General features: G+C 36.5%; 4 protein-coding genes across 10 annotated transcripts; 3 read left to right on the forward strand and 1 right to left on the reverse strand.

The window, feature by feature from the left end:
* Positions 1–625: 625 nt before the first annotated feature.
* On the reverse strand, positions 626–5068 carry LOC122362315 (deleted in malignant brain tumors 1 protein-like). The gene is made up of 13 exons (XM_043263738.1): positions 4938–5068; positions 4725–4751; positions 4584–4616; positions 4269–4367; positions 4101–4166; positions 3800–3895; positions 3534–3560; positions 3269–3419; positions 2791–3002; positions 2411–2586; positions 1346–1737; positions 907–1151; positions 626–811 (listed from the first exon to the last, which is right to left on the reverse strand). Exons 1-13 carry the CDS (start codon positions 4984–4986, stop codon positions 768–770), a joined length of 1617 nt encoding a protein of 538 aa, XP_043119673.1. The 5' UTR covers positions 4987–5068; the 3' UTR covers positions 626–767.
* Positions 5069–8322: 3254 nt separating this feature from the next.
* Positions 8323–23699, forward strand: plekha1a (pleckstrin homology domain containing, family A (phosphoinositide binding specific) member 1a). 6 transcript variants are annotated; one of them, XM_043263070.1, is made up of 14 exons: positions 8323–8430; positions 12258–12448; positions 12532–12588; positions 12698–12743; positions 15072–15169; positions 16305–16427; positions 16899–17042; positions 17193–17261; positions 17767–17831; positions 19008–19071; positions 19244–19333; positions 20343–20413; positions 22087–22155; positions 22341–22481. In XM_043263070.1, exons 2-13 carry the CDS (start codon positions 12308–12310, stop codon positions 22109–22111), a joined length of 993 nt encoding a protein of 330 aa, XP_043119005.1. In that variant the 5' UTR covers positions 8323–8430; positions 12258–12307; the 3' UTR covers positions 22112–22155; positions 22341–22481. The 6 variants fall into 6 exon arrangements, 5 of the variants coding, with proteins under 5 accessions (XP_043119005.1, XP_043119001.1, XP_043119004.1 ...); XR_006253042.1 differs by lacking the exon at positions 20343–20413 and having other exon boundaries at positions 22341–22410; XM_043263066.1 differs by lacking the exon at positions 22087–22155 and having other exon boundaries at positions 20343–20417; positions 22341–23699.
* A 3401-nt stretch (positions 23700–27100) lies between these two features.
* On the forward strand, positions 27101–46140 carry htra1a (HtrA serine peptidase 1a). Its single transcript, XM_043262324.1, has 9 exons — positions 27101–27731; positions 35371–35479; positions 35590–35794; positions 42516–42710; positions 42883–42915; positions 43820–43934; positions 44012–44069; positions 44256–44351; positions 45567–46140. The coding sequence occupies exons 1-9, from the start codon at positions 27272–27274 to the stop codon at positions 45733–45735; spliced, it is 1440 nt and encodes a 479-aa protein (XP_043118259.1). The 5' UTR covers positions 27101–27271; the 3' UTR covers positions 45736–46140.
* Positions 46141–49631: 3491 nt separating this feature from the next.
* Positions 49632–60582, forward strand: crip3 (cysteine-rich protein 3). 2 transcript variants are annotated; one of them, XM_043262248.1, is made up of 8 exons: positions 49632–49811; positions 52446–52540; positions 55152–55209; positions 56360–56500; positions 57855–57929; positions 58287–58381; positions 58620–58694; positions 59567–60582. In XM_043262248.1, exons 1-8 carry the CDS (start codon positions 49769–49771, stop codon positions 59594–59596), a joined length of 612 nt encoding a protein of 203 aa, XP_043118183.1. In that variant the 5' UTR covers positions 49632–49768; the 3' UTR covers positions 59597–60582. The 2 variants fall into 2 exon arrangements, with proteins under 2 accessions (XP_043118183.1, XP_043118182.1); XM_043262247.1 differs by lacking the exon at positions 59567–60582 and having other exon boundaries at positions 49638–49811; positions 58620–59102.
* Positions 60583–60948: the final 366 nt, after the last annotated feature.

A 60948-nucleotide genomic window follows, 5' to 3' on the forward strand; every position in this document is an offset into this window, starting at 1 on the left:
TCTATTCAAGCTTGTGAAATAATGAGCGCATTAGATTTCACTCCCCCTGTGACATAGAAAGGAGATCGGTAATAATAGTAAGTACATGTGACATGTACTTACTATTATAATAACAATACAACCCTAAGACAACCCCTAAACTTAATATTAAGTGCAATGTAGTTAATAAATTCAGTACTTAAATATATCATTACTAGGACACATTAAAGTAAAGTGTAACCAGGGGATCTTATTATAATAGTACCACCCTGCACGTTTCCATGCAAGGCACCACCATTGTTTTCGCAAGCAAATACCATGTTTCAGCAAAGCACGCTAACTGTTCTGTCATTGGTGTAACTGACCAGCACAGAATACTATTTAGAGTTTAGTACTATTTAGAGCCTTAGTTGTTAGTGTGAATTGGTCTCTAAAGTAAAGTGTTACTTTTATTCATTCCAAAAAGTAATGTTGATATAGAAATCAATAACATCCGAACTTCCTAAAACATTCAAATGTAACTGGGTGAGAACAAAACATGTTATGAATGAGATGTATTTTGAATGAGTGTATTTTGTACCTTGCATCATGCTTCATGTTTTATAAAGGCAATATAAACACAATTGGATAAACTAATGACAAAAACTGCTGTTTAACAATGATTTATTGATTTGCAGAAATACAATTTGTGTTTTGAATAATTTGCTGAGTTGTTAATAAAGATTAATTAATAGTAATAATTAAGTTGATGATTAAGAAGATGATCATGTCATTCCTTCCATTCCAGTTCATTCCTTTGATTTCTCTGAATCCTTCACATCACGCCTTAGTCCTTGACAGATTAAGAAATTAGTGGACAGTAATTAGGAAAATCTCAGTGTTAACATATAAATTCAGTATAAATGGTATCTGTTAATTGCCTCTCACCTTTGAGTTTGATTGGCCCCAGCATAACAGTTTTGGTCTGGTAGGTGCTGTCAAGAGATCTCTTGCGACGGTAGTGACAACCTTGGCGGCAGCGAGAGTTGTAATCGTTATCAGGGCAGATGATCACCTTACACTGCAGGTACACATAGGCATGAGTCCGGAGGAACTTGAAAGCCTGGAAACTGAACTGAGCGTAGTAGTATTCACCACTGGTGTATGAATAATATGTGTTGTCTCTTGGACATCTGCAAAAGAAGAGAAAAACTATTTGGATGCAGTTTGATCTACAGCCAAAATATTAATGCTAATAAGTACAAGAACATACAGTATTTAGGAAGAACAGAACTCTTACTAATGCTTCCTATGATCCCAAATCATTCTACAGTCACATATGATATGATGTTGAAAAGAGTTGCATTTAAGAATGCAAAGATCTCACCCGTTACGCAGCAGGTCATAGGAACGGTCTTTGAAGTCATTGGGATTTGGAGACGCTACACAGGTGTCCAGGAAGAGATCCAGACTGTTGTCAGGCCTGTTTAGCTTGACCTGAACATACAGAAGTTGATTCAGGTTCACTTCGTATGGAGAGTCATAAATCTGCTGGTAGAAACTGCTGGAGGTGTAGAAGGCTATGCTGGCATTGAAGCGGCCCGTTCCTGTGATGTTGGCATTGATGTTCTCCCTGGTCTTGTAGAATATCTGCACCATTGTGTCTGGCTCCATTCGACAGCCCACACGTAGTAGGAAATGTGACTGACGGGTGATTTCACCTGATTGAGACTGAGAGGCCCGCACATTGTTGGTGTAGGACACATAACCATTCATCATCTAAAGGAAAAGAGTGGCAAAGAGTAATTAATGTTGTTTGGTAAACATGCCTCCCAAGAATGCTGTGGTGATCTGTCCAGTTGCCACCAGAGGTTGCTGTTCTAGTATAGTGACTCACCCCACACAGACTCTTGCACATCTCCCTGGACTGCATTACCCACATTCCATTGCACTGATTGGACTCACCTGGTGTTAGTCACACACACTATATTTCACCCATTCAGATCGTTCTCAAATAGCTGATTATTGTTTACAGTATATCACTCTCTTAGTGCTATCTAGTCTATGCCAATTCTAGTTGCCTATATTTAAGAGATTAACCCTTTCGTCTTGTCGTTCGAACACTGTTTGGACATGCAGTGACTATTGTTTTTGTACCTGGATTATCTCTCTTTGTTTTGCCCCGTTGGATTATGTTCGCCTTCAACTGACCCTTGCTTGTTTACCAGAATGCTCTGTGTCTTGTCTTCTATATATCAGTTTGCCACTGTTTTACTCTGCCTGCATTTTGACCATGTTTATAAATAAAAGCTTGCACTTGGATCTGTTTACCTCGCGTCTCATCAGCTCACATACAGTTAGGGTGTGTAAGTAACTTGAGAAAGAAAATTCAAGCATTAAAAGCTGATAGGCATATACAAATTTTCAATTTGTTCACATGTGTATATCATACCTCTTTGGACGTCCCACATGTGTCAAGAGGGAAGCTAAACTTAACTTCAGTAAAGCTAACAGTTGGTCTGCAAAGATGGTTGTCTACATAAAGGTCATGTGCACTCAGCCCGAGTGAGTTCAGGTAAGATCTCTGTATGACAATGACCATGTTGTCTGAGGAACAATCCACACGACCTGCAATACAAGAGTCTCATATTTTCATGTACTTTTAAGGTATTGATTTAAATTAAGAAAACAAGACAAAAATGTTCATTTACATCCTTGTGTGCATTTCCTTTTAAAATATTTTTTAATTAAAAATACTCCCCCAAATGAGGGATGAAATACATGTGACAGGTATTCTACATAGACCTTAGAAGTTTTTCCTCAAGGCATTACCTTGATCTTCAGTCAGAGAGCTTGTGAAAAGAGCCTTGAAACCATGGCTGACACCAGAGTAGTCACTTCTGAAGACAACAGTCAAGTATCGTGAAGAAGAGTGAAACACCTGGTGTGTGGTGTCATTAAAACAGACCTTTCCCAGCTGTGAATGACCAGTGGAAGAGCCGTCATACACTGTGATGTAGTCACAGTTACAGCAGCGCTCCAATCTGAAAGAAACAGGCAGAATTGTGACCCAGAGAAAAATTAAAAGAGCCATCTGGAATTGGTTCCACATGCAGGTTCTTAGTGGCACTGCATACAAAAAACTGTAAAGAAAAAAATCTGACTACTCATTAAGCACAAATAACTTTTGTACAATAATTTAATAAATTATAGTATATAGTTAAATGATAGTGAATGTAAATTATATTTTCATCAACTTAACAAATTATTCCACCAGTTTTGCACCAGTCACCACTGATCTCTCACTTACTGCACATCAGCAAATGTCAGGAAGATCCTCTGTCCTTGCTGAGCAGAGAGATACCACACACAGTAGGCATTGTCATGATAATAGTTTGGGTAATTTGGACTGGAAAACAGCCCAGAACCATACAGGTGTCCTCCACACTCAGGGTGAGGAACTAAAAAGAGAATTGTGTTCAATATTACAGATATAGTAACAAACAAGTGTCATCAGATACAAATGTTATATGAATTTAGGCTCAAGCATTACAAAACACTGGTGACAGCAGTACCTGATGTTGTGTATGTTGGGCAATACCCTGAATAAAGAAAAAGAGATAAAACTGGATCAGTATCAACCAGGAGGATCATGTTAATAACAAATTACCAAAAAAATCAAGTGAATCCCCTGGTTACTTTCACTGGATGTAAATGACAGTGTGATCATTTTTCAAAACACAATACAAAATAAATTTGTGCATGACAAATTATATATTATATTATACATCATCTAGTACAGTTTATGTTAGACTGTTTCACCTGTATTTGAAGAACTTACAGTGATAGTCATAGCAACAGTTGTTATAGTACTGACAGTCGTGGTTGCATGAACAGCTGCTGAAATTGTATCCGCAGTTAAACATGCAGGACGGACCTGTTACAGTAGAGAGAGAAACAGATTTTACTCATAAAGTCATCAATAGGCTTGGGATATATGTTTTTGTGTTAAATATATATTGGTGTATATTTGGTTAGAAAAGCCGCATAATTGCTTTGGTGATTATTGTACATTTAAATGCCATTAATCATGCCATTAATCTCATGAGTGTAATTTAAATCTGAATAAACAGCAGAAACACCTGTTATTTCTGTTAATGTTGTTTCGTCCCTGGTACCTGTAGTTTCAGTTGGTGATGAGCAGTAGTCTGTGTAAAGAGAAGGGTTAAAACTGAAGTAGGAGGAAAATATTGCCACAATTATGATTTGATTCAGCAAAATGTATTTCTGTGCGATCAAGATGAACTCACTGTCATAATCAGGGCAACAGTTGCCATAGTAGTGACAGCTGTAGTTGCACGAGCAGCTTCCAAGGTCGAATCCACAATCATACCTGCAGGAGGGGAAAGCTAGCAGAGAGAGAAAGATATAAAGATATAATCATCATCCTAAATCAGGAAACTAGAAAAAGGTATGATAATCTTACAGACATGTAATGACGTAATAACTATACTGCTTGTTAGTACTCTGGTGCAATGCCCTCACCAAATGTTGCTTACAAAATGACTTGATTTATATGCATAAAATTTGGCACAAGATAGATAGATAGATAGATAGATAGATACATCTAGGGTCTTCTGTGGAATCCAGCTGGTCATCTAATTAAAACAAAATAAATATATCATGTGAATTCAGGTTTCAACATCATATGAAATCATGCATAAAATCATTGTCCCAAAGTATAAAGAATGTTGAAGAATATTTACATGTTGTCCACGATCCAATAGTGGTTGCTGTAATATGATAAACAGACATGAGATCTAATGCAATGTGAAGCATATCATTCGTTCACTTCGAACATGTCTTTTCTCTCTTTTTCTCTTTGAACTGAAAAATGATTTATTTGAATGAAACAGGATGCTCAAGCTAGCATCTGTTCCATACGTTTTGCAGTTTTCTCCAGTGAGTGATAATCTTACCCTGAAAGGCAGTTAGAAGCAGACAGAGAAGAATATTCAGAGCTTCCATCTTCCTCTTCTGATCTAGTTTGTCTTCAAACTTTCAGTCATCACTTATATAGTCAAAGCCAGCCTAAGAAGGATTTCCTTATGACATACGAATATCCTGGAGCTTGTGCTGAGTAAAAGCTATAGAGCATCATAATCGTGGAAAAGACACAGCTGAATTTTATGCAGCTTTTATTACTCTTGACTCTATGGATATTTCTGTTGCCCTAAAGTTTGAGATTATGGGGTGATTATGTTAAATATATTGTACACATGCAACCTACAATATATTGTAGTCTACACATAATGCCGTCACATCCAGGCAAGAGAGAAGTTGAAGTTCTTTGCGATGTTTAATCAAAATCAACACAATAATCCAGACAGCACAGGTACAAAAAGGGCAACATAACAACTTGCATTAACTTAATACTAGTCAATGAACAGCTACAAACCCAGGGTTTAAATAAACACGGAACAATTATGAGGTGCAGGTGAACATAATCTGTAACTATAGAAATAAACGAGTGATGGGTGGGAAAATAGGTCAAAATAAACACAGTAAACAAGGAACATTAGACCATAGCTGGTATAAGGGGTCTGTCTGCGTTCATATGCCTGGTAAGTGCTTAATCTGGCCTTGAATAGAACTACACTAAAACAGAACAAAAGAAAGCAAGATTGTAACACAAAACACATGAAAGTAGCTCCAAAATAAGCAGAGCGTTTCAAAATAAGTTGATGAGATAATGGCTAAATTTCAAAATATATAAAGCTATAATGAACAAAAATGTGCTTTGAGCAGAAAAACACTGTCACATTGAGCTGCATTAAATATATGTCTCTGATCACACCACTATCATAGCTTTGACAACAGATAAATCCATACTGTACATAACTGTAACATACAGCTGTTTCTTTTCCATAATCAGGATCCAGGATATTGATCTATCATAAGGATAAGGATATACGCCTCTGCAACTTTTATTTCTTCAAACATTCACTTTAAAGAACAAGTATTATGCAAAATTTGCTTTAATATAAATGTGTGCTAGCAGTGTGTGTGCACAATCACCCTATAATGATAAAAATCCACCTGCTGCTTTTTTAAATCCCCCAAAATAATAAGTAGTGTCTCAGAGCAAGCCAATCACAGAATCCATAAAATGTTATTACATTTTACAGGCTCCACCCACTATGATGTTGACGAACACTGCCTTATTAGCAAAGACCAGGCCCTGAGTGAGCTGCACACAATCCAACATGTTTATCTTCACGCAAGTGTGTTTAAAAACAGAATTCATGTAAAATTATTAAAACTATAGATGCTATTTAGTCCAGAAAAATTTTGGGCTTTTTTGTTTTCATTTTATTGTTTGGTGAAATGTAAGCAATAAGGTACCAGAGGCTTAATTTCAAAACAGACATTCGTGGCGTAGCGCGAGATTGCAAGCTTCATTACATTGTAAATTGATGGACATATGGACATATATAATCATACCTGACCATGCTGACCAATCAGGATCCAGGAATCGAACTAACTGTTTTATAATAGCGTATAGGTACTGCATACTACATTGCTGTCACGTAATACACAGATCATTTATAAACATGAAATGCCTTTCCCAGCTAATTATATTTTTACAAATGTAACCGACTGTGTTTTGTCATTTCTCATTTAACATAAAGCTTAAGTTTAAAGTTTAAGCACAGTAAGAGATGAAAGTTTTAATTAGTTTAATACTCACATGTGATGAGATTTCGTGTACATGCTTCGGAAAAAAATGTGTATATTAAAAGTTTAAACTTATATGGCTTTAAAAAGTTTTCAGTGTGATAATATGATAATTAAAAACAATATCAAACAGATGTTGTTTGACAAAGTAAGATATTAGCTGTAAAAATTGCTGAAAATTTACATATGTATTCTGGGGACATCTGAGACTTGTATTAGAACATCCAAACATCTTAAAACCTTTCAGTTTAACAGATCACTTACGACGGTAGTGACAACCTTGGCGGCAGCAAGAGTTGTAATCGTTATCAGGGCAGATGACCACCTTACACTGCAGGTACACGTAGGCATGAATCCGGAGGAAACTGAACATAACTTCAGTACTGCTAATGGAGGGTCTGCAAAGATGGTCGTCTACTTAAAGGTCATTTGCACTGCCGAGTGAGTTCAGGTAAGATCTCTGCTGTTTGGGAATGAAGTACATGTGACAGCTATTCAACATAGAGCTTATAAAGTCTTCCACAGGGCATTACGTTGATCTTCAGTGAGAGAGCTTGTGAAAAGAGCCTTGAAACCATGGCTGACACCAGAGTAGTCACTTCTGAAGACAACAGTCAAGTATCGTGAAGAAGAGTGAAACATTTGTAATTAGTTCCACCTGCAGGTATGTTAGTGGTACTGCATAAATAAACATTAAAAAAGTCCTCAATAATTAAACTATTCCTAAAACACATCTAACTTGTTAGTAATAATTTTAACAGTTGCATGAAACAATATATATAAAACATAAATTATACTATTAAATGTATTATTAAATTACATTTAATTTTGTTTAATTAATTAATTAATTTAATTGTATTGTATTAAGTATAAATAAATGTTTTCATCAGCTTTGCGATTTGACTGGCATTCCACTATTTAACATCTCTCACTTACTGCACATCAGCAAATGTCAGGAAGATCCTCTGTCCTTGCTGAGCAGAGAGATACCACACACAGTAGGCATTGTCATGATAATAGTTTGGGTAGTTTGGACTGGAAAACAGCCCAGAACCATACAGGTGTCCTCCACACTAACAGTTACAATTTTCATCAGAATCAAAGTCAAATGTTATATGAATAGCCTCGGGAAATGCAAAAAAAGAAAAGTATACATTTTTTTAAAGTAACACAGTACCTGCTGTTGGATACGTTGAGCAATACCCTGAATAAAGACAATATGTGAAATTTCTTAATTTAGCAATTACCTAGTTATGAATATAAGTATGAAATAAATTGTAGAAAGTGTCCTACTCAACATCGGTGAAGGTTACCAAAACAGCCTGTTCTGTTTTCACCACATGGTTCTTTGTGAAAAAAAAAATAATAATAACAAGACAGTCACAACCTATAGACAGATAACCTACTGTCGCTAACTCCGTTGCTATAATGTTACAGATAGATTTGTTTTTTATCTTGCTGACAACAATAAATAATTAAAAATAAATAAATAAATAATAATAAATAATAATAATAATAATAATAATAATAATAATAATAATAATAATTTACAGGTGTCTGTATGTAAAAATGAAAATAAGATAAAAGAGAAAGAAAAAATCAAACACATTTAACCTGACGCAGTGACGTATACAGCCACTTCCGCTCCTGCAGGAAAAACACTCGTGAAGTTTGTGAACGGGGACACGAGCAGGAGATGGGCTGAACCGAACCACTTCAGCGATAATAAACCGAGTGAGTAGTTTGAGAACGACCCTTTTTAGCACATCTGCCTATAAGTGATTGCGTTTATGAATATGGAGCTACGTTAAAGTGTATTCCTGCCGTACATTCAAGGCAGGATTAAATGGAGACGGGGCGAGGTTGGGCTTTTCCGCGCTGTTGCTAACTGACAGACGTGGATTTTAGACACATCATCCTTGTAATGTTATAACAGTTTTGATCAAGTAGTGATAGTATGGTAAGGATAATATGTCGCATATAGTGCTAGTTTGTAACTCCGAGCCTCCATCGCCATTATAATAATATGACTAACGTGACAATATAAATGTCGATTTCTCTAAGCAAGGAAAGCTTTGAGTGTCATGTGCTGACGGATTGATTGTCAGTTTTCGATTTTATCTTGTCTGGCTTAGCTTTACATTAAGAGTAGGTTTACATTTACTTTATCATTTAGATGGCAGTTATGTAAATCTTGGTAAAAGTAAAGCTTGCGTATGTGCACGTAAGTCAACTTGATTAATACATATATATATATATATATATATATATATATATATATATATATATATATATATATATATATATATACCACAAACGACAGAAATGTTGTGGTAATTGGTATGGGAATTGATCAATTTAAAGCAACTGCTGTAGCAACATCTGTGATGTTGTACTGAGTTATGGTTATGTATTATAAGCAGTCTGTTTTTGGCTGGCCATTACCACAGACCAACCAATGCACACCTGACCTAAAATGTGTTGAAATGTTATGTAACAGAAGGTCATTGTGTTTGAGGACATCGCTTTTGTTGATGTGTTTGTAAATGACCATGACGAGTGGATCAGTCAGCAAACATTTGGCTTTGGTTTACAGACAATAGTTGACCACATTCACCGTGATCTTTCACTACACTTTCCATGACCCTGTTTTAAGGTGTTGTTGCACGTTTTAGTGGACACGCAGGGCTGTTTGCTCAATGTATTAATTTTACATTCAAGAAAAGCGTTCTTGCCTTTCAAAAAAAAAAAGTTTACCACCTTTCGCTAGACTTTTTGTTTTTCTTTCCATTTTGTTGGTTTATCCAAAGGTTGGTTTCTCTGTTTATCGTAACTAAGGAAAGACACTGGGAGAGAACATTATTTGTCTTTAAGATGTATTTTAATACAGATGGAATAGATTTGTTTACTGTACAGATTGGCAGTCTACACACACTGGATTGTTTGTGTCAGGCTTAAATAGGCTTATACTGTATACTAAGAACTCAAAATATATATTCATAAACTGAAATGAAATTATTAATGGACTAGAAAACTCAAAAATGGAGCAAAGTTAGCAAGAAACCTTTGATTTAGCACTAGCTTATTTTAGCAAATGTTAGTTCCAGATTCCCTGACAGTAATTGGTACTCTAGCTAAAACTAAATTAAATTGAAATATAGCCATATATTGAAAACTAGATTGAAATTAAGCTAAATCGAAACGCTAAGTCAGTGTAAAAATAAGACCTCAATGCATAGTTCACACAAAAAAAGAAAATTCTGTCATTAGTTACTCAACCCCATATCATTCCAAATCATTTGATTATTGATACTTCAGAAAGTTTATGACAGCATTTAAGATGTTTAATCCATGTCTTCTAAATAGTATTATTATACTCTCTTTGGTGGGATAGAACTTAAGTTTGGACAGAAAAAATATTGTATTTTGTGTTTTAACTAAAGTTTGTAATGGCAGGTAATTGTGAAGGTAACCGATGACAGAACTAACCCTTTAAAACAAACACAAATTTGAAAATGTAAAAAAAACTAATAACCTCAATGTGTCTATGTGCATGTTTGCAATTGCTGAAACAGCTTAAGGGCAAGAGGTTGATGCAACCCTTCTGACAAACTTACATGATTCAAAGCAAACGTGTGAGGTGTGCACTCTTTCTGTTTTGCCAGAAATGCTGCACAAATATGCCAACTTCTGGTTTATAATATTATGAGCGAATTAGGTCACCGAAATATGTCTTGTGCTGTGCGCATGCAAAAACACAGTCTGGGTTAAAGTTGTGTTTCATGTGCCTTATCTATGACGTTCATCTTTGTCAGTAAAATGGCAGATTTGTTTTCTAATCAGGGATTCAAAGAAGGATATGTGCATGCAAACCACCCTAAAGCTGTGTAGTAAGCGTCTTCCTGTGTGTGTGTGTGTGTGTGTGTGTGTGTGTGTGTGTGTGCGTGCGTGTGTGCGTGTGTGTGTGCGTCTACTTGTGTTAAAGTACATCAAATAACATAAACAAATTAAGCTCAACATGTAATTCTAACCTTCTTACACATGCGCGCACACACATACACACGTCTAAGATCCAGAGATAAGGAGTTTGGCCTGTTAAATTCTTTTTGTGTGTGTATAATGTGCTTGGTCTAGTCTAAAACAAATCGAATCCTGTCTAGAACGTGACCAGACCCGTCTTGGAGACTATCTGCCCAATCTAAAATGAAAATCAGAAGGAGAGAGAACGAGATCCGAATCTCCAGCTGTTACCCCGCTTTTGCCTGCTCTGATAAGCAGCAGATAGCAGCTCAGAATAAGAGATCTGTGTGCTTTTGTTTAGCTTTTGACAGTGAAGGCCTGCATGCTCTTGGACCTAGAAGAACAGGGCTTTTCTAGAACCTATGAGCATTCCAGAACACAAGGCTGATTCTGTGCTCTGGAACCCAGGGCGGGGCCGAACAGCACTCCATGCTAATTGGTCAAGTGACTCATGGTCATTGTTGCCTCTGTAGGGCGATGACACAGCAGGCCTTGTCTTCCTTCACAGCCTTTGTCTGTTTATGACTTACACTCATGCCATTAATGCCCCTGCCCTCAGAATACTAGAGGAGAATGGTGGATTTATTCTTGCGTTTGCCAGCCCGACACGTTGTGTGCCATATTCACGTGTTGTTTTAATTATGTAATACAGCTTCAGATGGCACATTCCAAAAATATTTAGTCAAGTACACTACATTTGATTGGACATAAAATTAAACGGTAATACTGTGATATAATATTGCAATTTAAAATGCCTGTTTTCTATTTTATTGTCTTTTAATATACTTAGTAAATTAAGTTGCCATTACTCAAGTGTTCAGTGTCACATAAACCCTAACAGCAATTCTTTTAATATGCTGACTTTAGTGCTTACTATTGAAAACTGGTATACTTCTTAAACTTTTTTTTGGAAACTGTAATTTTTTTCAGGATTCTTTGATGAATAGAAAGTTTAAAAGAGCAGCATTTGTTTGAAATAGATTTTTTTTTGTTTTACCGATCAATATAATACCTACTTGCTGAACAGAAGTTCTGATTTCTTTAATTTATGTCTTCTTAATAATCTTACTGGTCTATTGTCAATTATGAACTACTGCTCTTAAGTTCACAATAATTAATTGAGGGCAAATTAAATACTGTTGGATGAATGAAAGAATGAATGTATGTATATAAATATATTTTTTTTCTGAATTTAAAGTACAGGGTTTTTTTTTTTTTTTTTCAAATTCAAATTTTGTTGTAAAATTTCTATTTTGAAAGTTCTCATATTTTTGAGGTATGGTCTTGTCCACAGCAGCTCTGTGATTCATATCCTGTGCAGAATACTTCCACACATCAGAGAAAGAAAATATTTTTCAGCTGAAAGGGCACAAGAATGGGAGAGAAAGGAAGACAGAGGGGTCATCGAGGAAGGAAGGGGAATTTTTTTTGAACCGCATAAGTGCATCAGCTCGTTTACTGGTAGTCTGACTAACCTCTCTCTCTTTCCAATCTTTGCATCCTATCCCATGCTCCTCCCTTTCCATCCTTGTCTTGAGCAGTTACTGATATCAGAGAGAGGGGGGAATGAGTAGTGTGAAGAGCGGGGGTCATGCCTTACGTGGACCGGCAGAACCGCATCTGCGGTTTCCTGGATATCGAAGAATTGGAGAACAGTGGCAAGTTCCTGCGGCGGTATTTCATCCTGGACACGCAGCAGGGTAGTCTGGTCTGGTACATGGACAACCCACAGGTACAATCTGTCTAAAATCTAAATGAACACTGGGTAATGTAGTTTGCTTCATCTGAGAGTAATGTTGTTGTTTGATCTTCTAGAACCTGCCTGTAGGTGCCAAACACGTGGGTTCCCTCAGTCTCACCTACATATCCAAGGTAAGCTGCAACCTTTTCACATATACTACAGTTTTCACACATTCTGCCATTTCTGCGTCATTGCTTTTTTTAAAAAAAAAATGCTACAAGGCCCCCACTGTTCTTTTAGGTCAGTGATGCCACCAAGCAGAGGCCAAAAGCTGAGTACTGCTTTGGTAAGACTTTCTCGCGTCTAAACGCACTTGTACTTCACACTCATTCTATTACAAAGTAGTTTTAATGAGTGTAAAAGAGTGGGGGGGGCCCATATGGCAAAAATACCATATCACAACTTTTTTCTGAAATATCACGATTGTCTGAGAGGTACACACAAATTAATTTCCCTTTAAAAAAAAAAAGAAAAAAAAAGAAGCCTGTCAAGGTAAAGTATAAAATAAAAAAAGAATGGCAAATATTTAGGCCAAAATGATAAAAATCGCTTCAAAAACAGTGCTTTTATTTTTCAGGTGGTGTAGGTTTATTTAACAGTATTGATTTAACAAATATAAAAAGTGAAACGCTCTCTCTCAGGTTGTTTTAAACATGAATAAATTTTTTTTGTTGTTGTTGAACACTATATTATTAGATTCAATGAGGACCAGCTACAGGTTGGTTACTTAAAATATCTTATTTTGTGTTTAGCACAAGAAAGAACTTAATAAAGGTTTGGGACAACATGTGAGTAAATAGTGACAGAATATTTTTTGGGGGGGTGAAGTATCCCTTTAATGACGAGCGACAGCATGTTTTTAGTACTTTTAGTAATTTTTTTCAAATTGAGATTTATACATCACCTGAAAGCTATATAAATAGTCTTTCCATTAGTGTAGGGTTTGTTAGTATAGGACAGTATTTGGCTAAGATGCAGCAATTTGAAGGTCTGGAATCCGAGGGGGAAACAAATATTATCAAAATATTGAGAAAATTGCCTTTAAAGTTGTTCAAATGATGTTCTATTACTAAGCAAAACAAATTAAGCTTATATTTATGGTAGGAAATTGAGAAAATATCTTCACAGGACATGATCTTTGATCATTTGATCCATACAATGTATTGTTTGCTATTGCTACAAGTACACCCATGCTACTTGTGAATGGTTTTCTAGTCCAGGGTGGTATTTTTAAATTTCTTGCTTTTTGACTGACAGGTACATTTCATGCTTTATTCATGAAACACTTTTATTTTGAAGATCTCACATAGTGTGAACAGACCTTGAGAGTTGCAGGTTTGTGGTTTAAATCCTGGCTAGGTGCTATACCTAAAGCTTATACATTTAGTTTTAGATCATGCTGTAAGCGCTGCTTTTTGTAGTTGGATTCTGATAGTATGTTTATGCAGTGGTTCTCCACCTAAGATTTTTTCCAATTCATCTATTCCACACACTTTGAGGTGATTTTGAGCCCATACTCGTTCTCACAGCTTATACACAAAACCTTTGTGTTGCTTTGCACATACAGTTACTGCTGTGCACATGGTAACCTTCTGCACAACATGAGTGGAAACAGGAAACGGTGGTCTGGTCACTTGATAGATGTGTGTATATGTGCACATGTGTTTCTAAAATCTTGCTCTCTGCAGGATGCTTCTGTAGAAATCTGAACTTCATATTGAAGTGTTTATGAAATCCTGTTTATTGGCTTTGTTCATCAAAAAAATAACCACCAGTCCTAACTTTTTAACAGCTGCTTTTATCCAGACATAGCTTAAGGAATAGTTCACTCATGTTTATCTATTAGCCTTGAAACTATGTAACTATATTTCTACCATGAAATGCACAATGAAAAAAAGCAAAAAACAAAACTCTTGCCGCTTTGTGACACACTCTACAAATTACAGAAAACGTTGGGTTAGATGAATTTACAAAATCGGTCCAATCTGGTTCACAGGTTTAACTCACCCACTTGCAATAGCTCACTTCAGTTAAAGATTGTAAGTGATCCGTGACTTTTATTTTGGTTTGAGTCACAAAGCAATGATTTTCAAAATGTCATTGTAAGAAAAATATCACATAAACACTTAGAAATGCATTCTATCAGCAAAATTTACATCATACAAGGACATGAAATTATGTCACTTGCACGAGTGAGAAGGGGAAGGCAAAAAATTCAGCTGCCTATAATGAACATTGCAAATGCACAATGGAGTTTTTTGTGATGCAGAGAATTCTACCATCTACCACCTTTTTATTCCAGGAAAAACACTGAAAGCCACTGAATTAACAGACATTGCCGGAAAAAACTGAGTCGAGTGGCTTTTTTTCTAGTAGCTTTTAGTCTGAAATTGATTCGCACTACTTTATTGACTGAGCATGAGCAGATAATCCATAAAGTCGGCTGAGCCCTAAAACAGGCTATGTGTGAGCTTTTGGGATTTATGGGCATTTTAAAAATACACTGAGACCTTCCTTCTGATACACTGATATTTCCCAGAACTACACAAATTAGAGTTATGGCCTTTGCATTATGGGAAATGGGGTTAAGCTCTTTCTCTCTGTCTGTGTGCAGTCATCAATGCAGGAATGAGGAAACTCTTTCTGCAGGCTAATGATCAGCAGGATCTTGTGGAATGGGTCAACGCTCTCAATAATGCTACCAAAATCACAGTGAGTACACACATGCTAAATGTATTCATTTATAACCTCATACAAAAATACTGCCCCACACCCCCTGCAGGTCATAACAAATTAAATAATGAAATGAATCATGTCTCAAATAAATATGCAATTGATTATAAGTTACAATGAGGTTGGCTTACAAAATCAAAAGGAATAACTGAAAGAGTGCTGCCCTGATTCTTTTTTTCCATGATTCTTTTGGGAATAGTTTAAAATAACAATTTGACATGGATTGGAATAAAAAAAAAATTTGTATATATTTTTATTATATTGCTCATTTACTCTTGTTTTCTATTTTTATTGTGTGCAAATGTAAAGTAAATTATCTATTGTGTCTCCCTTTGAAACTTCTTTAAAGCCCTGGATTGTTTGCATTAGTTATCTAGCCATTATTAAACAAGCTCACATGTTAATCTGATACCCCAGACTGGTGCACACAGGAACATTTAAAGAAACAATGAAAGCATTCAACAAGTTCATTCAGTCAGTTGTCAGTGGTTCTGTCGACACTGCAGACTTGTTCACTGGGCAGCAGATTCTGGTTAGTATTCTGGGAGTTTCTGTTAGATGTAACCCAAATAACAATGTTCCAATGTTTGCAAGCAGATTACAGTAAGAAAACATGTGCAGACAAACACGTACATAAATGCACAGGAAGTTGAAAGTTAAAAAAAAAAAAAAACTGTTTAAGCTCTGCGTTCCTCATCCTGGTGCCGTTTAGTCACTTGGCTGACTAATGGGAAGTTGTATTGTTTGAACGACCCTCACCCCTGAGTCATCATCGTTTCAGAATGCCCTCTCACAGTCACACATACCCTACAATGTCTCTTCTGCTCTTTTTCACTCTCTCTGTATCACTAATATATCACGCTTCCACATGCAATGGCAGGAAAAGCACTCACTGTAGGCCAGACACTCTTGGAGTGTGGGCTGATGGATTGAAGGGCTACACAATAAGCCGTTGTTGTGTTATCCTGTGAGTCTTACAATTGATGGTTAATTCGTCTGCGCTCCATTCTAGTTTTTTTTCCCTCCGTTTTTGTTGCATTGCTTTGCATAGTTGGTCTTTTGCTGCTGCCCTTTTCAGTTATTCTGTTATTTTCTTTTTCTTTTTGTCTGTTAGGTTCCAAAGTCCTCTGATTCTGTTCACTCTGAGAGTCAGAGGTTGGCTTCAAATGGAAACAAGAAACAGGTCCCATACAAGACAGAGATCATTGCCGGAGTAGCTGTCGTCACACAGACACAGGTATTTTCAACCAACGCCATCTTAAATGCATAGTTCGCCCAAGAATTAAATTTTTTTTTCACTAATTACTTACTCTCATGTCATGCCAAACTTGTAAGACCTTTGTTCATCTTCAGGACACTAATTAAGATATTTTTGATGAAATCAGAGAGCTTTGCGACGCTGCATAAACAGCTTGGAATGCGTACACTTGCATGGTACTGTCATAATTTCGCATTAAAACAGATGGTAAAGAAGCAATTGTTGAATAAGGTTGTTATTTTTGTTTTCTCCGTGTGCAAAAAGTATTCTCAGATTCATAAAATTAAGGTCGATGTCACATGAACGTGGTAGGTCAATGTCATGTAGCTTCCTAGTACTTCACAAGTGAGCAGCTGAATTGAAATAATGGGCAATAAAACCGTTGGCTAATTTTGAAATTGTAGAATATTGTTTTTCTGTGTTTTTATGTCTGCTTTTGCCTTCTCTCAGCAGGATGGAGAGGTGGGACACAGTGTCGGAGGAGAGAAGGTGGGCTTGAGGAAGGCTCAAAACCATCCACCATATTTGCACTCCAGAGCAGGGCAGGATCAGACCGTTATTAAAGCAGGATACTGTGTCAAACAAGGGGCTCTGGTGAGTCTGAGAGACTTTTCTAACCTGGGTCTTGTGCAGTTATGGTTGTGTGTTCAAAAAAGGCAAAAATGATTATATTTGAAATATGATTTGTAGAATATATGAAACTGGGGGAATTCATTACAGGTTACTATTTTCCTCTTATAACAGATGAAGAACTGGAAAAGGAGATATTTTGTTCTGGAGCAGAACTCAATGAGTTACTTCAAGTCTGATCTGGTATGTTGTGGATTTATTCTTGACACATGCAGCAGTTACATCCGATAGCTCAAAGCCTTGTACTATTATCATTTTTGAATAAATGGCTTTTTTCATGTGGTGCTGATTTTGACATCTGAGTTAAATTGTACTAGCAAATTGATTTATTTAAGGAAGAGGCCTCTCCACTGTTAGGAATTGTCTCCTGTTTTATGAAAGAACAAGAATTAAAGGGTTATTTTCTTTTGCATTTGAGTTTTTCTTTTTTCTTTTTTAATCTGAACAAAAGATATAGCAAATACCAGCGCTCTGTCTCAACATGAACAGTACTGTACCTGAGAAATTCCAGGCAGCTGCCAGTTGTGTCAGATTCAATTTCTTATGTGCATATGTGTCTGCCTGTTAGAGGATAGAACTTAGTCCATTTGGTTTGTTCTTTGCCAGAGTAAGCTGCGAAGTGACACTCCATGCCATTAGATCTGCATCTGCGAGACTTATGTCTTTTCCTACTTTATTTCTCTTTCAGGAGAAGGAGCCTTTGCGGATTATTCTTCTGAAGGAGGTCCATAAGGTACAGGAGTGCAAACACAGGTACAAACAGAATGCCTCCCAGTCATATGCTTGGGAATCTTATTGCTTCCTATGAACATGGATCCTTTGGTACTTATTAGTAAGAAAAAACTGCTTTGTGCATTTACACTAGCATTCAAAATTTTAAATGTTTATTTCATTTTTTTAAAAATGTGAAATGTAATATATGTAATATATACACGTGAGATGAAAGCTGAAATTTCAGAAGTCATTACTTCAGTCTTCAGTGTTACAATAATCATCTATCAATCAGTCTATTAATCACAATATGCTAATTTGTTGCTTAGTATTATTGCATTTCTTAGTATTATAAATGTTTCAATGTTTGTTTTGCTGAATGTTTTTTTTCAGGATTCAGTATTTATTTGAAATAGAAATCTTTCGTAACATTGTAAATGTATTTACTGCTAATTCTGATCAATTTAATGCGTTCTTGCTAATTAAATTTATTTTCACCCCCTCATTAACCCTAAACTTTTGAAGGGTAGTGTATATTTAGAGTTGAAGAAGTACATATTTATAGTTCTAGACTTAAAGGTGACACATATTGTAAATCCAACACTTTTGTGTTTTAATGCTATTATCCCCCGTAAATCTGCCAACCTAGAAAGTGAGAGAATTTTTTTTTTGTCATTTTTAGTAACGCCTTTCTGCAAGCTTGTGGAAACAAAACAAGCCACTCAGATTTCGCTCCCCCATGACATAGAAAGGGGATCTTAATATAATATTAAAGGCCCGTCTGAATGTTTCCGCCCATGGCACTGACATTATGTTTTTGCAAGCAACAATGGTGTACCAGTTCTAACGCCATGCCAAAAGTTTGAGCAAAGCATGCTAACTGCTCTGTCTTTGGCTGCATTGAAGAGCACAGAACAGTAGTTAGTGAGCCCCAGCCTCAGAGGAGACAAGACAGCAGTGGAATTGTTGATTCATTTATTATATTGATTTATTTACGCTGCTACCACACAGATATAAACATATAATTTCTTTGCCAACTATTTACCTTCACAAACATAACTGATAGTGTAACTTGTGTGTTTTTGTGTTTTTTTTTGACAATTTAAGTGCAATAAAATATGAACGCGAATAGGCATTTAGGCATTTTCTGAGGAGAAAAAAGGGGCTTAATAGGTCTCCTTTCATAAACAAGTTATTTTCTCCCTGTTTCACTTTCAGTGAAATCATGATGCGGGACAACCTCTTTGAAGTTGTTACAACCTCCAGAACGTTTTATGTCCAGGTAAGAAGTCTTGACATCAACATGAAGTACAAAGATGAAAACAGTGTTGAAATTGATTTCTCTCTTTTGTATAAATAAATAGTATTGAATGTAGGTTGTACACTGCATCTCTGAAACCTATAGACACCTGTAAGCTTACAGATCTCCATCTTTTTCTGCCAATCTGTTTCAGGCTGATAGCCCCGAGGAGATGCACAGCTGGATCAAGGCTATATCGGGAGCCATTGTGGCTCAGAGGGGCCCAGGCCGGTCCGCAGCCTCTGTATGTGCACGCACACACACACACACACACACACACACACACACACACACACACACACACACACACACACCCTGTCAAAAGCAGGTAGCCACTCTGCCTGTGAGCAAAACAATGGAGCATAAATTCATGAGTCAACCCGTGGACAGCGTGTTTTTTTTTTTCTTTCCTCAGGAGTTTATCTGCATATTTTTATAATTAATCATGTGCTTTTCTTTCTCCTTCACATGCACATATGCGCGCACATACAGACACACAAGTGAATAGTAATACGACTGCAGTGGTTTGGGTTTAAGGCTCAGAAGTGTAATTGTACTTTGGAATCAGAGTACACTTTGACACAATTGTGTGGGCCACAATCTGGTCGTTTCATACTTTTTCTCCCACTCCCCTCTGAACCTAGTGACCCCCAAAAGTATTTGGACGCTTAATGTATAAAAGTCATGATTTTTGTGGTACAAATACAATTCAAGTAGCATATTGTTGGATATGACAGAGCACATATTCAGACTAAACATTTAGATGTAGATTTAAGTAGCAACAAATGTTTTTTTTTTTCTGTTTTGGGAAGTATATCCAAGTGAAACATTAAAAAAGGGGAAAAAATTGTACGCTGGAAGCTCTCTTCTGTTCGGTTGTTGGTTGGTTGAATTGATCTGAATTCAAGCTTGCACTAAAGAGAGCTTAAGATGAGAGTTTTGATTTTAAAAAAATCTTGAAACATATGCATGGATAATTGTTTATAGCAGGATAATCAAAATAATCATTCCCAATAAAATGTTTACTATTTCGATAGGGTAAATGTCTTAAAGTATAAAACAGTAGATACTGTATATTATTCAAAAGTTAGAATGTATTTCATAGTTTTTTATTTTTTCTTGCAGATGCCACTTGGTTTGATATTTTATGTTAATGATATAACATTCATACATTAAGTGTCCAAATACGTTTTTGGGGCGCCTGTATCTTTCTCCCTTTCTTCCTCTAATGTAGCTTTGCACTGTTGTTTCAGATGCGTCAGGCCAGAAGGCATTCAAGCCCCTGTATTCAGAGATACACACCACGTGTCACTCAAGGCAGCACGTATGTGAGCTCCGCCCCTTTGATCCGCCCCTTGTTTCCTATTCCTCGCTTCGCTTTAGAGGAGCCGCTAACGCACAGCCTTTTACGCACGCGGACGTACTCACCTAGCTTAATCTTTTCCACTTCGCTTTTACAGAGTAATTTCGCATACATACGCACACCTAACAGTTCAAATGCAGAAATAAACTTATTCAACAGGTCACATCCAGAAATGCATTCAGCTTTCCGCTGACCTTATGTTTTCCCGCTAATTTTACCTTTGTTTTGTTCTCATCTGTTTCTTCTCAACCCTGTGGCTCTTTGATTTGAACTAACAGTTAATATTGATGCACTTTATTTCTAATGCTTCAGCCTCTCTGCCAGCCACTGCAGTCTCCCGCTACACACACAAAACGCATGTTTCACACATTTTCAATTGCTCATCTGCATTTCATTATTCTTTATTGTTGTGTGTAACAGTTCATAAAACGTGACTTTTTTTTCACCATATTAAATGATCATCCAGACTGCTACTTACTAATTAAAATGAACACAAAACCATATCCATTGCCTATTTTGCTTCCGTTATGTGAGATATATTAGTGAAACTGCATAATTAAATAAGATCATTTAAAATAATTTACTTTTATTGAAATTTGATTATATTTTGTAATAACTTTTTTAAATTATTTAGTGTTTATATTAATACTTTAATGTTCAAAACTTTGTCTTTAACTCTATAACATTCAAGTTCTAAACATTCAACTTATGTTGTTTACACATTTCTAAACCTCACAGATTTGCATGCTATTTAGAATAAGGTGCTGTGTGTGTGTGTGTGTGTGTGTGTGTGCGTGCGTGCGTGTGTGTGCGTGCGTTTGTTTAATGATGAGGTCATGTGCTTTAGTGCTTGACAGTTGCATTAGGATGTCTGCGTTTCATAAAAGTCATCCAAACTTCTCGTTACTAGCTTGCTGTAAGCTTTTAGTTTTGTAAGGTAAACCCTTAAGTCTCGGACATCAGGTCCTCAATCACTGCTGTTATTAGATTAGACATGTCTGTGCTTTCTCACACGATTGTTAGGTAAAATGTTTTGGACAGTCTCTAGAGCAATGACTAAGATGTTTTTTTTTCTGTTGTGTTCCAGTTCTCAAACTGATGAAAATATTTTTATAACTGTGGATTAATTAGTAACTCTTAAACTCGATGCAGTTCTAACCTTGTCTCAATATTTGTCATCTTTCTCTTCTTGCATTCAAACTTTGTCTCCCGCCTCTCTTTTCATTTATTTTTATCTCTGTCTCCCACCTTTAACCTATGACTGGGCAATAGTCTTTAATAAAATTTGATAAGCATCTTAACAAAAAAAGTAAATTATACTGATCAAATGTGTAATCTAATTAATGACATGAGGTGTTTTTATATAGATAGATAGATAGATATAAATGATTTAAAATGTGCAAAGAGATTTACACATTTTAAATGAATTATTATTGTATGCTCACCACAATTGCATTTATTTGATCAAAATGTGTAAAAAAAAAAAAAAAAAAAAAAAAAAAAAAAAAAATGAAGATGAAGAAAGTATGAAGGCACATAATTTTCTTAGTTATTAGCACCAGGAAAATCAATCCTTCAGTCCGGCTTCTACCTCTCTACTTCTCACTTTGTCTCTCTCATGTTGTGTTTTCCAGTGAGTGGGACAGCTGGGCTTTCTGAGTACTAACACTTCTGATCTGGTGCTCTGCTGGCTCTGGTCTCTGGTACTTCTCATCTTCTACTGCTAAGCTCATCTAAAACCTCTGATTTGTTTCTCGGGTGTTCTTACTCCCAGCTGTGACCGCTCTCAATCATTACCACACAGCTTCAATCTTAACGATGTCCTAAAACCACTTAATTCGGACCAGAACTTACCAAATCTATTCTCTCCCTCGTTCCTCGCCTTTAGGAGTTCATTGTTGGCGGCTCCTGTTTCTACCGCCAGCACACGAGTCACGCCATCCCCTGGACGGCCAGCCCTGCCGTGTCAGCAAACCCAGAATGCCGTGGTCCCACGAGGCCTGGCGTGGGACAGCGAGCACTTCATGAGCCTGCTGCCCCTGCCCCGCCCGCACGCCCGCCTGTCACTACAAGAGACCCGCCTCTCCAAGTGACTCATGAATCGCCGTGGCGACGACGTAGCAGCTTCGGAATGTGTGACGCTCCCTTGCCCCAACTTGATCTGGATAATGCGGATCTTCCTGTCAGCGAGGTCTGACGGTTTTACGTTAAAACTTTTGCCTCTGACGCAAAAATATTAAGATGTGTGTGTGTGTGTGTGTGTGACTAGTTTAAGTGATAGAAGGATCGTCTGAGGAATCGATGACCAGGCGTTCGGTTCCAATCTGATTCGACCTGACCCGTTGACCAAATTTTGAACTTTAAAACGGGTCATGTCGGATAAAAAGAGCTTCAGTCATTTTCATCTAGATCAGGAACACTACCACAATGATTCAGACACCAAAGATTCTTCCAAGTACCTCCAAACCTTTTCAAAAGTGCTTAAAGTAAAGAATAAATTAAGGGATGTGGATTAGATATCTCTTGTGTCGGAAGAAGTGAAGATTTGCGCTGCCCACGGAATGGAGTCGGAAAAGTTTGTGCCTGTGAGAAGTGATTCCTGTTAACATCCAAGAATTCCCCTTCTCTGAGCAGTACAGAACGTACTACTTTTTTCCTGTGCTTTTTTTCTGTACAGTTTCCTATTTTAAAAAGTTCTTTTATGTGCTGTTAATGTGACTAATTGATCCTGTGGACTAAGCTGGGGTTTATTTTGACTGACATCTTTTATCCACACATACATAAGAGTGAATTCTTGTAGCCGTAATACTATTGTTTGTCTCTTGCTCTGTTAAGTGATGAATCAAATCCATGGTTTATTTAATAACTCAATGGGTTGGATACAGTAAAGCCAAGTAGACTGACGCTAACTAATCTGTCATTTTCTGGTGTTCCGGGTATGACTGTTCTCGTCTGATCATACGAGTGAAAGCTTGCTGTTGAACCGTTCATAATTGTTCAGTTATTGGGATTTACGTATGACTACTATGATGAAATGCTTTGCAGTGTATGTTTATCTTTGCACTGATTCATTTTTGCCCTCTGTCTAAAAAAAAAGTGCCTGCGTCTTTTTCTCTCAAAGGTCCGGCAGTTTTAACCCTCGTTTTTTTTTTTTTTTTTTTTGTCTTGTTTTATGCTGTAACAGTTTTAATCTTGTTTGTTTATATTATTTATTATAAGAAAAAGCAATAAACCAAGTCTGAATTCATGTTGTTGGTTTAAATATAACATCTTAGCTTTCCATACGGTTAATTGACAAATTTGAAATGCCTTGGCTTTTTTTTTTTTTTTTTTTAAGGCTCCAGGGTTTTATTGCCCTCTGTTGGACGTTTAAAGCTACTGTCGAAACACTATTGCTAATCGCAGCTCTAAAAACACCTGTTAAATTGCTGTAAATAACTGGATACATGACTTGTTAATTCTAATGCTATTTAAATAGATTAGGTAATTTGACTAAACTATCAAATGTTATTCTTGGTTCTATAACATGTTGTGACCAGTTGTCAAATTACAGCCATGGTTTTCCATGTCCTGTGCAGTTTGTTTCATGTAAATTTGCACTCACCTCACTAAGACTGTCATATCAAAGATGCGATGGAACTATTAGACCATGACAGCAATGGCATCAGCTGGGGTGATGTTGGTGAACATTTTGTCGTCAAGATTTTGCAAGGCCTTGGTAGGTAGAGTCAAAATGACAATTTTAAAGGGATAGTTCACCCTTAACCTCATATCATTCCAAATCTTTTAGTTTTCTTCAGTGAACCGTCACTATAAATCATAATCGGCTTTAAAGGAATAGTTCACCCAAAAATGAAAACTACTCCATATTTTACTCACCCTGAGGTCATTCTAGGTGTATATGACTTTCTCCTTTTAGGCGAACACGGTTTTAAAAAAGTATCTCCTTCAAGCTTGGTAATGCTCGTGGAGAGCTGCCATTATTTTGAAGCTCAGTGAATCTGAAATATGGGTTTTTGTAACAAAAAGATTTATTGATTTAAAATTAGAATGTAATTAACTGACTGAGCGCACAGTTCCAGCTTCTTGGTCGACTTCTAACTCAACGCACAACTTATGATGTCCGTTGCGTTATACATCGAAGCATAGGTCAACCAAGAAGCGGGTAGTCATGGGTCAGTTATTTACATTATAATTTTAAAACCAGAAATATTTTTGTTAAAAAAGACACATACATCTAGGATGGCTTTGGGGTAAGTAAAATATGGGATATTTTAAATTTTTGGGTCAGTTATTACTTTAAGTTGTAGGGGTAAATGTTAATTCATGTATGCACAGTTATGACGTTATTGAAAGGTTTTTCTTTAAGCTGCATTTATTAATTGTGAAATTTCATTTTTCAGAATAACTGATTGATCGGTTCTTGTTCATTCTTATTGGTTTTTAATTAAACATAGATTGCATGAATTTCTTTACACGAATTAAAGCTTTTTAAATCCTCAAAAAAATAAATAATATAAAATAAACTAAAATTACTAAAACTTAAAATGTAATAAAAATAATAGTAGCAATGCACTGCAAATGAGAAAAACAAACAAATTCACTAAATCTTTAAGCACCATTAAAATGAAAAGTGAATATAAAAGCAAGTTTAGAGTATTAATATAGTAAATAATGCTAAAGTGGGTTTTTCAAAAACTTTCTGTTATAATAATTATTTTAGTCTCATTCGTAGCAGATGCTTAAACAACTGTGTAGTTAATTAACATATTTATATTGCCTGAACAGAGATTTTATTGGGATACAGGCAAAAAAATAAAATATTTTGGTCACTCGCCATCTTTAGACATGTCTTTTCAAGTTTTATTCGCGTTGCCTACAGTATAGTGCTGGCTGCGTTTCAGTGTTGTTGTCATTGAACTTGAAGAGATAACCAAACCATTAGTCAGAACTGTCAAACTTAATAGTCTTTGTTCACAAGGAAAACCATAAAATCACCCTATTTGAGTTTCTGGGTTCCACTTAACCACAAAAACAACCCAGCCTTATAGTCCTCAGGCCAGGGGCCTCTCCCATGGCCAAACCCCTCGTAAAGATGCTAGCAACTAAAACAGCCCAGGGGCCTGGTCAGTGAAAGTGTTTAAAGTCAGTATTTAGACTAATTATTTTTTATTTTTAATGTTTAAAATATTTCTCTTTTTTTTTTGCCCACTGCATCGTAAATATAGACCTACCACTAGAATCTCAGACATGTAGTTTGTGTGTGAACAAGCTCTGCAAGACGCATTAAAGGCCTGTAAAATTCCTGGACTCACTCTCATTCGTAAACTCTGCAGTCCATGTGTTACCACAAAAATGTTTATCAGGCTTAATTCAAGAGCCTGTAAATTATAGCAGGAAGCTGAAGCTCAGCCTGCCACAAGTAAATAACTCTGTTGCGAGCTTTAATTATGGGTTCAATTAATTTGCTATTTGGAGGATGGGGTCTGTTTACCATTAGATTCACAAATGTGATAGTTTTCCATAACAACAATGGAAACGCATAGAAAGACGCCTTACTGTGTGTTTGTGGTAGATAGGAATTAGTTTATTTGTTTTCCTGTGGGTTTTTTACTCATTTAACTATTGCCACCTGAGTCGTTAGAAGTTTTTGATTGTCTTAAGAATCTTCACAGCTTCAAAGGTTTTGGGGAGAAAAAAGAAAAACGAAAAAAAGCTATCCATCCACACTCTGTTTCTAAATCTGTAGCAGCTGGAGAGAACTAGCAACATGGTAAGCAACCCTAAATATAAATGTTAATATTTTTGTTAATAAATAATAATATTTACACATTTTGAAACTGTCCTACAACAATTTGGATTTCCCTAATGTATGTTATTGCTTCATAAAACTTGTTCAATCTTGTTAAATATCATATCAGTGTTAAAACTAAAAAAACTGTTCAACCAAATTTTCTCTAGTGAAAAGTCATCTTGTATGAATCAGGAGAGAAATATGCACAGATCAAGCACCGTACACAACTGAAACCAGTGCTAAACAAGACAGCAGGGTATCAACTTTTTCCACTGGAGGAAGAATCATTGTGTGAATTATTGACATTTATGCTCTTATTACGGATTATGGTATTTTCGCCAGAAGTCTTAATGATAGGTATTTCTATTTCACGCAGCTATTCACTTATGTTAAATTATTGACTGGAGTTGTGTCATTTAGGCCTACTTATGAATTATTGTGATGTTTTTGTCAGCTGTTCACTGAGGTGGCTAAGCAAGTCATGTACAGTTTCTCCAAATCCGTTCTGTGATGTAACACCATCTACATTTTGAATATTTCTTTCTTCTTCTTTTTAACAAAATGACCTTTAAAGGTTCCTTCAGTTTTGCCGTTTATTAATTCATTTGCTTGCTTGTTTGTTTATCATTACCTTATTTCATGTATTTATTATTTTTTTTGTTTTTTGTCGGAAACCGTCACCATGGTACCAGCTTAATGTTTTCGTGAACAGATTTTCACTACAGTTTCAGAAACTGAATTTGCACCATAGACCGCTTCGCTCTGAGTTTTCCCACATCCAGGCCAATCGCAGCGCTTGTTGTCATTGTGGTGAAGTGTGCGCGTGGAATCCGGAGCGCTTTTATAAACGCTGCGCCAGCAGAAACTCCAGAGACGCGCATTGTGCTCGCTCCCGCGGTGCACCGATTTTACACAGCTCGGTCCAAAGATTATTCCTGCTTGGAAGCAGCTCAGTTGGTCTCGTTAGAAATTCAAGACCGCGAAGTTCTATTTTTACATTCCTTATTTATTTAACTTTGATAGATATGATTTGGATAACTGTGCTCTGCGTCTTGGTAACGTCGCTGCGAACTGATGCGCGCCTCAGTAAACGTTATGTGATCGGCGGATGTCCGAGTCAGTGTGATAAGTCCATGTGTCCGTCGATGCCAAAGGACTGTCCTACAGGACAGGTGATGGATCACTGTAACTGCTGCCTGGTGTGCGCGTCCGGGGAGGGAGAGGCTTGCGGCGGGGTGGGTAAGCTGGGGGACCCGGTGTGTGGAGAGAGTTTGGAGTGCTCCGTGACCGGGGGAGTGGGCCACTCCGCTACCGTCAGGAGGAGGGGGAAAAACGGTGTCTGCGTGTGTAAAAGCAGCGACCCGGTGTGCGGCAGTGACGGGGTCTCCTATCGGGACATATGCGAACTGAAGCGGGTCAGTAACCGAGCGCAGAGCCTGCAGCAGCCGCCGGTGCTCTTCATACAGCGCGGGGCTTGTGGGACTGGTGAGTACCTCACAAAAACAAACAGAGCACAGTTTACCTGTTGTTTTATACTTTTTTTTTTTTTTTTTTTTTTTTTTTACAGTGCTACACAGTCCATGAGTGCTAAATAATATGCTACTAATGAACAACGTAAACACTAGTTAAATTCCCGATAGACAGACAGACAGATAGATGCGAGAGAAAGAATGATTGTGTGAAAGAGAGAGTCCAGATGTTGGCAACAGATGCAGATGACATTTTTGCAGGATGGTATATTCATCATTGGCCAAATTCTGTGCAGTGCACCTCATGTTTATGATCTCTTCCTTTCGTAAACCCTCTGGGTTCTGAATGTTGCTTTCTTTTTATGCAAGACATAAAAATACTTTTTTACAGCAGACAGACTAATTTAAGTCATTTGGATGGCATATAAGGAAGTGACAGAAACGATATATGTTTGAGTCAAGCATGTGTTTGTGTCTGTTACATAGTGTTTGTGATGAACATGGGGACATTCTTGCTACGGTATTTGGACTATGCCATCCACAAGTTCAAACTAAACGTTACGTGATCAAAGACCCAACTTCAGGTGTGCATCTTGTATGTTTGGCTAATATGTAATAATATGCCATAATTAGTTGTTGAAGCCTCGCATGCAGTTTGGTCATAGCGCTTGCTCATATACACAAACACAACTTGACTCATCAAGACCACTGTGAAAGGACAAAAACCAGAGCAGCTTGTGCGTTCATTTTGTGTATATGTGTGTGCCCTGTGTATATTTAGTTTCACATCTTAAAATGAAGCCTCTCGCATCTTATTTTCTGTGTGTGAACGTATTGTTGTGAGATGAATTTGAGCAGGTTGTAAACTTAACTTAGATTGCAGTAAAAACAATAAAGTTCCTATTTTATATCCTTAAATTAGATGAAATGTGCTCTCCCTTTATCTTTTTCTCTGTTTCTTCATTATTCTCACTGAAAGAGCCTCAATGTATTCATTTTGGCAGACGCCGGCTCTTAAATTGTGTCTGAAAGTGGATAGTCGTCTTGGTCTTGGATAGTGGATTTGTGATAGCGAATCCTCACACACTTGTTGGCTCACAAGCAAAAGTAAAAAAAAACTCCTTAAATCAGCTGTTGAGCATCAACACTCCACAGCCCGTTCTTTAGAAGATTAAATATTAAGGATGCTTTTGGCATAAGCGTTGACATCTGTCTATTCTCTGCATATTGGCTTAATAAAGGCTCTGAGCGAATTGCCAAGCTGTGAGAGGTCTGTGGCTTCCAAGTCCTGGCCTCTCCTAAAGAAAACACACTGTGCCGCAGAGCTCATGATGTCATTTGCATCTGGATCTGAAGGCCTGCCTGCTTCTCTGCACACTTCTTTCCCGCTTGCTGCAGATTTAGGTCATATTGCGAGTCTAATGCATTCATCGGGAAACAGATTTTACTGGAGCAAAAAGTAAGTCATCTAGGTGCTCTTCTGCAAGACTAGATGTTGCAGTCTGTTTTGGATGACGGTGATTAAAGGAAATGGCTTGCACATCGCTAGCCCAAGGAGGGGAATGCGTTCCAGACTCACGTCGCACCTTGAGACATATTAGCTCTGTTCTAGAACTTAGTAAACTTCCTTGCTGTCTGCCGGAGCCTAAAGTGGCACGATATGAAATGTTCGGCATAGGGACCAATTCAAAGGAATGGTTTACCCAAAAATTAAGGTTTGCCTCGGGCCATACAAAATGTAGAGTTTGTTTCTTCATCAGAATGGATTTGTAGAAATTCAAACAGTCCATCAATTAATGTCTTTTGAAGTGAAAAGCTGAGTGTTTGTAATAAGTCCTTCAAGACATTTTTAAGTTTAAATCATCGTTTCTGCCCATGATCCATCTTCTCCTGTAAAAAGGGCATTAAAATGTCTTGGTAGATTTGTTTATTGCAAGCATGCAACGTTTTCTTATGGATTATTGTCATGTTTAGTGTGGTGGGCTCTTTAAAGCTGTTTGGACTCTCATTCTGATGGCACACATTCACTGCAGAGGATCCATTGTTGAGCAAGTGATGTAATATTAGATTTAGGGCTGCAACACACGCATTCACACACAGTACATTCGGTATAATAAAGTGCTGGAGTAACAAAAAAAAATTATTTTAGCAAATTTTCATGTTTGGGCAAACTATTCCTTTAATAATAAGTCAAATTCACGGCACACACAAATATAGGATAAAGTAATACACTTTTTAATTGAAGTTGCTGTATCAGTGACATTTTCACCTCTGTTTTTTTGTTTGTTTTGCTTGTTGCAATGCATTCTGTAATTGCCTTCACTGCAAAGGAAAATTTCTAAATGAAAATTAAGGCAGATTGGCCATCATAAAACTTAGTTACAGTTGTTCCAAAACCCAATTAGCTGCCTGTGAAGTGGATTTTATGTACAAGCAGCAAGTCTTAAGTGAATGATTTATTCATATTGGACCTCAACTGTAATCCTGAAATCTCTACAGAAGCCCTGAACTGGAGAGAGCATTGGGCAGTGTGTGTGTTTTAAGTACATGGCAGCGTTCTTCTTCTTTTGCATGGTTTCCATTAAGCATTTCAGGCTAGTTTCCCAGAGCTTATTGTATTTTGTCTTTGCATATTTTTTTTCTGCTGGCAATTCTTTTTTTTTGTTTTGTTATTACTTATGCTGTGTTTTGTGTGCATTAGAAACCAATAATTACAGTCCTTTAATGCACTGTAATGTGTAACCAAAACATTTAAATTCTGTCATGATACACACTCTCAGCACATTTGTGTTTGCCTGTTTCAGACTTTTCATTAGTTTCTGTCGAGTGTATGTGCAGTGGTTTATGCACTTTTATCTGTTTTTATTTTTATGCTGTGTGTGTTAGTTCTGTGGGTTTTATAGGTGCTCGAGGCACATATTTCTCTCATCTCTATGCTGCTTTACTATAATGTATAAACGCTATAATTTTTTGTAAGAATGCATTTGCTGATGTTGTTGCTTTTGCATAACATTAATAAATCAATTATTGTTTTACTTGTTTTGCAAACTCATGCTTAATATGCTTAATGTTTTGTACAATTATACCAAAGTACAAATAAAATTTGCCTGTAGATGATTGGTTGAAATATATGTGAGATTTACTTTAATTTTCATTTTCACTGTTGTTTTTCAACCATTCTTTTGAAATTGTATTTTTCTTGTCACTTGTGTCTATATGTAGCCCATTATATCTACATATCTCTTTCCTTCATATCCTGCTTATAACTCCCAAATAATTAATTTCAGGCTCTTAGATCTTATTTTTAAGATTTTTCTCTAACTCTAAACAGCAATGACAGTGTGCGTGTGAAGGTATGGTTTGATATGGTTAAAAAAGTATCTCATCCTTTCATTGTCTCTTTGTTTCGATAATGTGTATTGTTTAAATTCTGAGTAAGGTTTTGTCCTTTGTGTGTGTGTGTGTGTGTGTGTGTGTGTGTGTGTGCTCTGTTTGTCCAGAATCAGCTTTTGTTTAACTATCTTCAATGAGCATATTATGAAAGACATGTTTGTTTATGAGTGTAGTCGAATGGCTTTATTTCTTTTTACTGATACTAACACGCACATATCTACAAGTAGATGCTCAGTCTAGAAATTAGCCTATGTATGAGAACAAGAATAGACAAGCACATAAGTGTGAATGATATGTGTTATGACTGGATCATGAAAAGATTCGTTATTAATGCTTTACGATTCGTCGGATGCATTTATGTCTCTTTCTCACTGCCTTGAAACCGCTTCTCCTTTCCCTCAAACTCTTGCAAATACATTTTCTCCAACAGCCAGCTTTCTTTAAGTTTATGTGCTTCTGTAGTGTAATATAGGCCAGTAAGACTTTCCCACAGTAAGGACTCATTTCCTGCTCTCTGCTCACCTACATAGGCCTTGACTGAACTCAAATAAACACACTTCTCGAGTCTGAATCCTTTACAAACCCCACAGAGAGGCCTCAGACAGAGCTTACACAACTGTAACTGGACACCATAACTATAACTCAGAGCCACAGGCATGACCTGTTCATCATGTTCACAAGGTTGCATCCCTCACCCATACTGACTTTTGTAAAAACCGTGCTAGCCAGGAGTGAACTCTTCATGCCAGAACCATGCAGAAGCAGATTCAGAATAGAATAGAACAGAACAGAACAGAACAATTTATCTTTTCACTTCCATCCACATACTGCAGTAATGTTCAAAAGATTTGGGGTGGTTTTTTATGTTTTTGAAGGCTATTATGTATTTGAAAATGGTAACACTGTAAAATATTATTCTTATTTAAATAGCTGTTTTCTTTGTGATTGTATTTTTTCAAAATGCTATTTGTTCCTGTGATGGCACAGCTGAATTTTCAGCAGCGTTACTTTAGTTGTTAGTGTCAAATTATTCTTCAGAAATAATTATAATATACCAATTTGGTTCTCGAAAAATGTTTCCTCTTAATATTAATAATTTTTATTTTTTTGAAAACCTTGATATATTGTTTTAATGTAAAAAAAAAAATCCATTTATCTTAAATATAAAACTAAGAGTTTATTTATTTTTACTGTCTCTTATCCGAGATTGCTGAATAAAAATACTTTTTTATTAAATATTTTTAATAAAATATTTTTTAAACCTATTGATCCCAAACCTTTGAACGGTAATAGCAAATACTGTTAAAATTTCCTGGCTTGGGTAGAAATACCTGAGTTGATTGAATGCAAACTCTTTGAACATCTGGCTAGAAGATTTATCGTCTTGGAGTCTTCCAAATGTGGATATAGTAAACATATTGTAACATGCTTAATATATTTTAAAATCAAAGACACTATTTTACGCAGCATTTAATATCTGTTGTCTAGAAGTTTCTTTCTTCTTAAACATGCAATATGAATAGCTTTATGTATACACCAATTCACCATCAAGATTACTTATTCTGAAATCAAACAGAAAAGCAATGCTCATATTAATGGTCCAACCAGGTTGCATGTCTCCACCTCCCCAGGAGAGACATCCAGGATCTCTAGGACAAATGTAATTTCTTTCTCTCAGACCATATGCTGTAATCTGGCAGTGTTTCAGGAAAACACAAAGGCCAGACAGAACGTAGACTTTTGATGTCTTGAGTTCAGAAACAAGCACATTCTTGGTAGATTTGGATGCCAGCCCAGTAGTTAAAAAATATATATAACTTTACTAAAATTTTACATAAGTAATTAGCCAGGTTTGCATCGCAGTGTTTTAACCACAAGTAAGGTGTCTTATGAGCTTCTGCCCTTTAAAAAAAAAAAAAAAGTTAAATAAATGTGTTATTGACAGGAATGAGGACAAACCATTGTTCTGATATGTTATAGTACATTACCCTAACTGCAGGATGTTTATGTTTGCCAAGCAACACAACATCTTACATTGGCTTTAACCGCTGAATCAGAATAGAGTCCGAACTATCAATTTTATAATTATTATTGGATTACTGATGCATCATTTTAAAGTGGACTTTGTCCATTTTGATCTAGAGTTTTACTGTTGTTTTTTATTTACTTTTTTTATAGCTTTTCTCAAAACATGTGATTTTGGATTGAATGCCTTGTTTAATGTTGGTCTGGAGCTGGTCAGTCTCACCACACTGGATATTCTGTCGCCATAAAATAAACTTTTCTTTTCTTTTTCCGGGTTGGTCTGCAGAGAATGGTTAGTTGTGATGGTTTAATTTCTGTGCCCAATACTGTGTGTTCACTTTAATACATCAGTTCAATTCATCGGATAAGATAAGTCAGCAGATGCATGAGCAGGTGTGAATGTCAATAATGATTTTGTGTCTGTCAGAGTTGGTAATGTGATTGACTGTCAGATTTTACAGTCTTGCAGCTCTCAGAGCAAAGGTTATGGAGTCTTAAACCATAAATGCATCTACAGTAGCTCTGGTTAAATCATTTTGAAGGTTGCAGTGAAAGTAGGCCCAGAATATGCACTAATGATTCATAAAATGCCTAGAAAGGTTTTGTCCTGTCTGAGATAAGAAGTTATAGATTTCCTTAAATCTTTGTGATCCTCTTGGGTTGCAGTATCTGAGCATGGGCCAAGATGAGACAAGCATGTCTGATTCTATTGTTTCTGCCAGTGTATTTGACCTAATCATAGGTCTGTCTTTCAAAGAGGAAAAAAAACAAATACCTTTCCACTGCATGGTTGAAGGGAGGATTTGTTTTGAATTCTTTAGCCTTTTGACCTCCCTGAGTAAATCTCCAGTCCAGGCAGTCTGATATACGCTAAATATAAGGTGAATTTAGACATTTGATGATTGAAGAGTTTATTTACGTTCCTTATATTCAAGCAAAGCTGATCTTCTGGAGCACCTTTTAGTGACCATAGCAGAATGCAGATAGATACAGTCTCAGTCAGGGTCTGAGCTTTTTTTTATGGTGTTTAATATAAAAAAATCACAACAATAGCCCAATTAACCAATGCATCTTTAGTATTCAAGCATAGGTATGAATATTCACTATTTATTTTTTTTATTAAGTTTTACTTAACTGTCTATGCATACATTTGAAAAAAAAATTGTAGTAGTATTTCCCAATATTGCTGTTTAAACATTTTTTTTTTATCAAATGCAGCCTTGACGAACATAAGGCACATCTTTCAAAAAGATAAAAAAGAAACTGCATGGACTCCAAACTTTTGAACAATACTGCAGTTTTTTGGCATGTATATTTATTTACACCAGAAAGCTAAAACTCAACATTTGGATTGTTAAATAGATGCGCAAAGTCATCCGGAACATTTTCTTCCACAAAACTGAGAAGATTTGGTGTTAAAACTATAATTAGGTTGAATTACTCAGGTCAGAATGCATGCCAGCGCCACGCTGGATATGACTTTAATTACACTTGAGCAAACATTATAACTCGTCATAAACCACTCCACTCTTTCATTTTAATGTTCCTCACTTAGCACAAACCCATTTGGCCACAGACACATTTGTCTTTTGAACTTGCATGCTTTCCAACAGCCAGTTCTTGGGGTCCCTGTGATCCTGTATAATTAAATGGGCCCCTTCATCATTACAGCGACTGTCTTTCTGATTGGATCAAATGACAGCTGCTGTCGTCTGCACATTTGAGTCTGTGATGCATACCAAAACAGTCTGACCCTGAGGGTGATGAAACGAAAAAGAGTGAAAATAAAAGACCAATTTTCATACACTTCATATATATATTATGAGCTTTTGAGTGCTGATAATAAACTCTTTTGGTTGAAAGGAAAAAATATCTCTCACGTCTTTTCCTTCATAGTGAAATTACAGAGGACGGGAGTCAACATTTCCAGACACGTCCTCCAAGAGACTCCTCAGATCTTGCCCCTCACGTGTCTGTGTGTGTGTGTGTGTGTGTGTGTGTGTGTGTGAGTAAGAGAGAGAGAGAGTGTGATGCTGATTTACGTAAGCAACAGAAGTCCCATATATATATTTACACAGAGGTATCCCACCACTTATCTTTTTTTAGTTAACAACTAGTCTAGTCATTTTCCTTTCCGTATCCTGTTTAAGTGATGTCATTTCATATTTTCAGATGTTTGTCCTCTACTGTCCATTTCTTTAGTTATACATTTCCATTAAATCTTTTTTTTTTTTTAGTTTCAGCTATCCATGATAACCCCAACAGTCTCCGATACAAGTACAACTTCATTGCAGATGTTGTAGAAAAGATCGCCCCTGCTGTGGTTCATATTGAACTGTATCGCAAGTAAGTTCCACATTACCATTAGTCTATATATTAAAGTAGAATATTTCACCAAATATCTCTTTATTTAACTCAGTTTCGATCTCTTTTCATGCTCTTTCTGTCTTGTTTAGGATGGTGTACTCAAAGCGTGAAATGGCAGTGGCAAGTGGATCAGGGTTTGTGGTGTCTGACGACGGCCTCATTGTGACAAACGCCCATGTGGTAGCCAATAAAAACCGAGTGAAGGTGGAGCTTAAAAACGGAGCCTCGTATGATGCTAAGATCAAGGATGTTGATGAAAAAGCTGACATCGCCCTCATAAAAATCGATTCACCGGTAAGAGAAACTAACAAAGCCCTGCTGTCATAGCACATTCCTTGATTATGATACCCATTATACGCATTTTAAGCACTAGAAAAAGCATAACAAGTCATTAAAAACATATATTGTAAAAAGTGTTTTTAACTACACACACACAATCACAGTGACTTGAAGGCTAAAGTAATGCTCCAGAAAGCAGATAGCTAAACTGTTTTAATGACCATTATTCTCTCAGCAGGCACTTAGCATGTTTAGCCCACCACAGACCAAACATCTGTGTGGGTTGTGTACTGAGGTGGACAGATTGAACAGTTTTATAATGTCTTTTAATACAGGAAGTTGCCTCACCGTGGTTTATAAATGGAAACTAAGGTTTTATTTTTGATCCTGATTGTTTATACTGAAGAGGTTCAAGCTTGAATTTGAACGGCAATGCACTAAACACACCAGGCTCTGTTTTAGGATATAGTTACTATTAGTGCAACATCAAACCCCAAGTCCAAATAACCTAAGAGTGTTTCATTAACAGAAAAAAAACAGATGCCCAAGCTAAAGATTGCAGGAATTCAAACTTGGCATTCGTATTTCAGCAATTACTGCATTCACACAGCCCTGTTGATATTTGGAAAGGAGACTTTTCATGTAACCAAAATAGTAACATTACTGACCCCATAAATACAAAATGATCAATGCAATCCTTATAAGGCGTCTTAAGCGAAATTTTCTATTACCCACAACCCCCCACTGCAATGCACTGTACAGGCTCTCAAAATATATGTCACTGTTGGCTGATAGACACCAGGCAGCATGTTTGGCTGACAATTCTAACCTCACAATCACTCAGTCTCCTAAACATATGTTCTCCAGAGAAATAAAGCACACGCAAGCCAAGACTGCATGTTTAATCTGATCTGGTGTTCCCAAAGAATGCATACTGCTCCAAGATCAGATTCCTCAACTGTTTCTTATCCTGATCCCTGCAGTCAAAATAGATCTCATGGTAGTGCCTATAGTCTGAGATGTTTTATGTAGCTCTCTCTCAGCTGGTGTTTCTGATGCTGCTGGATTGAATCAGAGGGCTCTTTAATGCCCAGCTGCTAAAGAGTTTGCCCCAGTTTGAGCGAGTGAGTGATCTTGAATGACATCATATGGTCATGTGCGTATGTGTGAGCAATAGGGAGAGAGTTTGAGAGAGACAGACTTGTCTCTGATCTCTGATTTAAGACTTGCTTCTAACTAACAGGGCATGTGGGAAAAGTAAAAAAAAAAAAAAGAGGAGAAAAGGGCATTGGTTTGAACGGCATAAGTGAGTTGGAGGTCACGCTCTGGAAAAGAATTAGGCGCTGCAAAGACCCTGAGGAGACTGTGTGTGTGTGTTGGAGAGAACTTGTGTGTGCCTGCATCCCTGTAAGCAATTATTGCAATGTCCCCTTTTTTTCTGATGCATGTTGAGAGGTTTTAAGTAGGTCAGTACTGTCAAACATTCAGTAAGTAAATTTACATTCACAGTTAAAATCGAATTTTTGAGTAGTCCAGCTACAGTTCAAGTTGTCTGAGTCTGATTAACATGTATACATGCAGGATGAAACTGAGCTACAGGCGCATTATTTAGGTCTGGTAATCCAATTTCTCAAAACAATCCTGAAACCTTTACAGTCAAAATAAAACAAGAATAGCATTTCAAGATAAATTACAGCTTTGGTCTGAACAAAATGAACTTTTAAAGTGCATGTAAACATAATTAATGTGATTTTGAAACTATTTGTCAGTTCATGCATTCTCTGGGAACTTGACCTTGGTGTTTCAAGCACCATGCTGTACTGTTTGAGATATAAGAATGTTTTAGTAGTTGTTTATGCTATAAATCGTTATTTTGAGTCGATCAACCTGGTTTGGAATCCGCTTTCTAACAATTTAACAATTTAAAAGAGAGCAAAATACATGACAGAAAAAGTCATTGTAGCTCATTGTCTTGCTGCTTTGTTTTTTGTTGATGTATTCATAGTTAAAATTGTTAGCTCCGCCACAAATTTTAATAAGTTACTCTTAAAAACTCACACATAGCATGCATGTGCCTTTATTTGATGAGAAAGAATGAATATATTTTTCACAAAACACAGTTTCACTCATGCAGAAAATGGGCAGCACATGGTGGATGAACTGAGAGGGGAGTCATAGAGCAGATTATTTACTTTCATCCCAATATTTTATCTTTCTCACTGTCTTTCTTCCTCCTTCTCTCTCCCTTTATTGGTGACTGTCTGCCTCTCGGGAAATCATTACTCTGTCTGCAACAGCCAGACTTCAGAAACAGAAAAGAGGGGAAAGTGAGAGAGAGAGGAAATGTGGTTAGGGACTGAAAATGAATCCATATGTATGTGTATGAGGACACAAATTTCACCCATTTTCGGGGCAACACTGTGCAGATGGGAAGCTCTTGAGGGTCCAACGTCCATGATCTGTTGAACTTCCCATCATTCCTGTTCCCGAACTCAGAAGCTCCAGGAAAATGAATCATATTCATGTCTCAGCCCATCACACATTTAGTCAACTCATTTGTAAATCTCCCGTGTCTTCCTTTCCATTCCTGTGCTCTGGTTGTGAGCCAAGGCAAAGAGAAAGTTTCCCATTTAAGTTAAGAGCTTTAAGGCTAATACGTAGCGTGCACACAGTCAGGTTTTCTTTGGATTAGCGATGTTCCAGTGGCCTAAAATGCAGTCCAGACTACTAATGTGGCTGACTGCTGGTTGAGCCAAAATTAGTCATTTAATATTACAGGGTAAGATGTGAATCACACGTGGGAACAGAGAAGCAGGTTTGGCCATGTGAAAGCAAATGTGGAAGTGTACTAATGCAAAGAAGATATACATGGTATACCATGCAGGACAGAGATGTGGAAATAGTATGTCACTGAAACCCCCCTCCCCCCAAACACACTCAGAAACTCACAAGTCTGAACTCGTCTCAAGTTTGAAGTATACGGTATCATTCCTGGTTCCAGGCTGATATTTCCAGCTGTTCTGTGACTGAATACACCAAGAACACATAGAATGGAAGGTAAATTACAATTAAGCTTTTTTTTTTGCTATCGCAATTGTTTCTTCTCATTTTTTCCAAAAGAAAGAGCCTGGTAACCACATAAAACTCCTCTAGAGTTTAAAATGAGAACTCAACAGTATTGTTTCATTATCAAGCTACAGCCTCATCTGTCCAAATATTATGTATGTACTTTGGCCGATTCCATTCATGACACAATTCATTAAATATTATTTAAAGCATTTCACAGCAATCACAGAATGGATATTATTATGGATATCTGTTATTAACTTGCTTATATGCTGCAGGACAATGATTTAAAATTGAGTAACTAATCTGTTAGTCGTCTATCAGTTACAGTTGATAATTTAATTTCAGATGGGCTAAATAATTTACACGATGTTTTAAAAGTCAAATAATTGCTTTGTTTTTACTAAATGTTTGACCATGCGTGTAAATACAATGTTATTTTCACTGGGGTCTCAGAGAAGACCACAAAAACTAAAAGTCTGAAAGTTCCATTTGAACAAAATTAATTTTATTAACATTTATTAATATTTATGTCATCTATATCCGTTTTTATTACTCATAGGGAATTTTCTGAGAAATCCCAAAAGACAAAGACTAGGCTAAACTTAAATGAAACATAATTCAAAGCTCTATTAAGTTTACTGATCTTTTAAAAGAGAAATATCTGAGGTTTCCTTTGGGAAGAACCTTCAATAGTTCATTCACTGAAAATAACTTGCAGCCACATCCAACGCAAACCCACCAAGTGGAGAATTTAGTGCTTGCAGACTGGCGCTTATCTTTTAAAGTTACTCACAGCATAGTAATTAGAGGCACAATATGGGACGAGGTGCCTACTGACGGGCACAATGATGACAGAGTGGGACGGTGATCTCAGTATCTCCAGTTCCCAGTCACTTTTTACTGCAAGTAGCTAATGATGTCTTCGAATGCTGCTGTTGCTGCTTTTGTTCAGATTGTGACTAACTGCAAACTGGTGTTTAAAGGCAGACACACATTTTTAGTAGTGCATGGGAACATCGACCTCTGGAAACTCTGTGTAATTCCATAACTACCTTATAATCATAATCTAAACCTTCGGCAGACTGTGTTACTCAGTTTTGCACCTGCGTAAGTGCTTATTAACTACTGGAAGGGTCGTGGGCTGGGGAAATGTCTGTTTCAGCTCTACAAACTGCTGTTTGATTAAAACGAACGCGAAAGGAAATTAAAATCACCTAAGGAAATAAAATACATCACTACCAATTTTACAGGTGAAGAAACACTTAGTATTTCTCCACATCATAACATCATTTACACTTTCTGTGCTGTTTTTTTTTATGCACATCTTCAGTGGAAATATCAATAGCCTTATCTTGGAAGTCTTAGGGGAACAACAAAGCCTTATTTCTCAAAGTTTTTCTACTGTTTCATTGGTATTGGGTGAGCCTGAGACTGTTTTAACTCTTCCCGATTGACTGGTATTCTCTGACTGCAGTATCAATAACAAAGACACCTGGGTAGCTGTCATGCTTTTACAGGCCAGATGGATGCAGGTGTTTCTGCTGGTAAATGTTTATAAGGAACTGCTGACCTGTAGTCTAGCATAGTAGAACTTTATTAGAGTTCATGGCCTGTTATGATAACCTCACAACTTGCTGAAATGACCAACAAAACAGGTCACCTTCATCTGTTTTGTGTCTGAGTAGCTTGTCTAATATTTCATGTAAATAAAGCAGCTAAATTTATTTAGGCAAGAAAAAAATGTGTGTGACTGTATATATATATATTAGATAAAAGTATATATTCATTTATTGGTTTCACTGTATTTTTGTTTTTCTTTTTTATTGTTTGCAGCTATACCTGCATTGGTGTGTATAATACTTTTTAGATGTCACAGCCATTTTTGATATCTTGCCAATGAATAATGTACTGATAATTGCCTATATTTTGAGCTCGGACATAAACACTGACTCATCTTTGTGGTTAGGAGAAATGGCAAGAAATAGAGAGGGAAGCTTTCAGGGTGGTTTTTCCATGTAGATGTTAAATGGAAATTTCATATCATTTCACACAAACACAAAATGGTTGAATAGCTTGCCACATTGACACAAAATGGCTGACATAGCTTCATTGTGGCTAATAAGTGTTGTGAGTTCTGATGTGACCTTTGTGTTTGAAGAATGATCTCATCTTTTTGCAATGGTAACCCAATAGAGCAGTGATGTTCCCACCACTCGTATATAATCACATCTGTGGGATTCTAGATTAGGGTGGATTCCACAGAACTGGAATTAAATAGATTGAGGGTTTAATTCATATTTTATGAATTTATAATGTCCGTTATAACCTACATTGAAGAAATGGGATTTGCAGTGCTTACGCTATATGAGCATATGTCTTGAATTTGTATTTAAAGTACAGAATCACATTGATGTCACTTCAATTCAGTGAAATTTCATCACTGCACATCTTGGCCCCCAGAATAGGGAGAAGAGAGTGATAACTTTTTTGTCTAGTTTGCAAGTCATCGTCATCTTTATCCTCTTCTATTTTAAAACACTGTTAACACAGGTCGAGTTCGCTGAGAGTTCACCTCGTGATAAAAGCTTAGGATCGGTTTACAGCTCTGGTCTTAGTTTTCTTCCTCTGTATCAAGCAGGTACAGCTTGTTTTGAAACTGTATGGCAACAAGGCAGCCATTTTGTTTCTTTCTAAAGTTCTTCTCATTGCTATAAACATTTGACATTTTTATTTATTGTGTATGCTGCTTGTTTAGATATAATAAAATATTCTTCCAGCCTAACATTTAGGATGAGACAGCAGTAGTATTGTACAACGTCTTATGTATAATTCTAAAATCAGGCCTTAGGTAGCTCAGACACTGCACAACATCTAAACCAATAGTGATAATATGCGTTTTTTATTGAATATTTCCCTTGAAAACCTTTCAGCTGATGCTTTGTTAGGAAATACAACTTACACTGCTGTCACCTGAACTATCCCTAAAATACAGAGCCCATATACTTGCACGCAAAATGAGAAGGTAAGTGCGTCTGGTGTGTTTATCAAGCTTAGCGTGTCTGCTATCAACTCTCTGACTCTATTTTTACTGCCAGTAAACAGAATGGACACCATGGCTAAACAAGCATATTCTGTTGTCCCAATGATCTTTCTAATCAAGCCCCTGTGTTGAGAGGGGAGATTCCATAAATGATTCCCCACAGGAAGGGCAAAACAGCATTCCAAATTGTCCCATCTTGTCCTAAGTGCCTACTTTTCCGTGATGTCATAAAGGTTGCATGGTGATAAGGTTTCAGAGATCTGAATTTAATTTCCAAACTCCTGTTTGGCAGACACTTGATAGCGGATGCACAGAGGTGTTAGAATAGAACTGTTTGTGTGGCAGTTCTGGGCAGTTCAGGAAATTGAAGGCTAGAATTATGGAACGCCTGCATACAAGCATTTATGACATGACTGACTTTGCAATGTCATAAAGTTGCTAGAATGTCAAAAGCAGCTGTGTTGGGTGGCCACTATTGGATTTCAATTAAAGTCCTTTTATAAACTTTTGCAGGCTTTAGGATTGTGAAGGGTTGGGATATTTCTGTCTCATGAGTAGACACCAAAATAAAGGCTGCATTCTGTACGTAACAGACATGTATTCCTTTTCTCTCTTTCTGCCCAACAGAGTAAGCTGCCTGTGCTTCTCCTCGGCCGATCGGCTGACCTCAGACCAGGAGAATTTGTGGTTGCTATCGGCAGCCCATTTTCCCTCCAGAATACAGTTACCACAGGGATAGTGAGCACCACGCAGAGAGGCGGGAAAGAATTGGGTCTACGAAACTCAGATATGGATTACATTCAGACTGACGCCATCATTAATGTAAGTGAATTACTACAACTGTAAATTTTACTTATTGCTTTATTTTTATTTTAAAGTAATTTATTACACATTATATTATTATTTTAATGTGTGTCTCTCACACATCCATGCACGCACAAATCAAGCCATGAAACAAAAGCATTTCTTAAGGCACGAAATGTCTCTTTTACAGTATGGAAACTCAGGAGGACCATTAGTCAATCTGGTGAGCATTTCCCAATTCCAAAACTGCTAAATAATATCCCATATGAACATACATAATCACTGCTTATATTTGCACAGAGCATGACTGTGTGGTAATCATCAGGGCCAACTTTCCCAGAATGCATGTGTCTGGTGTTACAGTAATGTTACCCCAGTGAGACTAATTTAACGTGGTGGAACTCGAACCATCAGTCATATGTGTAAAAAAATGCACCTTTTTTATGTTTATGTCCCAAGTTAACTGACCATAGTAAAGAGTTTATATGGAAGGGTCTTAATAAACAAAAAGAGGGTGATTGGTTTTGAGTGAGTTTTGTCTCATCCAAATGTTTGTTTTGCCAATTACAGCATTACAGTCAAAGCTCCCTGCCAAACAAAATAAATAAACTGACATGAAATATTAATTTCAGTAAATGATATTTTAGTATTAAAAATATTTTTTCAATTATTATTATGAATATTTAGAATTTGTGTATTTTATTTTGAATAGTTTTTTAGTAAAAACTATTTAGCCAATAGTAACGTTGATAAATTATTGAAATGTTTTTAGCAGACTATATTATGCAAGACAATGTAAGACTAAGTTATGCAAGAGCCATGAAAGATCATGGGATGTGTTTTTGTTTGGTTAACTAATGGTCAAGTATAACTAATAAAAATATAAAAATAAAAATAAATAAAAATATATATATATAAGTCATTTAACATTTGACTATTAGTAGAAAGTTTATTAATTACACATTTTAAGAGACATAAATATGACCATTTGTTTTATATTACCGACTTATGCGCATTTATTAGGTATGGACATTCAAAACGTTACAATGTTTAAAGTACAGTATATGAAGAGCAGTGCTGTGCTCCAGGGTGATCGTGTGCATACCTGATCATTTTTTCTCCTATAGGATGGTGAAGTGATTGGGATCAATACATTAAAAGTGACTGCTGGAATCTCATTCGCTATTCCATCAGACAAGATACGACAGTTTCTCGCAGAGTCATATGACAGACTGGCCAGAGGTACGACAGTACATTCACATTCAGAAATAACACATGACAGAGTTTGTTGCTTAATTATTTGGGTGTTGCCACTACAGGTCGAGGTGCGACTAAGAAAAGATACATCGGTGTTCGTATGATGACCCTCACTCCTTCGTGAGTACATAACCACGTCCATGCATCAAATTACTATCATGACCTTATGGAAGATCTTACGTAATTATTTGTGTGATTTGTAGTACCTTATTATAATTTGAGGCTATTAGGGGTTTTTCTGGATGGAAAATATTTTACCGCTTTGATTCTTTGATGAAAACATATCTGATGTATTCCTGCTCACAGACTGTCCAAAGAGCTGAAAGGCCGACTGCGCGACTTCCCTGACATCACTTCAGGAGCCTATGTGATTGAGGTCATCTCCAAAACCCCAGCTGCAGCGTGAGTCACCAAAACTCAAAGTCCCATAATGCCAAGCAGGTCAAGAGTCCAGGTCAACTCGTTTGCCAGAATTCATGCTGTTTTTACTGGCCACATACTCTCTGCCGTCATGCTTGGAAAAAGATATTGTCTTTGGCTCCATCTGTCTCCACATGTTTTAAATTTCGAATTTAACCCCCACCTATCAAAACACACTCTCACACACACACACACAAAAATCATGCCGATGTTCATTATTTCAGCCCATCGTGTTTATTGACTCACACAAAAAAAGAGACGCATGTAGGGTGCAAAAAATAAAAATGAAAAAATGATTAATAATTCAGTTAAAAATGAAAGTAATGCTTTTATGCGCCCTCATGTCTTTCCAACAAGAAACAGGTTTCAAACAGGTTTGGATCAACGTGCTGATTAACGAGAAAACCTATGACTCAGGCCTTGTCACTGCCACATCATATCCGTGAACATTTTTAGAATGTCTTGTTTTTATTACAAGCTTGTTAAAAATCAAAACCAAATATGTACTCAAGGCAAATTTAGGTTTTCCAGGTTCATCTGATGAAATTCTTTGTGCATGAAATGTCGTTTTGATGTAATTCCACAACCACAGTCCTATCCACTGCCCACCACATCCTGATCCATTTTTAGTTTTCCAGAAAGCTTGGACATGTTAGGAACAAGCTCCGGTGGCACCCAGACATACAAACAACTGCTTCTTTCCTCTCACCGCAACACCACCGTGCTTATGATTCACAATTGCATAACAGATGATCACCAAATGTCACACTTGCAGTCCAACAAACAGGAAGTACTTGTGAAGTCTAGTATATAACCTCTGTGAGGGCGTGTGAATGTGTTTTATATGACCTAATATAGATGTAGGTGTGTGTTTCTGAAATATGAGTTAAAAAGTCATTTAAAGCGATAAGGACTGAATTATAGAGCCATTACGCTTTTAATGTTAATATTATGATGAAGCGTACAGTTCTACAACAACTGTAAAAATACATTACGTACAGCCTTAAGAGTTGGTTTTGGAAGCTGTTTTGGAGTAATTCTGGGAAAGCCAGGAGTATTTGATTTGTACTGGAGAGGTTTCAGTTTCTGTGATGTAAACTCTAAAGATTAGGAGGCCTTAATCAAAATGAATTATTTCAGTGCTCTGTAGTCTTCCTCCTTAACTGCTTTTTTCCCTTTACTCTGTCTCTTCTGCAGAGGTGGACTTAAGGAGCACGACGTCATCATTTCTATCAATGGTCAGAGGATCTCCACCGCAACGGATGTAAGCACAGCCATCAAAAAAGACACCAGTTTACGTGTGGTGGTGCGACGTGGCAATGAGGACGTCATCCTCACTATCATTCCCATGGAGATTGACCCTTGACCCCGAACAGAGCTGGTGTTCATGGACCCCACCAACGAACTTACCGGGTGTGTCCTCTGCCCCGCCCCTTTGAGGGACATCTGGCCAATTGTCCTTGTTCTTGAAATGACGGGCAGAGCAAAAGCTCAGCCTGAGATTTAGACTGTACAAAGCACAGTGATGTAGATTCACATTTATAATTGTTTTTATTTTAATCATAATGAATGATTTAGAGGATGCTACTACTGTTCACTGTTCAACATAAGCCATTGGACACGATTAGACTTTCCAGAATATAGATATGCTCTTTCGTTACCCAACAGTTTAGTGCACAGCTACTTGAGGAGCTTTTCGAAACTTGTTTGGAATTTCTAACCATTTTTTTTGTAAAATAAACAGAAATGTTTGTTGTTGAAAAATTAAAAACCTTTTGATATTGCGTTTTTCTAGAGCAAAACTGTTTTATATGTTTTTAATAAAAGTTTATTTGATACATTGGCAAAGACTACAATTGCACCAGAAACAGAAAAAAGGAAAAATGCTGAAAACCATTACTCCATGGCAAAACACAATGTTACGTTACCAAGACATTAATGGTTACTGGTGGTACTTTTGACCTTAGCATCAGATCAGTGTATTGGAATGATTTATAAAGGATCATGAGACAATAAAGAAAGGAATATTGACTCCAGATAATGCAGCTTTTGTCAAAGAAACAATTACATAAAAAATTTTCCTGTATGTTTGTAAATGCGGCATTTTGAAAGAGACTTATTTCAAAAACTTAACAGCCTAACCAGTGGATCGTGATGACTTTGTAGATACATTTTATTTAATAAATTGTATTTAAAATGGTATTGAATAATATCGCTGAGAATAGTTCAAACTTCTTATCATAACTTAAACTTTTAGGTAAATTCACAAACTTTCAGTGCAAGTCATACATGGCACATAGCCTTCAGCTAGCACTAACTGCTGGCAAAACCGGACCCAAAAAACATCAGGCCTATTATGAAAAAGTCCAGAACCTTTGCCAACACCGCCAGAATGATCGCTGCTGCAGCATGAGCCAATAACAGAAAGTTCCAGTTGGTTTTATAATCACTCTTGTTGCATGTTCCAGAGACATCCTAAATGGTTTAGGCAAGTGTTGTAAAACCTGACAGTGATTTTTTTAGTTGACATCGAAAAGAGGTGAGCAAAACTTAGTTAAAACTTTTTTTGCTTGTTAGTTTGAGTGATTTTTCATTAAAGAACCAAATGAACCAGAGACCTTTTGACTTGATTGTCAGTATTCTGTGAACTCTGGTGATCACCGGTGCCATCTAGTGGTTATAAACTGTAACAAAAATTCACATAAACGACAGACAGGAATAACTGCATTTTAACTACGACTACTACGACTGTTATTAAGGTGAATTTCACGTGAATTTATTAGAAATATAGAAGAAGGTTTTGTGGTGAACATCAAAACAACGTCTGCTCTTTAATTACTCCAAACATAAAAAGAGATGAAAACACAAAAGAAAAAATAATGGAAAGGTCAAAAATAAGACAAATAACGGTAACACTTTACAATGATGTTCCTTATTTAACGTTAGCTAACAACATTAGTAAGCTTGAACTAAAAATGAACAATACGTCTGCAGCATTTAATAATCTTAGTTAAATTGTTAAATTCAGAATTTACTAATGCGTTATTAAAATCACAGGATGTGTTTGTGAACATTAGTCAATGCACCGTGAACTAACATGGATAAACAACTGTATTTTCATCAACTAACATGAACAAAGATTAATACATTGTGTAATAAATACATTGTTCATTGTTTATTATTAATTGTTCATTTTAGTTCATTTTACTGTGCTACCAAAATAAGGTAAAAAAAAACACACTCAACAAACATACTCCAATAAAAGACAAACATAAGTCTACATCCCGCCTTGTATTTCACACATGTAGGGGGCGCTATAATACAGTGAAAAGCAGTCAACAACACAGGCTCATTCAGAGTTCCTGCCTGCCACAGACCAGTCCGTTCAGTGATGTCATAATGATGTCACAGTGACGTCAGACCAAAGGTGAACAGTATTTTTAAGCGAACAGTATTTTAGCATCTTTCTCAGCTATAGACTATGTCTTGCTTCACTGTTGAGAATTTGACCACTGATGAGAAATAAAATTTTGAAAATAATTAACTAAAAGCTTGCCTGTAAAATGCATTTTAAAATAATATATTACTATTCAAAAGTTTAGGGGCAGCGAAAAAGAAAGAAAGAAAGAAAGAAAGAAAGAAAGAAAGAAAGAAAGAAAGAAAGAAAGAAAGAAAGAAAGGATTATGCTTTTATTCAGCAGGGATTCATTAAAATGACCAAACATGACATTAAAGACCTAAACTAAAGACCATGTTAATGTAACAAAGGTTTCTTTTTCAAATAGAAATACTGTTCTTTAAATAGAATTTTTATTCATCAAAGAATACCATGAAATATTAGGCAGCACCATAGTTTTTAAAAAAAATAAATAACAAGAAGCACAAATTATACAGTTATTATACAATATACTATTTGTTTATTACTGTAATACTGATGCTACGTTTGAGGGTATACGGTCCATGCACAGTGTTATGTAATGCACCATGTGAGGGTTTGTGTCTTAAACAGTTGGTACCATGGATTGCTGTCTCTCATGAAGTGACCTATGACCCCATCTAAGGACACAAGTATGAGATCATCCATTATCTCAGTGGTGATGCCAGTAGTAAAAAATGCATTTACTGATGCCTCCATCATTCACATGCATCTGTTTAGACTGTTCTAATTACAGTATCTTTACTGTAAACAGTCAGAAGAATGGACAAGAGCACTGATGGGCAGAATTTCTGCTTCAGTAAACATTAGCACAACAATGCTTATCGTAGTTCATCCATAAATGAAAATTCTGCCATTATTTATTTATCCTCATGTTGTTCCAGACACATATGTGCTTCTTTGTTCACTGGAACACAAAAAGAGATGTTAGGTGGAAAGACAGCCTTTCACAGACTGGCACTATTCATTGTATAGAAAAAAAGTGACTGTTGCCTGAGGCTGTCAGTCCCTAACATTCTGCCTAACATCTCCTTTTGTATTCCATGGAAAGATAGAAAGCCACAGGCCTGCATGTTTGGAAGTTGGAACAACTAGACGGTGAAATTGGGAGTTTTGGGAAGCACTTAGGTGCTTCATTAAAAGAAAAGGTGAAAGAAAACTTAATAATTCTTATATAAATAATAATGGATATATGAAAAATAACGGTGTCCTGATTGTGTCCAGATAATTGTGCCCTGTGTTTAGTTATTAAATCTTGCAAAAGAAAAAACCCCAAAACCTTCAGTACTGTGGTTTTGATCTAAAACACCAGGTGGCAGTATCAAGCCCCTTTAGAGATGATGAAAATAACGTAAAATCACATCCTCATAGAATTACATGCTTTAAGGCGCCTTTAAAATACCAGGTAACCTATTCTCAGCTTTTCAAGATTTTTAGGAACGCTTCGTTGTAATGTAATATCTCTAGTTTCGTGCAACAAATAACAAATCTACACATTTTAACGATACCTTTTATTCAAGCTTGGGAAGACGGGAAAGATTGACATGTAGCTTTTTGCGTTTTTATTTTTATTGACGTATAAGAAAGCACCCTCATTGGTCGAGCCAAAGGCGTAGCTCGATGAACCAATCCCACTATGGCGAAGGGTATGAATATTAACAAGGTCAGGCTGACGTTGCTTGGTAACCTTGGGGCGTCCAGTCACGTTTCCTAATGAATATTTACAAGCCGAGCCTTCGGCGTAGTAGGATTTGCTGCCTTTCAGTCAATCAGAGTTTACTGGTGTAACGTCTCGCAACGTATTTAATATTCATGAGACAAGCAAGGAGGCTGTTTAAAGTTAAATAAACGCCGCGGCGCGACTCGTATTGCACACAGTGTGCGGCGACGCCGAGGGACAGGCGACGAAGCGAAAAGAGACGAGCAGAACCGAACCTGCGCGACGAGAAGACTCTTCTAGAGAATGACGTCCATTTGTCCAAGATGCGATAAGACTGTATTTTTCGGTGAGAGTTTTTTCCACTAGAATTATCATTCAGCAGAAGCACAAGCCAAGATTATTTCATTGTTATTGTATCATTGGACTGGACTAATTGACTACGTTTGCAGAGCATTTATAATCAGGCTTTTTCTTTTCTTTTTCTTCTTTTTTTCTTTTTTTTTTTAGGGAATTCACTTTTGCAAATCTTGAAAGAGTTACATAACAAGGCTTTGAAAAGCGTGTTTGTTTGTTTTACGGGTCTTTAGGTTATAAGCAGTGCGGTTTGAACATTTTATTTTCACTTTGGGTTCTCAGAGATCTACATGAACATTAATTTCCAAATACTAATATTCTCTGCTGTGCTTATCCGTGCTCCTGCCAATGGGGAGCTTGTATTTTTTTGTAAACATGGTCTTGCTGTCCTTGATAAACATAAAGGGTATGCACTTTTGTAAAAGAGTTAAATTAATATATTAAGTTTAATTGGGACAGAGGAAAAGATTTATGGTAAAACAATAGGCCTATAATAGGAAATGACTATTGTTATTTTTCCTGTGCAAAGCATGGAGATCTCCTGGACCCCAAACTGACATTCTGAAGAAGATGAGGGTTAATTTTGCAGCCTGTGCAAAACCGAGTATTAAAAGGTCAAGCACAAGTGACCCTGATGCTCCCACAGTGGAGGATGTTCTCTAGTCTGTCCCATTATTGTCGGCTCCTGTTTAGTATTCTGTCGTGGCATCCAGTATCCGTGGGGCTAGTAAACGCTATAGCTCGTGAAAAGAGTACTGGGTGACGGTGTTACGTAAGAATTTGGCATGGGACTGTTGAACAAAGTGAACGGATCTGTTGTGCTACTGTTGCAGGTTAGCGGATGGAGTAACTCTCTTTCTGGCTGCATTGAAGAGAAGCTTGATGATTTGATATCCCCACTGAGCCTAGACTTCTGAATATGTCTGAGTCAGTGTGTGCTCTCTGTTTGACCTGACTAGTTTTGTGTGATGGAATGTGTGTGTGAGAGAGAGACAGACCCTAGGAATGTCGGCTAGTTAGTGTGGAGGGCATTGGGGAGGTGGGTTTAGTCCCCCATATGCACAGTGCACAATGTCAGCCTGGAAAATGTTGTATATTGTATCATAACTCTTTCATTAGGTATATTGTAATTCTAAAAAATATTATTGATTGTGGCATGATGACAAGTGAGTTTTTCTCTGAATCGCTTGCATTTCTGTGCTCCAAAGTCCATGACTGTTTGCTGTGTCTTTGGTCATAGCAAACTATTTGTTTTGGGTTTTTTTAATTCATGAGTTGTTCATAAAAAATTAAATATACTAAACCTGGCTGAAAATTAGCACACAGTATAATACTGCAAAAACAGTATTAAATATTATTTCAAAGTTATATTTTTCAGTTTTCAACTTTTTAAAATGTTTTAAAATAAAATGTTTTGAAATCTTTTTGTGATGTTTTTAACATCATTTTATTGTCCAGTCTTTTATTGTCACCTGATTCTTGTTTGGTTGGCTGCTCAAGAAACAGTTCTGCTTAATAGCTTTAAAAAAAAAAAAAAAAAAACAAACAAACAAACATTATTTTTCGGGATTTTATGATAAACAGAAAGTTTAAAATATAAAATAATACAAAATCTAGCTAACCCCGTATGTTTAAATATGATGCATCTACTTTATATATATATAGCAAAATGGTTTGATTGTGCACAAAAACTGCTTGAGAAGATCAAAAAGGTTAAAGATAAGATGCACTTTTTGACATCCGCTTGATAGGAGCAGAACTGACTCAGCAGGGATTGAAAAGGGATCTCTATTTCAAGCATTTCTTCAGATGGTTCAGTTTGTTCTTCCTCTTCTTTGATGCTGCATTGTTCAACTGAAAACACAGATGCAGACTCCACCCTAAAAAATTAGTATTTTGTGTGGCTGGTCTTCTTTGAGCTCTTGTAAATGTTGTTTATAGATATATCTTCAGATATGAATGGACAAACAAATATAAATTTGCAGATGCTGTGTTAAAGCTGCATTTGAGCTTTTGCTGAACTGGACACAACTGTAATGATGAACTTACAGTAACAGTAAATCATATAATAAAAATAACAATATAAATAATGATTCTATGTAACATGACTCTATTAAACATTTGGAGAATGCAAGACTTCATTCTTCAGACTTCAAGACTTTGGTCATTATACTCTAGTCTTTAGTGTCACATGATCCTTCAGAAATCATTCTAACAAGCTCAAGATACACACATATTTTTAATATTTACATTGATTAAGTAAAGCTCAAAAGAACAGAATTTATTTAAAATTGAAAAGACGTAATATTGCATCCTTACTGAATGAAAGTATTAATAATTATTTGTATTTTTTAGCTTTTAAATGGTAGACCACATGATGCTAGTCATACAGAGTTTTTGACTAACATGTATTCTGGTCCACTTAACAGATTTTACTGTCCAAAAACCACCCATGAAAGGAAGAGGCTGTTGGACTGACATGCAAAGCAGCCAAACAGGCGTCTATCATTACAGGACAATTGCAATCTTATTAACTGTGTTGTAATTACAACATTACTGTAATTAAAGTGGTCAACCTCGTCATTATGTATCATGCTGATAAGATAACACTCTCTCTCTGTTCTAGCTGAAAAAGTGAGCTCTTTGGGGAAAAACTGGCACCGTTTCTGTCTGAAATGTGAACGATGTAGTAAGATTCTGTCTCCTGGAGGCCATGCGGAGGTAAGCTGAACTAAAGCTGATATAGCAGATCGAGATATCATTAAAGAGATCATTGTGTTTCTTTCTTTCTTATTTTCCATGTGAATTTCAGCGCATAGTTGATTATGTATTTGTGTTTCTTTAAAATCTTAGATAATTGACCAGTTTGACTTCAGTGCTGATGATGCCGATCAGACATGATTCCGGTTGACCGTTAAGGTCCTTGCACACTGAGTTTGAGCTATTCGTATGTGTTTTTTTAATTCGTCGTGCTTTCCTATCAAAATGCTTTCTACGGATGTGAAAATTCTCAAAATCGAACCTGATCCAAATCGTTTTTTAAGCCGAACCACAAGTGTGCGAACGTAACTGACACAATGTGAAGTTGTGTGTATATTTTAACATGCAACGTCACGCGATGTGAGTGTGCAATGACCGAATGTGTTTGTGGATGTCCTACTTGGTCTGAAATGCATTATCAGAGTTTCTGAGAGTGAAGGCAGCACATCCACAGTGTTGTAGTTTAGCAGGCGATCACACAGGCTCAATCCATTGAACTGACACTGATTTAAGGTCAACCTTGTCAACTTCTATTTGGGTGCCCCTCATTGTCCTTTTTCATTCTTCCTTGTTTCCTCTCTCTTTTATATTGAACTGACAAGTGTGAGGGGCCTTCCTGATACATTAGGAGACGTTTTCTTGTTGAGTGATTAGAGTTGTCTAGTTTCCCTGTTTGGGTTAAACGATCATTCATCAATTCCTTTGTAAGTCTGGTCTGTATTTCACCCGCAGACTTGTCACTCATCACAAGTAGACGTTTATGGAGTCCTACAATGACTGTAAACACAGATTATTAGTATTTATAGAAATCACTTTGGATCTATCTGGAATGTTCAGTGGGTCAGGGAGAGATTAAAATTACTAATATATTTATTATTTATCTATTCAACATTAGATAAAACATTTAAGCGTGTTTATTTTCTCGAAACCGTTACATAAAGCCATTCCCATACTCTTTTTACTGAAAATCAAAATAGCAAAGAACGAAAGGAAAATAAATAAATATCCTTCGTACTCCTCACAAAATTCTTGATGTTGATTTTTTTATCAGTTTTATGGTATAAAAGAGAAAAGAGGTTGGCAAGAACTGCAGGGTGAAGACTGACTCGCTGTGGTAACAGGAAGTGAAATGGATTCTTTTAGTCCTGAGCTTTTCTGCTACTGGCCTCTTAGAGGAAATGTAAATCATAATATTCTTAACCGCAATGAAATTCCAAAAGAAACAGCAGTAATCTGTCATTTTCGAACGCATGTTTAGTCCGGTACAGCTAGTCCAGTTCAAATCATTTTACTGAACAAGTAGGTATATCTGTAAGCATATGCTCTTCCTCTCCCACACTTGGTGTTACTGTGGGTCTTTACCAGAACTACAAGGACAATGGAGGGACAAAGATAAGTGTTCATTTAAACCAGAAAACAATTGTCTGCCTTTCTGCCTCTCTTCCTTTCTTCCTTCCCCCTCATTTTTGTCCCTCTCTCAACACTCTTGCACTTGCATGTGCACAGACAGAACAGTCACACACAACTTTAGTTTAATTATAAGGTGAGTTCTGACTAAATAAAGGAGGGTTTGTCTCTTCTAGTGCTTTCTCATTTGTGTTGATAAAAATGGACAGATAAACATCTCTTCATTGTCTCTCTGAAAGATATATTTAGTCTTGATACTCTTTTATTATAGTCAACATGTTCTCTTTATTGTGTATGTGCTGTTTTTCTCTTATTGTGTTCAAAACAGCAGGAGGTTGTGTTGTTGGTGTTCACTCGCTGCAGGTGTCGACTGCCTTTTCTTCCTAATTCTATTCTTTGGGAAACAACTCTCAATGCGAATGTAAATGTATTTTAGATCATCTCACAACAGAGATGCTGAGATAGATGTTGCTTTTAATGTATATTTAAAATCCTTGATGATGGTAAATGTAAAAATCTAATATTTTTCTAATATTTAGCACTCAATTTAGCATGTTAGTATGGCTTTTATTTTTTAAGAGCACTGTTATGTGCATACACATGCACTAAAACGCATACACACTAAAATAGAGGAGTGTTTGTGTGTGTGTGTGTGCGTGTGTAAGGAGGCTTGAATTTCACTCCAATTTGAGACTGACTGGGTCTTTTTATGCAGTCTGGGAGGAGCAGGAAGGAACAGAAGGATAAACAATGACCTCTAATGAATGCAGCACGACACAAGTCTCTCTCTCTTTCATTCTGTCACACACACACACACACACACACACACACAGACATACACATACTTCTGATCATCAGCTTGCCTGAAAATGCAGGATTTTGTAGAAAAGTTCTCGGAACAAATTTTGATGTTCAGAAAAGAATAACTTTTAAAAATACTTTATTTTAATAGAAAAAACATTAACATTTCTAAGTCAGAATATTTCAGTTTTTAAGATAGTGTCAGTGCTTAAATCAAATTAGGAAAATATGTATTTGTTCATTTCATTGACCAAAGAAAAGTTTGTTTTGTGTATGTATCATAACTAAGAAATAAGAAATTTTGCTAAGTAAATTAAAAACTAAATTAAAATGGACTAAAAGAGATTCTCTCTGTCACACACAGCATGATGGATTGCCTTACTGTCATAAACCCTGCTATGGAACACTCTTTGGACCAAAAGGTATGTACAATAAGTTGCTGATAGGTGTATATTGTGTATTTGAGTCTTTTTGGGGCCTTTAATGCTAGTTGCTCTTTATGCGCCATTTATTCATGTACAGGAAATAAAGGTTTAAATCAGAGCTCATTTAGTGACATTTGACTCGCAGTGACTTTTAGAATAACCTTCCAAGCAAAGACCGTACACTTACCACTGGAAACCTTATCCTTTGCATTTGTGTGTGTGTGTGTGTGTGTGTGTGTGTGTGTGAGAGAGAAAGAGAGAGAGAGAGAGAGAAAGTAAGACAAAAAAGACTTTGTAGTTTAATAATAATAATAAAAGTATTTTATGTAAACAAACAAAAAAATGTAAAAAAGTTGAGTAAGAGCATCAGGTTGTAGCACTTTATTTTGATGGTTCCTTCTCGACATTCTATGGACAATAACTTTGCATTTGTGTAAACTCTCACTATAATATTACTAGACTTTGATTAATATCTCTTTAATATTAATATTAATAACTCTTTATTGTGATAGTCTCCCAACAAAAATTCTACTGGCTTTAAATAACTTTGCAAGTACATGTCAACTTATCCTAACCCTGTCTACTAATACTCTAATGAGAGTTAGTATATACGTAGGTGCAACTCTACCTATAATCAACAGAATATGTTTAAAGGGACCATCAAAATAAACACCATCAAAAGCAATAGTGGTTACCTGAATGCATACAAATAGAATCATTTACACGTGCATTCACATTAAAAAAACATTACAGAAAACATTACAAAAACATCCTCAGACACCAGAAGAGTTAAAGCAGATCCAGTGACAACATAAGAGAGGCACGCATAGCGGCTGATTGATGTTTGTGTGTGTGCATATGTGTGTGTGTTTAGAAGAAGGAAAATGAAGTGTTTGCTAAGGTGCTAGGTTTTAGTGTTCAGCTTCTGCTAATACATGCTCAGACATAAGAATATGCTTGTTTCAGGTTGCTATATACCATCCAAGTGAATGCATTTTATCAGGACCTGAAGTGGATATTTTTGGATTTTGTCTAATGCTATCTGCGTTAGGAGAGTCTGAACACTCAGATATGAGCTTTATCAACCATTAACACTTGCTTGCTCAGTAATGGAATGGTACTCACTGTTCTGTCTTTTCATTGGTAGGAGTAAATATTGGAGGGGCGGGGTCTTACATATACGACACACCTCCTCAGACACCGCTCAACAAATCATGCAACAGCCCTTCAGATGGTTCGCCCACTACACCTTGGACCAGCTCACAGATCAGCTTTAATCAACCTAAAGGTACTGCAACACATAGACTGCTGGGCGGAAATTGTATTCAGCAAAGACACATTAGACTGATCAGAAGTGACAGAAAATTTATTTTATATGCGTCACATACATTATTAAAGCATTTTTCAAGCTTTGAAATGATCAAACGGTAGTTAAAATAAACAATAAATTATAAAAAAAAAGCAAAAAAAAGAGAGAAATTAAGCTTAAACTAAGAAAGCTTAAAATCTAGTTAGAATCATAATGACACTAAGATGACGCATTTTACTGAGACATAGTCAGTTTTCATTCTTATAATCTAAGTTAAAAATGTTTTGCTTAATATGCTGTCAAAAATTAAATTTAAACCGTTCAGACACTTTGAGGTTGTCAAACATTATGAGGTGAACTATATCCGTGAACCTGAAGAGAACTGACTTCATAGATCTAATAAATCACTGTGATATCAGTTGCTTTAAATAAAAGGGATGCTATTCTAGAGAAAAGGTCTAGTATCTTTTGACCCCCAGATATTTTGTCTTGTGATGAAATGACATTCATTCATAGTTAAGTGTGACTTAAGTGTGTCCATATGCTGTTTTTAGCCACTGTATATATAGACACACTATTCTGAGCTGCATTGTTCCACACATTCCATTATACATTAACACTTCCTCAGCACTTTTAACACACACATATACAGATTCCCACACAGAGTGGGAGACAGGAATACTTAAACGCGTGTAGTAATGGAGGGGTGGGAGGATGGTTTTGCATAGTGACCCCCTTGGGATTTTACTCGGTGGAATTTTAATGGCCTTCGTTGATTGGCTTCTTTCCTAAAATATTTCCCCTTAATAGGTGTTTTCCGACAGGCGGGATATTGCAGGAATGTTAGGGAGGTTTTAAGGACCGTTGTAGAAACGTCTAAAGGAATGTCCCAGAATGTAGTGCGTTTCCTCAACACGTGAGACAACCGCCGTGATAAAATGAGCACAGGAGAAGACATTAGGATCTAAAACTGGTAACAGTCCGTCATCTTTAATGTAAGACAGAAGTGTTGATTTAAAAGATTTGTGAACGGAAGTGACGCAGATCCTTATCAAAGCACATCAGACAGCACAGTTTTAATCACAATAGCCAGGATCTGGCCTTCACAAGCATCAGACCAGAAGTTATTTAAATTGTTTAACATAAGATAACATACTTGGAAAAGCAAGTCAGAAAAGAAACTATATTTTTAAAGGATGCAATGAATTATGGTCCTCTGCGGCCGAAATTTTAGTAATAGTTCATCAGTGCAGCTTTTAACATGCACACAGATGAATATAAAAAGTCAAATAAAAACGTATACAGATTAATAAAGTTTTCGCCTTCTTTGCAGCTTCCACTGTGCCTGCGCGTATGTTTGCTGGAGAGACTTATCTGTGTCCTGGCTGTGGAAAAGCAGTTTATTTCGGTGAGTCTAGTGAATCAAAACTATGACTTTTCAGACATTTGAGAACTTTTAGGAATGTCTGTGGTCGGTTGGTGTGTGTGCTTTCTCGCTGCTGTATATGTGCAGTATTCAGTCTGACCACTTTTTCAGTCCATTTAAAGGGAACAGAAAACAAATGAAGAAAACAGTCTGTCAAAACAAATGATTTTAAAATGAGCTTAAGGCGAAAAAGATGAGGATCAAAGATGAGGATTGTTCATGATGGTCATAATTTCTTTTGTTTCATTTTCTGAATAAATATTTTATATTATCCATTATATAAGGAATTTGTATAAAAGCAGTGTTGTGTTAATGGGATGTCGTGGTCTAATGCTACAGCTGAGAAGGTGATGTCCCTGGGTCGCAACTGGCACAGGCCTTGTCTTCGCTGTGTGAGGTGTAAGAAAACACTGACCCCTGGGGGCCATGCAGAGGTACTCACAAATATGTCACCTACTACTTTTATTAAAACACGATATGCTATTACTGTCTTTGCTACTTCAACATTCCTACTCAGATAGTGATGTTTCCATATGCATTTATTAATCTTTTTAAATATTCAAATGAAGTAATTATAAAATATATATATTTGTAGAACATCTACCATGATGATTGATTTATCATTGCTTCAGACTTCCTAATAATGTGAAGTATTATCTCTATTTTCTGCAGCATGAAGGAAGCCCGTACTGCCATGTTCCCTGCTATGGGTACCTGTTTGGACCAAAAGGTGTAAACATTGGGAAGGTGGGGTGTTACATTTACGAGAAAGAAAATGCTGAGAATGAAATGCCAAGCGAGCATTAAGTCACAAGGAAAATCTCTCTTTTTTATTTGTTACAGAAATATTTTTTACATATTAAAAAAAATTGTAAGTTGTAAAGATTTATTTTCGCATAGCGAGATATATGCAAATGTTGTTGCATGTGTTCTGATCATCAAAAATGGCCATGGGCATCTTTTAAAAAAGTCATACAAAAGTCACTTAAACATGCACACATTGGCTCTTTCTCTCTCATTTGATTTTGGTTTTCATACAAACAAACTCACAATTTTCATTTATTCATTCACACCTCTGTTAGAAAATAGTTGTAATTATTACATGGCACTGAAGAAGTTGTAAATCAATCCTTGCTAATAAACTAACTAATAAAACATTGTTCTTCCAAGATTTTTTTTGCACATATATTCTCGTGGGATCTGAAAATTACACTAAACAAATATTAATGTGCTCAGTGGTCCTCATTTGTTTTAATTTTCTCTTCGTCCTTCCCCTTGTCATGATTTTTAATGAGATTTATCCTATTCAATATGATAAGAAATTACTTTAATAAACATAAAATATAAACTTTCCATTCTTTAGATTAACAAACTTACATCTGTTTTGGTCCAAATATTACTTTCTTGACTCAGTAGAATTACTCAAGTATTAATGTATTCAGCAGTGTGTTAACAGAAGTTTTCTATAGTTGCAGTAGCAAAATAAATATATATATATATATATATATATATATATATATATATATATATATATATATATATATATATATGTTATAATGTTAACCTAGTACCCTCAACATCCTCTATAGTCTCAGGCAGACACTGGTCTCGTGTTTCAGGTAACTGCCAGGCCACCACAGAAGCAATGAGTCCCACAGAACACAGGATGGTCTGAGAGAAGTGGCCCCAAAAACTGTCCAAGAGCAGAACTACAGGAGCTAATTGACCAAGCAGAATTTTAAGTGACTGTTCCTGCAGTTTCATTATTACGCCAGCAGATGGAGGCGTATCTCAAACATACGCAAAGTTTTGAATACAGTTTGTCGGTGATGGTGATTTGCCACTAAAGAACTGCAAACATGATGAAGGAGGAAGAAAAGGTGCTGGCCAATGTAAAAGCTATTCCTGATCTATAGGACACCAGCAGCATCGGCTTACGACCAAATCTACATGCCAAACAGAAGTTAGGTTTTTTATCTAAAACATTTCTTGATTGTGGTGGTCTTCATAAAATACAAATTGTTCATAATATTTATCATAATAAAATCACTAGTTTTACTTTTTTTGTAAAAGGGCTTGAACCTGCGAACTTCCATCTGACAACTTGTCAACTTACAATTACCAGCTAACTTCTTCTTTGGGATGTGAATGAAAGAAATTTTAGTAATTAATAAATTAAGTAAATAATTAGTTTGAATCAAAAATGGGCTGCAGAGTTCTAGTTCATCCCCAGTTGTTTTTTTTTTATGATTTTGTTTTGCTTTTTAGGTTACTATTGTGCACATTTAAGAGTAGAATTTAAATTGTATTTTAAGAGTAATCCAGTGATTGGCAAACTATTACTTTAAAAGCTATAATTATACGCATGCAGTCATGTTTTTTATTGCAATGCACAGAATTGTTAATAATGAACTGCTGGAGACTTCCTTGGATTGATTTTGTTTTCGTTATTGCTTTTTAGCTAACATTTCAGGATTTAGATTAAAATGTAAAATGTATTTGAGTATAGTTTATATAAATTCAAATTAATTTTTTTTTTTTTACTTAAAATGGTTTAAGGCAAGAGTTTCAGCACACAGGCCTAGCTAGAAAGGGTCAACAACATGGTTTATAAAGTGCATTAAGTTCTTCCCTGAAATCTCACCTGTGTGGCGAAAGTGCTGATAAATGTGCTGTTGTCATACTCCCATCCATTCTGGCACGGGACTAATGGAAGTTCTGAGTTGCTGGAGGAGTTTGTCAACAGATGAAACTGAGGATAAGAGAACATGTGACAAGAAGCAGGAGTCCCATCATCTTGAGTTGGAATACTGACAGTCAGTTTCTCCTCCTGAGTCAGATTCCCAAAGATTCCCTCTGCATCCAGAGAACTGATATCACAGTGGTGAGATGGTATTGCAGCGATAAAGTTGCTTAATAAAAAATGACACGGTATAGTGTATCGTCCTAATAAACTTATGCAAAGTATCATTTTCTGGAACCTGCCAAAACCATTTATCTC

The sequence above is a fragment of the Puntigrus tetrazona genome, chromosome 17, assembly GCF_018831695.1.
Source record: "Puntigrus tetrazona isolate hp1 chromosome 17, ASM1883169v1, whole genome shotgun sequence".
In the NCBI taxonomy this organism is placed as follows: domain Eukaryota; kingdom Metazoa; phylum Chordata; class Actinopteri; order Cypriniformes; family Cyprinidae; genus Puntigrus; species Puntigrus tetrazona.

What these genes read in the sequence shown, in the direction of transcription:
- LOC122362315 (XM_043263738.1), bottom strand. Translation starts at nt 4,986, where the DNA reads ATGGAAGCTCTGAATATTCTTCTCTGTCTGCTTCTAACTGCCTTTCAG. An exon ending in AACATTAACAGAAATAACAG is followed by an intron (nt 3,896 to 4,100) that starts GTGTTTCTGCTG and finishes CTACTGTAACAG; the next exon opens with GTCCGTCCTGCATGTTTAAC. An exon ending in GGGGCCAATCAAACTCAAAG is followed by an intron (nt 812 to 906) that starts GTGAGAGGCAAT and finishes TAATCTGTCAAG; the next exon opens with GACTAAGGCGTGATGTGAAG.
- crip3 (XM_043262247.1), top strand. Translation starts at nt 49,769, where the DNA reads ATGACGTCCATTTGTCCAAGATGCGATAAGACTGTATTTTTCG. An exon ending in CGATAAGACTGTATTTTTCG is followed by an intron (nt 49,812 to 52,445) that starts GTGAGAGTTTTT and finishes TCTCTGTTCTAG; the next exon opens with CTGAAAAAGTGAGCTCTTTG. An exon ending in CCCCTGGGGGCCATGCAGAG is followed by an intron (nt 58,382 to 58,619) that starts GTACTCACAAAT and finishes TATTTTCTGCAG; the next exon opens with CATGAAGGAAGCCCGTACTG.
- htra1a (XM_043262324.1), top strand. Translation starts at nt 27,272, where the DNA reads ATGATTTGGATAACTGTGCTCTGCGTCTTGGTAACGTCGCTGCGAACT. An exon ending in ATATGACAGACTGGCCAGAG is followed by an intron (nt 43,935 to 44,011) that starts GTACGACAGTAC and finishes TTGCCACTACAG; the next exon opens with GTCGAGGTGCGACTAAGAAA. An exon ending in ATGATGACCCTCACTCCTTC is followed by an intron (nt 44,070 to 44,255) that starts GTGAGTACATAA and finishes TCCTGCTCACAG; the next exon opens with ACTGTCCAAAGAGCTGAAAG.
- plekha1a (XM_043263066.1), top strand. Translation starts at nt 12,308, where the DNA reads ATGCCTTACGTGGACCGGCAGAACCGCATCTGCGGTTTCCTGGATATC. An exon ending in GTTACTTCAAGTCTGATCTG is followed by an intron (nt 17,262 to 17,766) that starts GTATGTTGTGGA and finishes TTTCTCTTTCAG; the next exon opens with GAGAAGGAGCCTTTGCGGAT. An exon ending in CCAGAACGTTTTATGTCCAG is followed by an intron (nt 19,072 to 19,243) that starts GTAAGAAGTCTT and finishes AATCTGTTTCAG; the next exon opens with GCTGATAGCCCCGAGGAGAT.